The 70,278-nt window shown below is 49.1% G+C and overlaps 9 protein-coding genes and 2 pseudogenes across 9 annotated transcripts; 7 read left to right on the forward strand and 4 right to left on the reverse strand.

Annotated features, from left to right (window-relative positions):
- The first annotated feature begins 7,422 nt into the window (after positions 1-7,422).
- Positions 7,423-7,536, forward strand: LOC149442328 (U2 spliceosomal RNA; annotated as a pseudogene).
- Positions 7,537-8,640: 1,104 nt separating this feature from the next.
- Positions 8,641-8,756, forward strand: LOC149442329 (U2 spliceosomal RNA; annotated as a pseudogene).
- A 4,094-nt stretch (positions 8,757-12,850) lies between these two features.
- LOC149442330 (histone H1.5-like) lies at positions 12,851-13,576 on the forward strand. Its single transcript, XM_089656269.1, has one exon. It carries the CDS (start codon positions 12,853-12,855, stop codon positions 13,519-13,521), a length of 669 nt encoding a protein of 222 aa, XP_089512395.1. The 5' UTR covers positions 12,851-12,852; the 3' UTR covers positions 13,522-13,576.
- Positions 13,577-14,525: 949 nt separating this feature from the next.
- Positions 14,526-14,990, reverse strand: LOC149442331 (histone H2A type 1-like). Its single transcript, XM_089656270.1, has one exon. It carries the CDS (start codon positions 14,988-14,990, stop codon positions 14,559-14,561), a length of 432 nt encoding a protein of 143 aa, XP_089512396.1. The 3' UTR covers positions 14,526-14,558.
- A 289-nt stretch (positions 14,991-15,279) lies between these two features.
- LOC149442332 (histone H2B 1.1-like) lies at positions 15,280-15,747 on the forward strand. Its single transcript, XM_089656271.1, has one exon. The coding sequence runs from the start codon at positions 15,302-15,304 to the stop codon at positions 15,680-15,682; it is 381 nt and encodes a 126-aa protein (XP_089512397.1). The 5' UTR covers positions 15,280-15,301; the 3' UTR covers positions 15,683-15,747.
- A 2,997-nt stretch (positions 15,748-18,744) lies between these two features.
- LOC149442333 (histone H4) lies at positions 18,745-19,056 on the forward strand. The gene has a single exon (XM_089656296.1). It carries the CDS (start codon positions 18,745-18,747, stop codon positions 19,054-19,056), a length of 312 nt encoding a protein of 103 aa, XP_089512422.1.
- Positions 19,057-22,850: 3,794 nt separating this feature from the next.
- LOC149442334 (histone H3) lies at positions 22,851-23,261 on the forward strand. Its single transcript, XM_089656297.1, has one exon. It carries the CDS (start codon positions 22,851-22,853, stop codon positions 23,259-23,261), a length of 411 nt encoding a protein of 136 aa, XP_089512423.1.
- Positions 23,262-26,804: 3,543 nt separating this feature from the next.
- LOC149442335 (uncharacterized) lies at positions 26,805-27,600 on the reverse strand. The gene has a single exon (XM_089656272.1). It carries the CDS (start codon positions 27,591-27,593, stop codon positions 26,913-26,915), a length of 681 nt encoding a protein of 226 aa, XP_089512398.1. The 5' UTR covers positions 27,594-27,600; the 3' UTR covers positions 26,805-26,912.
- An 18,730-nt stretch (positions 27,601-46,330) lies between these two features.
- On the reverse strand, positions 46,331-46,871 carry LOC149442336 (histone H2B 1.1). The gene has a single exon (XM_089656273.1). It carries the CDS (start codon positions 46,842-46,844, stop codon positions 46,464-46,466), a length of 381 nt encoding a protein of 126 aa, XP_089512399.1. The 5' UTR covers positions 46,845-46,871; the 3' UTR covers positions 46,331-46,463.
- A 278-nt stretch (positions 46,872-47,149) lies between these two features.
- LOC149442337 (histone H2A type 2-B) lies at positions 47,150-47,610 on the forward strand. Its single transcript, XM_089656274.1, has one exon. It carries the CDS (start codon positions 47,161-47,163, stop codon positions 47,551-47,553), a length of 393 nt encoding a protein of 130 aa, XP_089512400.1. The 5' UTR covers positions 47,150-47,160; the 3' UTR covers positions 47,554-47,610.
- Positions 47,611-49,337: 1,727 nt separating this feature from the next.
- LOC149442338 (histone H4) lies at positions 49,338-49,649 on the reverse strand. Its single transcript, XM_089656298.1, has one exon. It carries the CDS (start codon positions 49,647-49,649, stop codon positions 49,338-49,340), a length of 312 nt encoding a protein of 103 aa, XP_089512424.1.
- Positions 49,650-70,278: the final 20,629 nt, after the last annotated feature.

A 70,278-nucleotide genomic window follows, 5' to 3' on the forward strand; every position in this document is an offset into this window, starting at 1 on the left:
CATTTGTGCCAAGGAATGCGAGGGACTCCCTGCCTCCATCTCCACAGCATACTGCCACGGTGCGTCTGGGTCCTCTGTCTCCTCCTCCTCCTGCTCTACCACATGCTCCTGCTCCTCCACTCCTGTCCGCTGAGTGGAAAAACCACCCATTTCACTCAATAATTCCTGAGCACAAATGTCCTCCTCTACCTCCTCCTCTTCTTCCTGTCCTGCCCCCACAGGGGTCATGTGGCGTTGAGATCTGTGCGCCACGTCTACCGCACCCTGACCATCCATTGTTAACAGCATTTGTTCCAGGACGTGCAACAGAGGAATGACGTCGTTCATCCCATAGTCCTGGCGACTCATGAATAGCGTGGCCTCCACAAAGGGCCTGAGCAAGCGGCAGGTGTCACGCATGAGCTGCCAATGGCTGACATCGAAGTTACACAGGGGAGTACCTTTATCCGCTTGTAACATCAGGAAATCGGTGATGGTCTTTCGCTGTTCGTAAAGGCGGTCTAACATGTGTAGGGTTGAATTCCACCTTGTTGCAACGTTGCAGATCAGGCGATGCTGTGGAATTCCGTTTTGCAGCTGCAGCTCAAGGAGGGTGTGCTTTGCGGTGTAGGAATGGCTGAAATGCATGCAAAGATTACGTGACATTTTAAGGATGTCTTGCAGTGGGATGGTGGATTTTAGGAACCGCTTGACAACCAGATTGAAGACGTGAGCCATGCATGGCGCATGGCACAACCTTCCTTGACGCAGAGCAGACACCATGTTCTTTCCGTTGTCGGTCAACATGGTTCCGATTTTCAGTTTGCGCGGAGACAGCCATCTGTCGATTTCTCTGTTCAATACACTGAGAAGTTCCTCCCCTGTGTGACAACGTTCGCCAAGGCATACCAGGTGCAGCACAGCGTGACACCGTTGCGCCCTGCACATGTGATATGCCGGTCGGGTAATGGGACTTGGCACGGGGGTGGCGGCTGAGGACACGAAGGAAGAAGAGGTGGTAGAGGCGGACATCTTTTGTGGACCAAGGACGTGCAAACGTGGAGGCAAAAGCGGCGTGACCTGTCCAAGTTGCTGGTGCGGCTGTGCCGGCACCACGTTCACCCAGTGGGCCGTAAATGACATGTACTGTCCCTGACCGTAGTTACAGCTCCACACGTCGGCGCTGCCGTGCACTTTGACAGAGACCGACATACTCAAAGACTGGCCCACCATCTCTTCTACATGTGAATGCAGGGCTGGCACTGCCTTTTTGGCGAAGAAATGAAGGCTTGGCACTCTCCACCGCGGCGCGGCACAAGCCATCATTTCTCGGAAAGGTGCTGAGTCCACCACTTGGAAAGGGAGGGACTGCAGCACCATCAAATTGGACAGGAGGACGTTCAGCTTTTGCACCGTCGGGTGCGTGCTCGCAAACTGTTGTCTCTTGGAAACGGATTCCAAGAAAGACTGCTGACGGAATCCGTGAAGAGGAGTAGCAGGAGAAGGAGCATCAGAACGAGCGGAAGATGCCAACAAGCGACAACTCCCCTCAGCAGAGGTGTTGGAGCCTTGACTGGCTGATAGAGGGTGATTGACGTCGGGTGACGGAGCAAGTAACGGAGCGGGTGATGGAGAGGGGGCTGGGGCGGGCAGAACCGCCGTATCTTTATCACGGTTTTCCCAGGCCACCAAATGGCGACGCTGCATATGCTGCCGCAACGCTGTAGTCCCAACATGGGCCCCCTGGCCACGCTTGACTTTCTGGCCACATAGTCGACATACGGCTACGTTTACTTCCTCGGGCGGCTTGACAAAAAATTGCCACACCGCCGAGTAGGAAACTTTGCCCCCGATACTCCTCACTGGCTGACTGCTGCTTCCTCCGTGCACACCGGCACCACTACTGGCCGTGGTGGTAGGCTGCAGTGGAGCTGGTGCTGTACTCCGTGGCCGTTTGCCTCCACTGACACTGCTGCGACCCTGCTGCCTCCTGGGCAACCCACCGACTGTTTTGCTCGCTGCCAAGCTGCCACCCTCTTCTCCTGATGATGCGGAAGCAATAGCCTGATGACGACGAGGCTGCCAAGTGCGATCAGCCTCCTCATCATCAATTAGGGTCTCCGCCTCACTACTAGCCCCCTCGGCTGCGTGTGGGTCAGGAGACAGACCTGTCTCTAGACCGGCTACCGAGCCACTCTCCTCGCCACTACTTCTTCGCCTGGCTGCTGAAGAGGCGGATGTCTCCCCCCGTTCCTGACCGCCCTCTGTTTGCTCTTCCTCACTGTACAGTGGGGCTGAGCCCACAGCATGCGATACTTCGCTTGGTGAGGGAACACCAAAGGACAGGGGCAGGTAGAGGACACGTGATTTCAGTGGGCTTGGTCCCGGGCCATGCCAACTAACGGTTGTGTCTGACGTACCCACCGACCGTTGGCTGTAGGTGTCAGAGGTGACCTGGGAAGAGGAAGACGACCGAGCCAACCAATCAATGACGGCAGGGTTGTCGGTGGAGACACGACCGCTGGATGACACCAGGAGCACTGGCCTCTGGCTGCGAATAGTGCTGCCTCGACCCCTTCCTCTGCTGCCACGTCTGCTCGCTCCTAAAACATTGCCTCCTCTGCCACTCCTCTGCATGTTGTCTGACATACTCTTTAATTAAACGATTATGTGTCCCTGAGTAACAATTATGTGTCTGTCCCTGAGTAACAATTATGTGTCCCTGAGTAACGTTTCTGTGGCCCTAAGTAACAGTTCTGTGGCCCTCAGTAACAATTATGTGTCCCTCAGTAACAATTCTGTGTCTGTCCCTGAGTAACAATTCTGTGTCCCTGAGTAACAATTATGTGTCCCTCAGTAACAATTCTGTGTCCCTCAGTAACAATTATGTGTCCCTGAGTAACAATTATTTGTCCCTGAGTAACAATTCGGTGTCCCTCAGTAACAATTCTGTGTCCCTCAGTAACAATTATGTGTCCCTGAGTAACAATTATGTGTCTGTCCCTGAGTAACAATTCTGTGTCCCTGAGTAACAATTTGGTGTCCCTGAGTAACAATTCTGTGTCCCTCAGTAACAATTATGTGTCCCTGAGTTACAATTATGTGTCCCTCAGTAACAACTCTGTGTCCCTCAGTAACAATTCTGTGTCCCTGAGTAACAATTCTGTGTCTGTCCCTGAGTAACAATTCTGTGTCCCTAAGTAACGTTTATGTGGCCCTAAGTAACGGTTCTGTGGCCCTCAGTAACAAATCTGTGTCCCTCAGTAACAATTATGTGTCTGTCCCTGAGTAACAATTTTGTGTCCCTAAGTAACGTTTCTGTTTCCCTAAGTAACTTTTCTGTGGCCCTAAGTAACGATTCTGTGGCCCTAAGTAACGATTCTGTGGCCCTAAGTAACGTTTCTGTAGCCCTAAGTAACGTTTCTGTGGCCCTAAGTAACGTTTCTGTGGCCCTCAGTAACAGTTCTGTGGCCCTCAGTAACAATTCTGTGTCCCTCAGTAACAATTCTGTGTCTGTCCCTGAGTAACAATTCTGTGGCCCTAAGTAACGTTTCTGTGGCCCTCAGTAACAATTATGTATCCCTCAGTAACAATTCTGTGTCCCTCAGTAACAATTCTGTGTCTGTCCCTAAGTAACAATTCTGTGGCCCTAAGTAACGTTTCTGTGGCCCTAAGTAACGTTTCTGTGGACCTCAGTAACAATTCTGTATCCCTCAGTAACAATTCTGTGTCTGTCCCTGAGTAACAATTCTGTGTCCCTAAGTAACAATTCTGTGGCCCTAAGTAAAGTTTCTGTGGCCCTAAGTAACGTTTCTGTGGCCCTAAGTAACGATTCTGTGGCCCTAAGTAACGTTTCTGTGGCCCTAAGTAATGTTTCTGTGGCCCTCAGTAACAAATCTGTGTCCCTCAGTAACAATTCTGTGTCTGTCCCTAAGTAACAATTCTGTGGCCCTAAGTAACGTTTCTGTGGCCCTAAGTAACGGTTCTGTGGCCCTAAGTAACGATTATGTGGCCCTAAGTAACGTTTATGTGGCCCTAAGTAACATTTATGTGGCCCTCAGTAACAAATCTGTGTCCCTCAGTAACAATTCTGTGTCTGTCCCTAAGTAACAATTCTGTGGCCCTAAGTAACGTTTCTGTGGCCCTAAGTAATGGTTCTGTGGCCCTCAGTAACAATTCTGTGTCCCTCAATAACAATTCTGTGTCTGTCCCTAAGTAACAATTCTGTGGCCCTAAGTAACGTTTCTGTGGCCCTAAGTAACGTTTCTGTGGCCCTAAGTAACGATTCTGTGGCCCTCAGTAACAATTCTGTATCCCTCAGTAACAATTCTGTGTCTGTCCCTGAGTAACAATTCTGTGTCCCTAAGTAACGTTTCTGTGGCCCTAACTAACGATTCTGTGGCCCTAAGTAACGTTTATGTGTCCCTAAGTAACGTTTCTGTGGCCCTCAGTAACAAATCTGTGTCCCTCAGTAACAATTCTGTGTCTGTCCCTAACTAACAATTCTGTGGCCCTAAGTAACGTTTCTGTGGCCCTAAGTAACGTTTCTGTGGCCCTCAGTAACAATTCTGTATCCCTCAGTAACAATTCTGTGTCTGTCCCTGAGTAACAATTATGTGTCCCTAAGTAACAATTCTGTGGCCCTAAGTAAAGTTTCTATGGCCCTAAGTAACGTTTCTGTGGCCCTAAGTAACGATTCTGTGGCCCTAAGTAACGTTTCTGTTGCCCTAAGTAACGTTTCTGTGGCCCTCAGTAACAAATCTGTGTCCCTCAGTAATAATTCTGTGTCTGTCCCTGAGTAACAATTCTGTGGCCCTAAGTAACGTTTCTGTGGCCCTAAGTAACGTTTCTGTGGCCCTAAGTAACGATTCTGTGGCCCTAAGTAACGTTTCTGTGGCCCTCAGTAACAAATCTGTGTCCCTCAGTAACAATTCTGTGTCTGTCCCTAAGTAACAATTCTGTGGCCCTAAGTAACGTTTCTGTGGCCCTAAGTAACGGTTCTGTTTTCCCTAAGTAATGATTCTGTGGCCCTAAGTAACGTTTATGTGGCCCTAAGTAACGTTTCTGTGGCCCTCAGTAACAAATCTGTGTCCCTCAGTAACAATTCTGTGTCTGTCCCTAAGTAACAATTCTGTGGCCCTAAGTAACGTTTCTGTGGCCCTAAGTAACGGTTCTGTGGCCCTCAGTAACAATTCTGTGTCCCTCAATAACAATTATGTGTCTGTCCCTAAGTAACAATTCTGTGGCCCTAAGTAACGTTTCTGTGGCCCTAAGTAACGTTTCTGTGGCCCTAAGTAACGATTCTGTGGCCCTCAGTAACAATTCTGTATCCCTCAGTAACAATTCTGTGTCTGTCCCTGAGTAACGATTCTGTGGCCCTAAGTAACGGTTCTGTGGCCCTCAGTAACAAATCTGTATCCCTCAGTAACAATTCTGTGTCTGTCCCTAAGTAACAATTCTGTGGCCCTAAGTAACGTTTCTGTGGCCCTAAGTAACGGTTCTGTGGCCCTAAGTAATGATTCTGTGGCCCTAAGTAACGTTTCTGTGGCCCTAAGTAACGTTTCTGTGGCCCTAAGTAACGTTTCTGTGGCCCTCAGAAACAAATCTGTGTCTGTCCCTAAGTAACAATTCTGTGGCCCTAAGTAACGTTTCTGTGGCCCTAAGTAACGGTTCTGTGGCCCTCAGTAACAATTCTGTGATCCTCAATAACAATTCTGTGTCTGTCCCTAAGTAACAATTCTGTGGCCCTAAGTAACGTTTCTGTGGCCCTAAGTAACGTTTCTGTTGCCCTAAGTAACGATTCTGTGGCCCTCAGTAACAATTCTGTATCCCTCAGTAACAATTCTGTGTCTGTCCCTGAGTAACAATTCTGTGTCCCTAAGTAACGTTTCTGTGGCCCTAACTAACGATTCTGTGGCCCTAAGTAACGGTTCTGTTGCCCTCAGTAACAAATCTGTATCCCTCAGTAACAATTCTGTGTCTGTCCCTAAGTAACAATTCTGTGGCCCTAAGTAACGTTTCTGTGGCCCTAAGTAACGGTTCTGTGGCCCTAAGTAATGATTCTGTGGCCCTAAGTAACGTTTCTGTGGCCCTAAGTAACGTTTCTGTGGCCCTCAGAAACAAATCTGTGTCTGTCCCTAAGTAACAATTCTGTGGCCCTAAGTAACGTTTCTGTGGCCCTAAGTAACGGTTCTGTGGCCCTCAGTAACAATTCTGTGTCCCTCAATAACAATTCTGTGTCTGTCCCTAAGTAACAATTCTGTGGCCCTAAGTAACGTTTCTGTGGCCCTAACTAACTATTCTGTGGCCCTAAGTAACGTTTCTGTGGCCCTAAGTAACGGTTCTGTGGCCCTCAGTAACAATTCTGTGTCCCTCAGTAACAATTCTGTGTCTGTCCCTAATTAACAATTCTGTGGCCCTAAGTAACGATTCTGTGGCCCTCAGTAACAAATCTGTGTCCCTCAGTAACAATTCTGTGTCTGTCCCTAAGTAACAATTCTGTGGCCCTAAGTAACGTTTCTGTGGCCCTAAGTAACGGTTCTGTGGCCCTCAGTAACAATTCTGTGTAACTCAATAACAATTATGTGTCTGTCCCTGAATAACAATTCTGTGGCCCTAAGTAACGTTTCTGTGGCCCTAAGTAACGATTCTGTGGCCCTCAGTAACAATTCTGTATCCCTCAGTAACAATTCTGTCTGTCCCTGAGTAACAATTCTGTGTCCCTAAGTAATGTTTCTGTGGCCCTAAGTAACGTTTCTGTGGCCCTAAGTAACGATTCTGTGGCCCTAAGTAACGTTTCTGTGGCCCTAAGTAACGTTTCTGTGGCCCTCAGTAACAATTCTGTGTCCCTCAATAACAATTCTGTGTCTGTCCCTAAGTAACAATTCTGTGGCCCTAAGTAACGTTTCTGTGGCCCTAAGTAACGATTCTGTGGCCCTAAGTAACAAATCTGTGTCCCTCACTAACAATTCTGTGTCTGTCCCTAAGTAACAATTCTGTGGCCCTAAGTAACGATTCTGTGGCCCTCAGTAACAAATCTGTGTCCCTCAGTAACAATTCTGTGTCTGTCCCTAAGTAACAATTCTGTGGCCCTAAGTAACGTTTCTGTGGCCCTAAGTAACGATTCTGTGGCCCTCAGTAACAATTCTGTCTGTCCCTCAGTAACAATTCTGTGTCTGTCCCTAAGTAACGTTTTTGTGGCCCTAACTAACGATTCTGTGGCCCTATGTAACGTTTCTATGGCCCTAAGTAACGATTCTGTGGCCCTATGTAACGTTTCTATGGCCCTAAGTAACGATTCTGTGGCCCTAACTAACGTTTCTGTGTCCCTAAGTAACGTTTCTCTGTCCCTAACTCTCTCCCTGAATACAGCCAGGTCTACCTCTGTTGAATGACTGGAGGCAAATGGAGAATTCTAAAATGGCCGCCATTTATAGCTCGACCATTACACTCGGCCTTTTGGCTAAGATCAAGTGTAGTATCTGTTCTTATCAGTGTCCAGTGGGGGTGCTCCCGACCATTCTAGTTTACGGGGATGGTTGTTGTATAGTACCCTCACTGGTATGATGGGGGTCCGGAAGGCTAGTACCGGAGGGACAGAAACCAGGGAGCGCCATGATTCGTTCTGGGGCCTTGGGAGTAATTCCTCTGGGGAGACCGGAAAGACCCAGTACCTCCTTATCTGAACATGCTACCTTGGTCTGGCCTGGGGCTGAGGAGGCAAAAAGTCCGCAAACTCAGTGCCCCCTGAGGAGACGCGCTCAGGGGTGTCACTAGTAACACTTGGGTGTGGGACCCCACGGTGTGAAAATGACACATGGTCACTGTTTTTACACTCTTTTTTGCACAGCGCCCTAAGGACCAGGCCTTTTGGCTAAGTTCAGGGCAATTTTTGCTACAGGCCTCAGGGCCTGGTCTGTGCACATTTCGGCACGGTACCATTTTTATTATTTTTTTACTTTATCTTCTACTTTATTTATTATGCACTCCCACGTTTGTCACTTTTTCTTTGCCTTATGTGTGTGTTTCACGGATGGAGGGTGTGGGTCCTCGGGCCTACCCTGAAGTCTAGGGGGAGTATGTGTGGCCATACGGTTCCTTCCTCCCCTGATCCCTAGAGGGCTCTTCTTCGGGAGAGCCCCCTTGCCTAGTACTGAATGTCCGGCTTCGGCTTGGCATAGGGAACGGTGGTCCACCCGGCCTTTTGGTCAGGAGGACCAAGTGGGAACCTAGTCCCCGTCAGGAGCTTCGTGCCCCGGGGGATCAGGGACAGCGGTCCAAGCCCCTTTCGGGGTAGTACACAGCACACCCCTAAGTGCATGTTTTTCGTGTGGTGTTTTGCACTTGCACTTTTTTGCAGACACTTACGGGTTTTTTCGATATAGTTGCACGTTTGCGGACTTAAAAAAAAAAAAAATTACACTGTGCTGGCTGGCTGGCTGCTGATTGGCTAATACGATCACATGTCATGAATGAATAACTCTTTATGGTCATATTCTGGTGACAACTCAACATTTGGCAATATTCCTTTACTTTCCCTCTACCTGATAACACTAAACAGGACAAAGACCGAAGATGGAGCGCAGAGAGCAGAAAAAACGCTGCAATCCTCATTGTCCAACATGGGAAACCTTTATTGTTTGTTATTTGTTTTGCTTTTTGTTCGCTTCTCGGCCTTTTGGCTAAGATCAAGTGTAGTATCTGTTCTTATCAGTGTCCAGTGGGGGTGCTCCCGACCATTCTAGCTTTGCGGGGATGGTTGTTGTATAGTACCCTCACTGGTATGATGGGGGTCCGGAAGGCTAGTACCGGAGGGACAGAAACCGGGGAGCGCCACGAGTTAAGCTGGGGCCCCGGGAGTAATTCCTCTGAGAAGACTGGAAAGACCCAGTACCTCCTGATTTGGACGGATCTACCTTGGTCTGGCCTGGGGCTGGGGACGCAAAAAGTCCGCAAACTCAGTGCCCCCTGAGTAGTCGCCTCAGGGGTGTCACTAGTAACACTTGGGTGTGGGACCCCACGGTGTGAAGATGACACATGGCCACTGTTTTTCACCTCTTTTTGCACAGCGCCCTAAGGACCAGGTCTTTTGGCTAAGTCCAGGGCAATTTTTGCTACGGGCCTCAGGGCCTGGTCTGTGCACATTTCGGCACGGTACCATTTTTTTATTTTATTTACTTTACTTTATTTATTTATTTATTATGCACTCCCACGTTTGTCACTTTTTTCTTTGCCTTATGTGTGTGTTTTTCACAGATGGAGGGTGTGGGTCCTCGGGCCTACCCTGAAGTCTAGGGGGAGGATGTGTGGCCATACGGTTCCTTCCTCCCCTGATCCCTAGAGGACTCTTCTTCGGGAGAGTCCCCTTGCCTAGTACTGAATGTCCGGCTTCGGCTGGGCATAGGGAACGGTGGTCCACCAGGCCTTTTGGCCAGGAGGACCAAGTGGGAACCTTGTCCCCGTCAGGAGCTTCGTGCCCCGGGGGATCAGGGTAAGCGGTCCAAGCCCCTTTAGGGGTAAGACATAGCACACCCCTAAGTGCACTTTTTGTGTGGTGTATTTGCACTTGCACTTTTTTGTGAAACACTTACGGGTTTTTCGTTATAGTTGCACGTTTGCGGACTTAAAAAAAAAAAATTACACTGTGCTGGCTGGCTGCTGATTGGCTAATGCGATCACATGTCATTAAGGAATGCATTATGGGTCAGTGCGCCTTGTCTGCGCGCCTTTCCAGACATCCCCGCTCCGTCACCGCACATGTCGCTGCCATTTTAGGAAAAATATTCGAAACGTATTCCACTTCGCCTACTTCGATTCGCTCATCTCTACTCATAACAGTAAACAGGGAAAACGAGAAGGTGAATCTATCTAATGGGGCACAGGGAGCAGGAAAAAACTGTTTACCCTTCCTCCTCTTTATCCAAAACAGATTCTTATGAAGTGTTCTTGCATGGCAGACCACTTCCTGTTATCTCACATATATATTCTTATTATTATAGCCAAATTTACCACCCTAACTCCTCCCACAGTTTTTACACTACATAGACAACTAATACATTGAAACGTGCGGATTGTTCCCGATTGGTGTGCTATTACTTTGTGGAACGTTTCTCTGAATTGTTCATGAAATATCAGTGTTTTTGTGGTGAAATTGGTCCCATAGGAATGAATGGCGGAATGTTCAAAACTAGAGTGGGAGCTGACAAAAGCTCGAGTGTGAGCTGAACAATCAGGACATGATTTCTAAACTGCCATCACTCCCTCATTTTTAAGCCCACCTACACAAATTGTATATCAAAACATTCAGCTAACCCTGCTGCCACTAAAAATGTCCACAGCTAAGCCATAGTTCTGATAGTTTTCACAATAAGACCATTTGTTTGCAACTGACGCCGCCCATTAACATTCATTGAAACTCCACTCTAGCCACCTCAATTTTGAAGGGCAAATTCTAAACTGTGCCTTCATTTTTAATATTTCAGATACATACTATGCATCAAAATGTAGGTCTGGGTCTTGTGATTCTAACAATATAATATTTTTCAGTGTCGGATTTATAATTTTTAAACTACAACCATTTGAAGATGGCAACCGCCATTAAAGTAAGCAAGTTGGAGAGGTTTGTTTTTAACCGCTCTTCTCTGCCCTTGCTGTAGAGTGAGTTGCCATAGGAACCCAGGGGTCAGGAATGGACTTGCCAATAATGGTGGGACTCACCTGCCTTGTGGGCTGCAGTACCAGGGCTGGCCAGCGGGTGCTCTCAGCAATCAGAGACTCACCCCTGCAATCAGCCAAACACCTGAAGCTGATTGCAGGGGTTATATTTAAGGAATGGCCAGACTCACAGTCAGGGCCTTGGTGTGTGTTTTTCCATGGGCCCCTGTACCCTGTATCCTGTATTCCTGCTCCTTTCTGACTTGTTGCCGACCCTGCCTGATCCTGACCTCTGCTGACTTCTCCTGCTTGATCCCTGGCTTGTGACCCTGACCATTCTCTGCCCGACCCTCTGTACCGGGCTGCCTGTGAGTTACTGAACCCAGCTTGTGACCCCGACCACTCTCCCGCCTGTTCCTGGTACTCCGTTTGCTACTGACCCGGCCTGCCTGACTACTCTTTATATTGTATGTATTGTTATCGGTGGGTGGTTTGGTTTGTTTGCACTGTGTTTATGTTTAGTTTTGCACTGCGTTTTGCATTGTTAGTCTTAATAAATTATATTGTTTATACCATATCTGAAGCCTGCGTTTCCCTGTGTCAGTCCACACACCTCTGGTCATACCTGGAGCCCTGACACCAGGTGTGTGAGCAGGCAGCAGAGTGACAAAAGCTAGAGTGTAAGCTGTAGACTATTGGTGGAGGCAAGAACACTTCACACAATTTCCCCAGAAATTGTAGCTTTTCTAGTTACAATTATTTTTATTATTATACAGGAATTATATAGCGCTGAGAGCGTTGCAGGACAGCTGACATATTCATCAAAGGGGTGACGTCTCCCAGGTGATGTATTTAACTCTTTTTGGTCATATTCTGGTGACAACTCAACATTCGGCAATATTCCTTTACTTTCCCTCTACCTGATAACACTAAACAGGACAAAGACCGAAGATGGAGCGCAGAGAGCAGAAAAAACGCTGCAATCCTCTTTTTTTCCGAAATAGAAAAGGTTATTTTTGTATGTTTTTGTTTGTTTTGTGTGTGTTTTTTCTGTACTTCACATAATTTGAACACTTTCATTTTCGCCGAGAAAAAGAACAAAACAGTATTTTAGGTATGTTTGGGGGTGGGAGGTGTGTGTGTGTGTGTGTGTGTGTGTGGGGGGGGGGTACATGTCTTCCCTGTGACTTCTAGGGCCCTAGGCCATGGCTTATCTGGGGAGGTGATTGTATCCGGAGTAGAATCATTGTAACAAGTGAACAAAGAAAAGAAGTGTCAGGGTCAGTAGACACCGCTCATTCCCCTCCAAATAGCCGACATTTCCTCTCCACATTCCCCACATGATAGACAAGAATGGGATTTGCAGCAAACTTCCTATTCCTGAAATGATCTCTCAGGGAATCCAAATGTGATGGATTGACTTCCATCACTGAAAGCATCAAATCCTATTGTAGATCCGAGGATTCCGAGCAAACCTCCCCCCTGAGCAGTCTATGGAGCTGTGGAGTGAAATGCGGCAATCAAGTCATTGGCAGGATTTGGCTCTCAATGTCCATTTGTGATGATGATCCAATAATGACACCTAGGCCATGACACGTGACACCCTGTAATGGGCGGAGCCCTTTGTATCTGTCCCAATGTCTGCCATGACATGACACAAGGATCTCCTGTGATCGGCCGATGTTTTTGTTCCCGGCTCCTTGTAGTCAGCTAGAGATGAGCCGAGTTGTGTATTAGAGGGAAATGTTTGGCGATCTCCCCTCTTCCCTCGTGTAATGTGAAGCGGATTGTAGTGGGGGATGGGAGCAGATTGTTTTGTGGGTAGAATGTGTCCCCCCAAGCAGGTAGAAGGCAGAATGGGCCCCCCACTCCGGAGGATGGCTGTGTTTGCAGCCTCTGTGTTCAGCCTCGTGAGCAGCTCCTGACAGCTGGAAGAGACCCCCGATAAGTGACAGTCCAGGGAGCAGATCGGCTCCCCGGTGCACATCGGACATCGTTCTATTTCGAAATAAAATCGGTTTTCTCTCTGCCCGGGAAACACAACGAGAGAGAGAAGATTCCCCGACTGTGGAGAGACATCCAGGGGGCGTGTCTGATATGTAACCAATAGCAGCTCAGAGTCGAGTTGTGTGTCAACCAATCGCAGTGTTAGAAGGTCTGTATATAAGGCGGAGCGCCGTGTGATTTGTAATGATCTATTGTGGAAACATTTCCCGAGTCATGACGGAGACTGAGAGCGCCCCAGCCGCCGCTCCTCCAGCGGAGGCCGCCGCCAAGAAGAAGCCGGCTAAGAGGGCGTCAGCCGGAGGAGCCAAGAAAGGTATCAAGAAGGCGTCCGGTCCCGGCGTGTCCGAGCTCCTCGTCCAAGCCGTGTCCGCTTCCAAGGAGCGCAGCGGGGTGTCCCTGGCAGCCCTGAAGAAGGTCCTGTCCGCCGGAGGGTACGATGTGGACAAGAACAAGAACCGCCTGAAGATCGCCCTCAAGGCGCTGGTGACTAAGGGGAGCCTCGTCCAGGTCAAAGGTCATGGGGCCTCCGGATCGTTCAAGATCAACAAGAAGCAGCCCGACGGCGCCAAGGCGAAGCCCAAGAAACCGGCCGCCGCCAAGAAGAGCAACAAGAAGCCATCGGCTGCGGCCAAGCCCAAGAAACCGGCCGCCAAGTCCCCCAAGAAGAAGGCGGCCGGCAAAACAACCTCCGCAGCCAAGAGCCCCAAGAAGAAGCCGGCCGCCAAGAGACCAGCAAAGGCTGCAGCCAAGAAGGTGACCAAGAGCCCCAAGAAGAGCAAAGCTGCAGCCAAGCCGAAAAAAGGCGCCAAGAGTCCCGCTAAGGCCAAGCCGGCAGCTAAGAAGGCGGCTAAGCCCAAGAAGGCCGCTCCGAAGAAGAAATAATGGGCGGCGACCTCCTTCATCTCCACCCCCCAAAGGCTCTTCTCAGAGCCCCCCACCTCCTCCCAACAGAGCTCTCCATACACACACCGACCACGAGCCGCATTCTCCATCCTCCTCACATTGTACACTTGTCCCTTATAGGTCATCCAATGATTCCTCCGATCCTACGAATGATTACTGGTTGGCCAAAGGAGAGATCCCTCCCGATACATTTCACAGGCCCGACCCCCCTCCACACACACCGACATCGATCATATGCGGATTGGAGATCTGTCATTCGAGGAGTTTCCAGATTCTCCAGAATGATGAATTGTATTTTCCATAGAAAACCAGCCGGGGCGGCACACGGAGAGCAGAAGGAAGAATCCTCCCGGTGTGTCCGCGTGTGCCGCCCCGGCAGAGCGATGTGATCTGTGATGACCCCGATGTAGTATCGGAGGAGGTAATAGAGGACATGACTGACCCACCATAGTGACATCTCCGTGTGGAAGGTTCTAGAAGTGAAGGAAATCCAATGTAAGAGGAATGCCGGGGGGGCGCTGAGAGGAGTGAGTGCCGAGAATTCCCCCAACACGTCAATGCCCCCCCCCTCAGTTTATGGCCCCATGTAACTTACCCCCTCCTACATGTTAGTGTCCTCCCTTTGTCAGTAACCCCCCCATGTCATTGGCGCCCCACGTAAGTACCACCCCCCCAAATGTTAGTGTACTCCCCATGTTACCCCCCCCGTAACTGTCCTCTCTCCGATCCATGATGCTCCCCAATACGAATGTTCGATCCATCTTGCGGGAGCGTCGTCGGCGGCTAGTGATCCGCGGGATCAGCTTTAGCGGTGCCGCCTAAGAGGTTACTGTGTCAGCTCCGCTAGATGTGATCGGCTTCTGATGCCTAAAACGTGACAGTTGCTTCAGGGAGACAGACGTTGCCGCTACACCGGGTGTACATAGGGCAGTGTACGGAGCTCTCTATGGAAGCAGTGCTGGCCCTGACAAGGACCTTTGTATTCGGGGAGTAGAGGGAGATAGCGGCTTAGGGGCTCAGTACTCCTGGGATTGCTGAGAGCTCTTCTTCCCGGACGATTTCCCGGAGGAGGCGGATGGCGCGGAGCTCTTCTTGGGCAGCAGCACGGCCTGGATGTTGGGCAGGACTCCTCCCTGGGCGATGGTGACGCCGCCCAGCAGCTTGTTGAGCTCCTCGTCGTTGCGGACAGCCAGCTGGAGGTGTCGGGGGATGATGCGGGTCTTCTTGTTGTCTCGGGCGGCGTTGCCGGCCAGCTCCAGGATCTCAGCCGTCAGATACTCCAGGACGGCGGCCAGATAGACGGGAGCTCCGGCCCCGACCCGCTCGGCATAGTTGCCCTTCCGGAGCAAACGGTGAACACGACCGACGGGGAACTGCAGACCGGCCCGGGACGATCGGGTCTTGGCCTTAGCCCGAGTCTTGCCTCCTTGTTTGCCGCGGCCAGACATGATGGGATGACTAACGAATCACACACAGATAGGTCCCAGCAGCCGCTTCCTCTCCTTTATACACTCCATGCTCTGACGTCACACGCTGCGATTGGTTAGAATTCAGCTAATAGCGGCCAGCCTTGTTTCTACACCAATCTGTACTCGAGGAAAGGAAACATGACGTCACTCTCCGCCACATGACTAAGTTCTCCAATAGAATTGTGAGGATAGATGAGGCTCCTTTGCATAGGCCGCCTATAAAAGCAGCACATGAGGGCGGCTCCAGCACACTTTCCTTGCAGCCAGCCAAGCAGTGGTGAACCCTGATCATGCCTGAACCAGCCAAGTCTGCGCCGGCGGCCAAGAAGGGCTCCAAGAAAGCCGTGACTAAGACCCAGAAGAAGGACGGCAAGAAGCGGAGGAAGACTAGGAAGGAGAGTTATGCCATCTACGTGTACAAGGTGCTCAAGCAGGTCCACCCCGACACCGGCATCTCGTCCAAGGCCATGAGCATCATGAACTCCTTCGTCAATGACATCTTCGAGCGCATCGCCGGCGAAGCTTCCCGCCTGGCTCATTACAACAAGCGCTCCACCATCACCTCCCGGGAGATCCAGACCGCCGTCCGCCTCCTCCTGCCCGGAGAGCTGGCCAAGCACGCCGTCTCCGAGGGCACCAAGGCCGTCACCAAGTACACCAGCGCCAAGTAATCCCCCCGCCCCCCGGGGCCCCATCATCCCAACAAGGACACAAAGGCTCTTCTAAGAGCCGCCCACCATTCCAATCACTGAGCTGTCATCACATTGTATTGCCGCTAGAGGTCCCCCACACGTCACACTTACACTGGACATTCGTCATTCTGTAGTACAAGGGCCTCCCTCATTGGATACACATTGGAGGGGCACCTGGTTTGGGGGAATCTACAGGAATGTTGTAGAATGTATGGCCGGCCTTCCATGGGTCATGACATCGGTCATTGTTGTACAATCTGATTGGAAGGTGTAAATCTGAAGATGTATTCTAGGTACAAGAAATCCATCCGAGTCCCACATTCCCCTTATTCTGGAATTTCTGATGTTTTCCCTCTTGGAGATGTAAAGGTTCTCATTTGTACATTAAATATTGTCTGCTAGTGGGAGCCGGAAAATAAACCGCCCGATCGCATTGTATATCTTCCCCGATACAGAAGTCAGTATTTCCCATCCTATGGAGGGCGATCCTATAGTATCCAGGAATATAGATCTATGGGGGTCATGGGGGGGACAGGTTCGCTTTGTGTTTGATGACATCTGTAGGACTATGCACAGAGCAGGCTCATGTCTGGAGACGTGTATACAGGGGGAGGGGGGACATTGTCAGTATACAGGGGGATGCTGCTGGGGGACATTGTCAGTATACAGGGGGATGCTGCTGGGGGGTGGGGGACATTGTCAGTATACAGGGGGATGGGGGACATTGTCAGTATACAGGGGGATGCTGCTCGGAGATGGGGGACATTGTCAGTATACAGGGGGATGCTGCTGGGGGATGGGGGACATTGTCAGGATGGGGACTTCTGGACACACTTGGACTAGTTTAGGGCTCATCTGCTTCCAGTTATTACTGACACACATCCGGTCATTTTGTCTCCTTTTGTCATACATTCCTGGGAGTCTAACTATGGGACATATATACACCATCATCCACCCAACTTACATCGTAGGAAGACACGACTCAGACCATCAGATGGGCAAACATTGGCTCTTGTTTTATATCATTGTCGGATTTTGTATTATGAGAGTTTTCAGTGATTAAATAAAATAAATCGATCTTCCCAGATAAAACAGTAAATGGATGCGGTCGGTTCTCCGTATCGGATTTGGCGGTAAGAGGGCGGATTGTCTGTGACGTCACATAGAATTCCGGCGGGAGATTTGAATGAAGCAATTAGAAAGTTGATCCAATGACAGCTATAGACGTTTCCTTCAGATAGTAAAACATCATTTTTTTTTCTACGTGGAGTGTGAAGGAGGTGATGAGATCTGTTCCCTCAGTCGGGAGGATCGTTGTTCGGTATATATTGAACGATCTCTGATCTTCAGGAGAAACTCATCACAACTAAAGGAAGGCGGATAAGATCCGTCCCTGGAATAAGATGTCATTCCCCCAGAGTCTCACACTGAAAGTATTTTCTATGAATGTATAATATATTATTAAACAATATACCACTTTATCATCTAAATTATAACAACAAATACAAAACATTTAGTTATTATAGATTGTGTAACAACATAACTTGAGGATGATCGACTTGGTGGAGGAGCCACGCCATACACCTACAATGGTCTGTTACTGCTTTCCTCCTTTTTCCTATCTCCTGATTTTCCTCCCTGAGACGGAATCGGTTGATAAAGAGGAGGTTTATAGAATTGTGTATGGAGATGTGGGTGGCTCTGAGAAGATCCGTTGTGGTAGGTAATAGAAGTGAATTGTGATCGAACGTTGGAACCTAATAAATGTTCAATGGCGAACTTCATGCTCAATGCAAATCTATGGGACTCACTTGTAAATTCTTATTTTGAAGACTTATATTCAAGTTTTTGTCCATAAAAGGGTATGGGGACTCGGGTATTGCACTGAGGGACAAGAATCAGTGAAAACATTTTTTTCCCACTACAGTTTTTAAAGGGGCAGTCATTTTTCATTGTAATTCCATTAAATACCATGCCTGGGGGGTCCCTTTGAACTATCTGCAAAGCTACACATCTGTGCAATGTATAGAATCTGCTGAAGAAGGACTGACATTTTTTTTTAATTACATTTTTATTAAATAAGTACATAAATAAAAACATGTCCCCCTCCCCCATTCTTACCAGATCCTTAAGGCCTGGTAGGACCTTTAAGGGGAATCCCACCCCTCAAACAATGGGTGAAAAAAGTGTGGGGTCCCCCCTAAATTCCTACCAGTCCCTTGATCCGAGCACAGGCCTGGCAGGACTAGGAAGGAAGGGAAAAGGACCTTCCCCAAAACACTGGTCCAGTGGATGTGGGGGTCTGTGGGCAGGGGAGCTTGTTATCAGAGTACTAATTTAAATTAATGGTTAGCACTTCCTCCTGGCAGTACTAGGGTCTTGGTTCGAATCCCAGCCATGTCACCTCCTGCCTGGAGTTTGCATGTTCTCCCTGTGCCTGCGTGGGTTTCCTCTGGGTACTCCAGTTTCCTCCCACACTCCAAAGACATGCTGGAAGGTTAATTGGATCCTGTCTAAATTGGCCCTTGTATATAAATGTGAGTTAGGGACCTTAGATTGTACACCCCTTGAGGGTTAGGAAATGGTGTGAATGTACAATATATAGATATAGATATGTAAAGCGCTGCGTAAATTGACGGCGCTATATAAGTACCTGAAATAAATAATAAATAAATAAATAAGGGGGCACCCTGATCACTTGTGAATGAGTAAGGGGTTCTTGCACACCTACTCATTCATTAAAGCAGTGTTTCTCAACTCAAATGAATGTTTCTGTGTAATCTCCGAGGAAGAAATAGAAAACCATTGAGAAGAATGAAGAGATTTCTCTCCTGGAGATGGATTTCTATTGTCATGAAGGGATCTGAAAAGGGCGGAACGTGGAGAAAGCTTCCAAATTAATCCAATTGTATTGTGTGTAAAGAATGGGTGTGACTCCGCCTCTTCCCAGGAAGGTTCCCATCAGGTCCGCTCAGGCTGTATAAAAGGAAGGCGGGCTCAGCCCAGAGCTCAGTCGGTGTTTGCAGCAGAGAAGACTCGTCATGTCTGGTCGCGGTAAAGGAGGGAAGGGTCTGGGGAAAGGCGGCGCCAAGCGCCACAGGAAGGTGCTCCGGGACAACATCCAGGGCATCACCAAACCCGCCATCCGACGTTTGGCCCGCAGAGGGGGTGTCAAGCGCATCTCCGGCCTCATCTATGAGGAGACCCGCGGAGTGCTGAAAGTCTTCCTGGAGAATGTCATCCGCGATGCCGTCACCTACACCGAGCACGCCAAGAGGAAGACCGTCACCGCCATGGATGTCGTCTATGCTCTCAAACGGCAGGGACGCACTCTCTACGGATTCGGAGGATAAATCCTCATAACCGCCCCTCCCTTCATCGTCACAAAGGCCCTTTTCAGGGCCGCCCACCTTCTCATACAAAGGGCTATTGATTGATATTTTCCAGGGTTCTATCTGCTCCTTGGGGTAGGATTGCCGATCATTCCAGTATGGGGGGGGGGTGATGGAACCCGCTAACCGAATATAACTTATTTAGAAGCTTTGTTACAAAGAGGAAACCGATTTGGTTCTTCAGACATGTCGTCTTTTCTCGATTCATTGTACATATGTATCTGGCAGTGTCATGACATCTGTAACACATACAAGTCTACAATATATCGTTTTTACAGATATGATCTAGAAATGTACAATTTCTTATAGAAATGTTTTACGTGATTCAGTAATCAGAATCTATTAGTGGATATTGCTGACTCATCGATAAATCTGCGTTGAATGAAAGGCGTTGTCTCCATCATCCAGTAATGCTTTTCTTGCGAGGAAAAAAAAAAAGTATTCGGCGATATTTATAGTGCAGGAAGTTCAACAAATTCAATAAACTGAGAACTTCATCTTGTCGGATTTTTTGTACAAAAAAACATTTCATATGAACATTTGCAATGCTCTTATGATTTGTCTAATTGCAGAGCCTGGAAGGATTGATCGATCGATTTTCCGTATCGGATTCTGAGGTAAAGAGGGCGGATTGTCTAACGTTCCATAGACCTCCGGCGGGAAATTGGAATTTGTGAAGCAATGACAGTTGTAGGCTTTTTTTCATTCATATAAAACACCCAAATAAATAGTTTGGGAGGAAATGATCTGATCAGGAAGATTTTTGATAAATCATTCTATTAGTTTTATTCCGCCCAAAACGTTAATCCTTCAGCTCTATAAAAAAAAAAATAAACTGCCTACCGATGTTTATAATCATCATTGCTCAGCCCTAAAACAGAAAGATAAGAAACATTGTTTAATTTTGTATCTTTCTGTTTATCCATCTACAGATCAAAGGGATGAACTTCAATCTGCAGTTGGAGTCAGTTAAAAGCAATCTGTCAAATATGTAATTTTTAATGTACTGTTCCTCTGTTTAACTCATTAACTTCGTTTACTGTAATCGGTCCTAGTTAACTCCTTTTTATCTTTATTGATCTTCCTGATTTTTTTTCTATTTTATTAATGATTGCATTAAAAATTATATATTTTTTTAGTTTGCTTTATTTTCACTCCTTTAATCACTTCTCATCCTCCCGCCTGCCTTGTACAGCAATGTACCGGTATGCCGATGTGACTGTACCAACACAAGGGGACGCTGTGCGATCCCGGTAATCAGATCCCGGTGATCATGTGATCACAATGTTAGCAAAGCTTTTATGACTCAGTTTTAAAACCGTTTATTGATATTAATTATTTATTTGTGCTCTGTATCCCAAAAGCGTTGGAGTTGCCGCCATCCATATGCAGGAAGAGAAGGAATGATGTGAATTGAACAGTGTGTGTGTGTGTGGGGGGGGGGGGGGGGGGGGGGGTAGTATCACTTTACGGGGAAAAGGAACCTGGAGTTCTGGTATAAATTGAACGATATCAACACATCTGCCAACTGTGTTACAGATTCCAAAGCATATGTTGGGATGCAGCTTTGCCTGATCTGACTAAACCATCTGGGGTCTATATATGACATCATGGATACAATTGTAATTTGTTCAAAATTGTTGTTCCAAAAATGATTGTTGTCTTATCAAATGTGACCGGCCCGGACATGAGCTTCCAGAGTGTCCACACCCACATACTCTACCTCAACAGCAACATCTTCCCCAGGAGGAGCCTTGACTGAATGCAGATTCCTCCATTTGTGGGCAAAAACCCAAACATCTCAAAACAGTCTCCTTTATTGGGCTCATTGTCATCCTTAATACACTGGTGGAAAGCAAAATACGGGATAATTCATGACAGCTGAGGGAATGCTTGAGACACACAGCCTAGGAGTCTATTTATAGTCAATTTGCTGTGAGAATGTCTCAGGCATTTGTTCAGCTGTCATAAATAAACACATGTTGGTCTAATGTATTTATTTCCTTTGATCATCAGCTCCATCTAGTGGCCATAAAGCAGTATTTTCCCGAATTACATCTATCAAGAAAATACCACATTGTGGCCACTAGACAGGGCTGACACAGGAAATAAACATATAATGTAAAATATTGGAAAATTCATGACAACTGAGTAAAAAAATATATATATGATGTGCGATAGTCTCAAGCATTTAAATAAAGAGACTCCTTTGTTAATGGGAAGACTAGAAGTCTAACAGAGAAAAAGAGATTCAGTCCAGCAGGAAGGTTGGGATTTTAAGAGCCCTATAAAGGTTTCCATTTGATGTTGATCCTTATATTCATATTTCTATTTGGAAGGGATGGTGGGAGATTTCATCAAAAGGTTTAGGAAGTCATAACCCAACCGGTTATGATAAGGTGGGCAAAAAGGAACAAAAAGTCCCCAACTGGACCGATGCATGGCACAATGGAGTCTTTGTAGAACACGAGGTATTCACAATGTCCCATTCAATGCCACGAACAAGGAAGAATATTTTCTAGAACCTGGTGGTTCTGGATGCAGAGCGGGACAGAGGATACAGTGAAGGAAATAAATATTTGCTCCCCTACTGATGTTGAATGTTCGCCCCTCACAAAGAAATGATCGGTCTAAAAATCGAATGGTAGGTGTATTGTAACACTGAGAGACACCATTGCAGCAATGTTTTGTTGCTATTCTAAGTGTATTATTCTGTAAACATGTTGCTGATTTCTAGGTACAAAGAGGAAACCGATTTGGTTCTTCAGACATGTCAGATTATCTCTACCGATACATTGTACATATTTATCTGGCGGTGTCATGATCACTTCTTATTTCTACCAGTCATATCGTATTATCAATATTCTGAATGTGATATATGGGGGGGGGGGGGGGGTCAGTGACTGCTACATGGCTAAAAGAGAGAGAAGCACACATCGGTCATTGTGACATGATCGTATACAGATCTGATAGTGAAATATATAATGTTTTATAGAAATGTTTCACACGATTCAGTAATCATCAGAATACATTTGTAGACATTCCTGATTAATCGATAAATCTGCTTGGTATGAAAGTGTTGGTGATTGTTCGCCGATAAATGTCTCATCTGATGATCTCCTTTGTTCTCCGTATCGGATTTGGCGGTAAGAGGGCGGATTGTCTGTGACGTCACATAGCATTCCGGCGGGAGATTGGAATGTAATTACAGATGAAGCAATGACAGTTATACTTTTCTTTCAGATAAAATAAATATTTTTGTATCTTTTTGGGAAGAAATGATCTGATCATCAGAAAGTGGATGATAAAGATTGTAGATAATCATTTCCCCAGAATCTCACCCTGAAAGCCTTTCTATTGTTTCTACATTTTAGAATTGTCATTACAAACACGTGATAGCATTGTCCCGTTGTATCCCCCTCCCCCTCCTTCATGTAATTTACTGAATTATGGACAGAATAGTCCACTCTCGGAGCTTCTAATTCTTTCATCAATAAGGAATTGTAATCTTTCATTAGAAACATAATTCTTATCGATGTTTCCTCATTTGGTGGTGAGGAGATCCCAGAGACCCATGGCCGATCTAACAAAGATATTGTGCCTGTCTGGGCGGAGATTGTAAAAGCTTCCGCTTTTTAAGTAAACCAATCAGAGGCGTGTGTTCATTGTCCAATCAGAGGACAGGGATGTGTATAAATAGCTCTGCAGAGCGGAGGGATATTACATTCGCAGTTCCCGGCAAGAGAGGAGTAGAGATGGCTCGTACCAAGCAGACCGCCCGTAAGTCCACCGGAGGGAAAGCTCCCCGCAAGCAGCTGGCCACCAAAGCCGCCCGCAAGAGCGCCCCGGCCACCGGCGGAGTGAAGAAGCCTCACCGCTACAGGCCCGGCACCGTGGCTCTCCGAGAGATCCGCCGCTACCAGAAATCCACCGAGCTGCTCATCCGCAAGCTGCCCTTCCAGCGCCTCGTCCGAGAGATCGCCCAGGACTTCAAGACCGACCTGCGCTTCCAGAGCTCCGCCGTCATGGCTCTGCAGGAGGCCGCAGAGGCTTATCTCGTCGGACTCTTCGAGGACACCAACCTCTGCGCCATCCACGCCAAGAGGGTCACCATCATGCCCAAAGACATCCAGCTGGCACGCCGCATCCGCGGAGAGAGGGCCTAGACCCCCCCGCAACAGACATTCCACACAACCCGCCAACCAACGGCTCTTCTCAGAGCCACAACCTCCCCCCACACAGAGCTCTGTACCGGGACTTCTCCGCCTTTCCCCCTCATGGCGCCTTTTACATTTCAGCGCAATCTGGAGGCGCCCATTACAACATGTAAAGAACCAAACCGGTTTACACAACGCAGCGCCGTCTGTACATGGGGGGCGCCCGATGGGGGAGGGGACTTGGGACTTTTTATTTTTCCAAAGTAAATAGTTTGTGTTCTCCCTCAGTTGCCGGGTTTCTGTCTCGGATAATGTGACCTCACTGCTGACCGGGGCAGGCAAGGATCCTGTGCAGGGCCCCATGTCCTTATCAATGACGTCATGGGTGGTTCTGTTACCAGCAGCTAGTAAATTGGGGTAAATGTTGCTGTCTCATCTCCACCTTAAGCTGTCTCCCTGCAATGCATTGACTTTCTGCAAATCTCAGGATAATTAGTCTATATCTATTTGTGGTGATTGATTCTCTTTGTGCCTTTTCTGTGATCAGAGAATCAATCATCGTTTGACTTCGGCCTGTCTGGTCTGGTTTAGATACCCCCCCCCCCCCATATTAATGGGATCCTTTATTACTAAGTGGAGCGGAGAAGAGTTGTTCATTTGATCATCTCCCTATAAATGTGACCAGTTTATGGGGGAAGTCACAGATGGCCCTCTGTCCTGTGAGGGCATTTGCTCTGGAGTGTGAAGTGGTTGAAAACAGCAGGATAACTCAAGCAGCAGGAAGAACTCTACTGCACACTGGATGGGCTGCAGGCAGACACCCTGAGAAACGTCTACAAGTCTGATTCCCACTCCATGTACCTGTTTAATATGCCACCTCTATTCCTCATATTACTATCCTTTGCTCTCAAAACCTCCTTTTCTTTATCCCTCTTCTCAATTTATACATAACACCCTCACTTCTACTATCTCCCTACTACTGCTCTCATCTCCTGCTTTACTTTACTCACCAGCTGACCCAAACACCAGGATAGGAAGGCATGTGCCCTCATATACATCCAGCTCCCAATTTACTTTCCTCACCCTGCTTCTCCTATTCTCTGGGGATATCTCCCCAAACCCTGGTCCTCCAGTATCTCACCCCCAACACCAGGCACCCTCCTTCCTTCAGGAATAGCTGCAATCCACTCAATTTAATCTCAATCCCCTCGCTCCTAAATACCACCCTCCCTTTTTCATGTGTGCTCTGGAATGCCCGCTCTGTCTGTAATAAGCTCACCTCTTTCCATGACCTTTGTGTCTCCCGCTCCCTTAACCTACAAGCAATTACAGAAACCTGGCTCCAAGCATCAGATTCTGCTTCACCCCCAGCACTTTCCTATGGAGGCCTTCTCTGGGCTCACTCACCCAGACCCAGTGGTAGGAAAGGAGGTGGAGATGGTTTGCTTCTATCCCCACTGAGCACCTTTCAAGTCCTCCCTAACCCTCCCCCTCTACCCTTTTCTTTGGAGACTCTGTGCTTTCAGCTGTTTTCTCCTGTTTCTCTGAAGATTGCAGTGGTCTATCGGCCACCTGAACCAGTGTCACACTTTCTTGATGACTTCTCTGCCTGGTTACCCTTTCTCCCCTCTGAAATACCCACTATCAATCTTGGAGATTTTAACATCCCCATTAATGTGAACAACCGGCTACATCCCAACTCTTCAACCTAACCTCATCTTTTACCTTAACACAATGGACACAGTCCTCCACTGACTCTGATGGGAATACATTAGACCTTGTTTTCTCCCATCTTGGCACTCCCTACAACCTCACAAACACCCCTTTCCTCTCTCTGAAGATGAGGACACTGAAGGTGATGAGATTGTGATCAAACACCTATCCCTCTGAACAGCAAACAATTACCCACCAAAACCTTCACAACTTAAACCCTTCTATTTTCCATTCTGCAACTGACTCTGAAAGAATCTCCCCCGTCCTGCCCTGATCTGGCCACTGCTGTCTACAACAGTTCGCTTTCATCCGCATTACACTCACTTGCTCCTCTAACTACACGAAGTATCAGGCCCCAACCATTAAAACTGTGGCAGACTGACGACGCCAGAAATCTTAAGTGATAGTCGTGCACTGGAGCGATTGTGGCGTAAAACCAAATCTCAGCAAACTCACCTGATATAAATCTGCTTTCCTAACATACAATGCCTCCCTCCATGCTGCCAATCAAGCCTACTTTGTCACTTTTATTAATACCTTGTCATCCAGTCCTCCTGGTCTCTTCTCTACTTTCTCCACCCAGTACCTCACTCACTGCTTAAGAGATTGCAAATCATTTCAAAAACAAGATTGATGCAATTTGTAGGGGCGTCTCCACTACATAGACATCCATCCCACTTAGCATACCTTATACTAAACCTCCCCCAACACTTTCCTCTTTTGACCTTGCTACTACTGAAGAGGTCTCTAAAGGTTTCTCAGAAGCCCATCTCACCACCTGCCCCCTGGATCCTGTCCCCTCACATCTACTACAGTCACCCTCTTCTTCCATCCTATGCTCCCTCACTCACATCTTCAATCTCTAATGGTGCCTTCCCCTCCCCTCTAAAGTATGCACACATCACTCCCATACTTAAAAAAAAAAAAAAGCCCTCCCTGGACCATACCAACCTGAACAACTTAAGACCCATCTCCCTGCTCCGCTATCCCTCTAAACTCTTAGTCTACAATCGTCTGAGCTCCTACCTCACTAAGCGTTCTGACAACAACCTTCTTGACCCTTTACAGTCTGGCTTTCGCTCTGTTCACTCCACTGAAACTGCCCTACTACACCTCACTAATGATCTACTAACTGCTAAAACCAATGGCCACTACTCCGTACTCATCCCAACCAATGGCCACTACTCCGTACTCATCCCAACCAATGGGCACTACTCCGTACTCATCCCAACCAATGGGCACTATGCTGTACTCTTACTTCTTGACCATCCCCTCCTCAAAAAACCTGCACTCTCTTGGCCTCACAGACTCCGCACTCTCCTGGTTCTCCTTCTACCTATTGCAGCGCTCCTTCAGCGTTACCTATAACTCTGGCTCCTCCACTCCCTCAAGGTTCTGTCCTTGGACCCCTTCTCTTCTCCATCTACACCTCCTCCCTTAGTCACTTGATAAACTCCCATGGCTTCAAGTACCATCTCTATGCTGATGATATACAAATCTATCTTTCTACCCCTCACCTCACCCCTTCAGTCTCCTCTCGCATTACTAACCTACTAAGTGACATATCGGCATGGATGTCACTCCACTTCCTCAAACGCAATCTTTACAAAACTGAGCTCACAGCTTGTTGCTGATCATTCTAACCCGTCTAGAGGATGATGTGTCTCCCAATCATTTGGAGGATTCTCCTTAGAACGTTCAGAATGGCCGCATGAAATCCTGAAACGATCAACTAGAAATGTGAATGTTTAGTCCCTCCCTCCCCAGAGATCCCTCAGACAGTGTGTGGAATTGTCGGATTTATTTCTATGAGATCTTCTATATCGGACATGCGGAGCAGTGTGCGCACTCAGATGTCGGTGTATGTATGGAGAGCTCTGTTGGAAGGAGGTGGGGGGCTCTGAGAAGAGCCTTTGGGGGGGTGGAGATGAAGGAGGTCGCCGCCCATTATTTCTTCTTCGGAGCGGCCTTCTTGGGCTTAGCCGCCTTCTTAGCTGCCGGCTTGGCCTTAGCGGGACTCTTGGCGGCTTTTTTCGGCTTGGCTGCAGCTTTGCTCTTCTTGGGGCTCTTGGTCACCTTCTTGGCTGCAGCCTTTGCTGGTCTCTTGGCGGCCGGCTTCTTCTTGGGGCTCTTAGCTGTGGTGGTTGTTTTGCTGGCCGTCTTCTTCTTGGGGGACTTGGCGGCCTTCTTGGGACTCTTGGCTGCGGTGGGGGCTTTGCCGGCCACCTTCTTCTTGGAGGATTTAGTGGCCGGTTTCTTGGGCTTCGCCTTGGCGCCGTCGGGATGCTTCTTGCTGATCTTGAACGATCCGGAGGCCCCATGGCCTTTGACCTGGACGAGGCTCCCCTTAGTCACCAGCGCCTTGAGGGCGATCTTCAGGCGGCTCTTGTTCTTGTCCACATCGTATCCTCCGGCGGACAGGACCTTCTTCAGGGCGGCCAGGGACACCCCGCTGCGCTCCTTGGAAGCGGACACGGCTTGGACGAGGAGCTCGGACACGGCGGGACCGGACGCCTTCTTGACGCTTTTCTTGGCTCCTCCTCCGGCTGACGCCTTCTTAGCCGGCTTCTTCTTGGCGGCGGCCTCCGCTGGAGGAGCGGCGGCTGGGGCGCTCTCAGTCTCCGTCATGACTCGGGAAATGTTTCCACAATAGTTCATTACAAATCACACGGCGCTCCGCCTTATATACAGACCTTCTAACACTGCGATTGGTTGACACGCAACTTGACTCTGTCCTGCTATTGGTTACACATCAGACACGCCCACTGGCTGTCATTCCAGTGTTGGAGTATATTCTCTCCCTTCATGTGTTTCCCGGTAGATATAAAACCGATTTTATTCCGAAATAGAACGATGTCCGATGTGCACCGGGGAGCCGATCTGCTCCCTGGACTGTCACTTATCGGGGGTCACTTCCAGCTGTCAGGAGCTGCTCACGAGGCTGAACACAGAGGCTGCAAACACAACCATCCTCCGGAGTGGGGGGCCCATTCTGCCTTCTACCTGCTTGGGGGGGGACACATTCTACCCACAAAACAATCTGCTCCCATCCCCCACTACAATCCGCTTCACATTACACGAGGGAAGAGGGAAGATCGCCAAACATTTCCCTCTAATACACAACTCGGCTCATCTCTAGCTGACTACAAGGAGCCGGGAACAAAAACATCGGCCGATCACAGGAGATCCTTGTGTCATGTCATGGCAGACATTGGGACACATACAAAGGGCTCCGCCCATTACAGGGTGTCACGTGTCATGGCCTAGGGGTCATTATTGGATCATCATCACAAATGGACATTGAGAGCCAAATCCTGCCAATGACTTGATTGCCGCATTTCACTCCACAGCTCCATAGACTGCTCAGGGGAGGAGGTTTGCTCGGAATCCTCGGATCTACAATAGGATTTGATGCTTTCAGTGATGGAAGTCAATCCATCACATTTGGATTCCCTGAGAGATCATTTCAGGAATAGGAAGTTTGCTGCAAATCCCATTCTTGTCTATCATGTGGGGAATGTGGAGAGGAAATGTCGGCTATTTGGAGGGGAATGAGCGGTGGGGTTCCTCTAAGACCAACACATGTCTACTGACCCTGACACTTCTTTTCTTTGTACTAACATGTAAAAGCCTCCAGGGTGTTCCCTTCTCCTCAGTCCAAGGAGAAAGAATTGCCCCGACAAGAAGGGAATACACCAAACGATGGACCTGAAAACAACAAAGTATCGCCGACAGGATTCACTTGTTACAATGATTCCAATCCGGAATCTAAAATACTGTTTTGAGTTTTTTTTTCATGATTGGACACGATTGAAAATGTACAAATTATTTAATGTACAGAAAACACAAATAAACAAACAATAAAGGTTTTCCATTTTGAACAATGAGGATTGCAGCGTTTTTTCTGCTCTCTGCGCTCCATCTTCGGTCTTTGTCCTGTTTAGTGTTCTCAGGTAGAGGGAAAGTAAAGGAATATTGCCAAATGTTGAGTTGTCACCAGAATATGACCATAAAGAGTTAAATACATCACCTGGGAGACTTCACCCCTTTGATGAATATGTCAGCTGTCATGCAACGCTCCTCTCTATCCGGGACGGACTAACCTGCACATTGGGGGGATGGGATGATTGGCTGCAATGCTCAACACTCCCATTAGGTGTCACTATATTTTACACACACAGACGGGAAGGATTTTGTTGTTACTTAAAATGTATGTCGCCTGTTCTGCTCTGCTTGATACATTGTTGCAATCCATCAACATTCGATTCCCTAAGAGATCATTTCAGTAATGAGACCTTTGCTGGAAATCCTAATATTATCTGCCATTGGTGGATCGGGGTGTCCCCCTTTTTCTCAGACCAGGGGCGGACTGACCATTTGGAAACCCGGGCACTGCCCGAGGGCCCGGGGTCAGTAGGGGGCCCCATGAGATTCCACTGGTACCTTTTTCATAGACTTTTTTGAGTTTGGGCAAGGACACAGGGTCCCCATGATCCCCTATTGCCCGGGGACCCCATGAGTTGTCAGTCCACCCCTGACTCAGACCAAGAAGAAGGGAATAGTATTATTAATATTATCTGATGATAATGGTGATTATTATTATTATTATTATTATTATTAAGGATTTATATAGCGCCAACACTTTGTGCAGTGCTGTAAAAAAATATAAATGGAGACAATACAGCAACAATACAATTCAATACAAGAGGGTTAGGAGGCTCTGCTCCAGGGAGCTTACAATCTAGTACAGAGGGGCTGGTGGGACAAAAGGTAATAACTGCGAGGATTAAACTGATTGGAGAAAATAAAGCTTTTCCTGGAAATTTATTTGGGATATCTCCCCCCCCGGATGTTTTTATACATTTTGGCCTAAATTTATGACAAAATTTGAGTTTTTTGGATATTTTTATGACTGAAAAGTTTAGAAAAAAATATTTTCTCATTTCTGTCTGTTATTTGTTTATTGTGGAAAAAAAAATAAATGCACACAGGTGATAATATACTACCAAAAGAAAAATGTATGTTTCTTTTAAAAATAAGGACACAAATGTAATTTATGGACAGCATTGCATGACCACGCAATTGTCAGTTAAACTGGCATCCTTGTGACAACGCTGGACCCCGTGATTGACAATAAATTGCAATGATGGAGCAATTTTTTTATTTGTGGTTTAAATTGTTATTAAATGACTTGTTAAAATCTGTTTTGTTTTTGTTTAAATTAGAGGAATTTTTCAAAATAATTGTCTGTTGTATTTGTTTTACTGCATTTAACCCTTTAATGAATGGGTAGATGTACAAGAACCCCTTACTCATCACAAATAATGAGGGTGACCCCTTATTTAAATGGACACCCTGATAACAAGCTTCCTTTGCCTGCAGTCCCCCACATCCATCTGGCCAATGTTTTTGGGAAGGCCCTTTTTCCTCCCTACCTGCCAGGCCTGTGATCAGATCAAAGGTCTGGTAAGAACTTAGGTGGGGCCACATATTTTTTTTACCCTGTTTTTGAGGTGAGGAGTTCCACTTAAAAGTCCTAGCAGGCCTAAAGGTCTTTTAGGGGGGACCCCACACACTTCTTTAGTTTTATTACTGTGGGGTGCCTGCTAACCTTCCTACCAGACATAAAGGGTCTGGTAAGACTTAGGGGGGACTGCACGCTTTTTATTTTTAATTTTTTTAATAAAAATTTAATTTAAAAACATTTTCAGTCCTGCTGCAGCAGGTTCTATACATTGCACAGATGTGCATCTTTGCACATGATATTTTTAGTAATTATTAGTTATTTGTTTACTTTAAACAATGAAAAATGACTGCCCCTTTAAAACTGTACTTTTTGGAAAAAAATGTTTTCACTGATTCATGTCTCCATACCCCTTTTATGGCAAAAAAACTTGCACACAAGCCTTCAAAATGGGCACGTTGAGTCCCATAGACTTTCATTGAGCTTGAAGCTCGTCATCAAACATGTATTAGGTTCGAACGTTCGACCACAAACCGAACAGAGGGGTGTTCGGCCCATCACAATTCACTTCTATTACCCAACAAAACACCTCTTCTCAGAGCCACCCACATCTCCATACACAATTCTATAAACCTCTTTATCAACCAATTCTGTGTCAGAGAGGAAAATCAAGAGATAGGAAAAAGGCGGAAAGCAGGAACTGACCATTGTAGATGTATGGCGTGGCTCCTCCCCAAAGTCAATTATCCTCAAGTTTTGTTGTTGCAAATTCTAAAATAACTAACTTTTTTGTATGCGTTGTTATAATTTAAATGAAACAATGGTATACATATTTTATAGTAATATATTATACATGTTGATTATGACAATAATAGAAAATGCTTTCAGTGTGAGACTCTGGGGAAATGACATCTTATTCCAGGGACTGATCTTATCCGCCTTCCTTTAGTTGTGATGAGTTTCTCCTGAAGATCAGAGATCGTTCAATATATACCGAACAACGATCCTCCCGACTGAGGGAACAGATCTCATCACCTCCTTCACACTCCACGTAGAAAAAAAGATGTTTTACTATCTGAAGGAAACGTCTATAACTGTCATTGGATCAACTTTCTAATTGCTTCATTCAAACCTCCAGCCGGAATTCTATGTGACGTCACAGACAATCCGCCCTCTTACCGCCAAATCCGATACGGAGAACCGACCGCATCCATTTACCGTTTTATCTGGGAAGATCGATCAATCCTTCCATTCATTCCAGGCTCTGCGATCAGCTAAACATCATTATAAGGACATTGCAAATATTAATATAAAGAACGTTTATTAAGATTTATTTGTTGTATCACTCAAAACTCTCATAATACAAATTCCGACAATATATATAAAACAAGAGCCAATGTTTGCCCATCTGATGGTCTGAGTCGTGTCTTCCTACGATGTAAGTTGGGTGGATGATGGTGTATATATGTCCCATAGTTAGACTCCCAGGAATGTATGACAAAAGGAGACAAATGACAGGATGTGTGTCAGTAATAACTGGAAGCAGATGAGCCCTAAACTAGTCCAAGTGTGTCCAGATGTCCCCATCCTGACAATGTCCCCCACCCCCCAGCAGCATCCCCCTGTATACTGACAATGTCACCCATCCCCCAGCAGCATCCCCCTGTATACTGACAATGTCCCCCCTCCCCCAGCAGCATCCCCCTGTATACTGACAATGTCCCCCCTCCCCCAGCAGCATCCCCCTGTATACTGACAATGTCACCCCTCCCCCAGCAGCATCCCCCTGTATACTGACAATGTCCCCCATCCCCCAGCAGCATCCCCCTGTATACTGACAATGTCTCCCATCCCCCAGCAGCATCCCCCTGTATACTGACAATGTCACCCATCCCCCAGCAGCATCCCCCTGTATACTGACAATGTCTCCCATCCCCCAGCAGCATCCCCCTGTATACTTACAATGTCACCCATCCCCCAGCAGCATCCCCCTGTATACTGACAATGTCATCCATCCCCCAGCAGCATCCCCCTGTATACTGACAATGTCCCCCCTCCCCCAGCAGCATCCCTCTGTTTACTGACAATGTCCCCCCTCCCCCAGCAGCATCCCCCTGTATACTTACAATAAGAGATGAGCGAATCGAAGTTGCCGAAGTGGAATTCGAGTCGAATATCGGAAAAATTTTGATTCGCGCCGAATCCGAAAAATAGCCTACTTCGGACGCGCGAATCAAAATTTTTCCGAAAATGGCAGCGGACATGTGCGGCGACGGAGCGGGGATGTCTGGGAAGGCGCGCAGACAAGGCGCGCTGACCCATAATGCATTCCTCAATGACATGTGATCGCATCAGCCAATCAGCAGCCAGCCAGCCAGCACTGTGTAATGGTCGAGCTATAAATAGCGGCCATTTTGGAATTCTTCATTTGCCTGCAGTCATTGAACAGAGGCAGACCGCTCTGTATTAGGGACAGAGTTAGGGCCACAGAAACGATACTTGGGGACAGAGAAACGTTACTTAGGGACAGAGAACCATTACTCAGGGACACAGAATTGTTAATGAGGGCCACAGAATCGTTACTTAGGGACAAAGAAACGCTAGTTAGGGCCACAGAATTCTTACTCAGGGACAGACAGAATTGTTACTGAGTGCCAGAGAATTGTTACTTAGGGCCACAGAATTGTTACTCAGGGACAGACAGAATTGTTACTGAGTGCCAGAGAATTGTTACTTAGGGCCACAGAAACTTTAGTTAGGGCCACAGAATTGTTACTCAGGGACAGACACAGAATTGTTACTGAGGGCCACAGAACTGTTACTTAGGGCCACAGAAACGTTATTAGGGCCACAGAATTGTTACTCAGGGACAGACAGAATTGTTACTGAGTGCCAGAGAATTGTTACTTAGGGCCACAGAAACTTTAGTTAGGGCCACAGAATTGTTACTCAGGGACAGACACAGAATTGTTACTGAGGGACACAGAACTGTTACTTAGGGCCACAGAAACGTTATTAGGGCCACAGAATTGTTACTCAGGGACAGACAGAATTGTTACTGAGTGCCAGAGAATTGTTACTTAGGGCCACAGAAACTTTAGTTAGGGCCACAGAAATGTTACTCAGGGACAGACACAGAATTGTTACTGAGGGCCACAGAACTGTTACTTAGGGCCACAGAATTGTTACTCGCACAGACACAGAATTGTTACTCAGGGACACAGAATTGTTACTGAGGGCCACAGAACCGTTACTTAGGGCCACAGAATTGTTACTCGCACAGACACAGAATTGTTACACAGGGACACAGAATTGTTACTGAGGGCCACAGAACCGTTACTTAGGGCCACAGAATTGTTACTGAGGGCCACAGAACTGTTACTTAGGGCCACAGAATTGTTACTCGCACAGACACAGAATTGTTACTCAGGGACACAGAACTGTTACTGAGGGCCACAGAACTGTTACTTAGGGCCACAGAATTGTTACTCGCACAGACACATAATTGTTACACAGGGACACAGAATTGTTACTGAGGGCCACAGAACCGTTACTTAGGGCCACAGAATTGTTACTGAGGGCCACAGAACTGTTACTTAGGGCCACAGAATTGTTACTCGCACAGACACAGAATTGTTACTCAGGGACACAGAACTGTTACTGAGGGCCACAGAACTGTTACTTAGGGCCACAGAATTGTTACTCGCACAGACACAGAATTGTTACTCAGGGACACAGAACTGTTACTGAGGGCCACATAACTGTTACTTAGGGCCACAGAATTGTTACTCGCACAGACACAGAATTGTTACACAGGGACACAGAATTGTTACTGAGGGCCACAGAACCGTGACTTAGGGCCACAGAATTGTTACTGAGGGCCACAGAACTGTTACTTAGGGCCACAGAATTGTTACTCGCACAGACACAGAATTGTTACTCAGGGACACAGAACTGTTACTGAGGGCCACAGAACTGTTACTTAGGGCCACAGAATTGTTACTCGCACAGACACAGAATTGTTACACAGGGACACAGAATTGTTACTGAGGGCCACAGAACCGTTACTTAGGGCCACAGAATTGTTACTGAGGGCCACAGAACTGTTACTTAGGGCCACAGAATTGTTACTCGCACAGACACAGAATTGTTACTCAGGGACACAGAACTGTTACTGAGGGCCACAGAACTGTTACTTAGGGCCACAGAATTGTTACTCGCACAGACACAGAATTGTTACTCAGGGACACAGAACTGTTACTGAGGGCCACATAACTGTTACTTAGGTCCACAGAATTGTTACTCGCACAGACACAGAATTGTTACACAGGGACACAGAATTGTTACTGAGGGCCACAGCACCGTTACTTAGGGCCACAGAATTGTTACTCAGGGACACAGAATTGTTACTGAGGGCCACAGAACTGTTACTTAGGGCCACAGAATTGTTACTCGCACAGACACAGAATTGTTACACAGGGACACAGAATTGTTACTGAGGGCCACAGAACCGTTACTTAGGGCCACAGAACTGTTACTTAGGGCCACAGAATTGTTACTCACACAGACACAGAATTGTTACTCAGGGACACAGAACTGTTACTGAGGGCCACAGAACTGTTACTTAGGGCCACAGAATTGTTACTCGCACAGACACAGAATTGTTACTCAGGGACACAGAACTGTTACTGAGGGCCACAGAACTGTTACTTAGGGCCACAGAATTGTTACTCGCACAGACACAGAATTGTTACTCAGGGACACAGAACTGTTACTGAGGGCCACATAACTGTTACTTAGGTCCACAGAATTGTTACTCGCACAGACACAGAATTGTTACACAGGGACACAGAATTGTTACTGAGGGCCACAGAACCGTTACTTAGGGCCACAGAATTGTTACTCAGGGACACAGAATTGTTACTGAGGGCCACAGAACTGTTACTTAGGGCCACAGAATTGTTACTCGCACAGACACAGAATTGTTACACAGGGACACAGAATTGTTACTGAGGGCCACAGAACCGTTACTTAGGGCCACAGAACTGTTACTTAGGGCCACAGAATTGTTACTCACACAGACACAGAATTGTTACTCAGGGACACAGAACTGTTACTGAGGGCCACAGAACTGTTACTTAGGGCCACATAATTGTTACTCGCACAGACACAGAATTGTTACTCAGGGACACAGAACTGTTACTGAGGGCCACAGAACTGTTACTTAGGGCCACATAATTGTTACTCGCACAGACACAGAATTGTTACACAGGGACACAGAACCGTTACTTAGGGCCACAGAATTGTTACTCAGGGACACAGAATTGTTACTGAGGGCCACAGAACTGTTACTTAGGGCCACAGAATTGTTACTCACACAGACACAGAATTGTTACTCAGGGACACAGAACTGTTACTGGGGGCCACAGAACTGTTACTTAGGGCCACAGAATTGTTACTCGCACAGACACAGAATTGTTACACAGGGACACAGAATTGTTACTGAGGGCCACAGAACCGTGACTTAGGGCCACAGAATTGTTACTGAGGGCCACAGAACTGTTACTTAGGGCCACAGAATTGTTACTCGCACAGACACAGAATTGTTACTCAGGGACACAGAACTGTTACTGAGGGCCACAGAACTGTTACTTAGGGCCACAGAATTGTTACTCGCACAGACACAGAATTGTTACACAGGGACACAGAATTGTTACTGAGGGCCACAGAACCGTTACTTAGGGCCACAGAATTGTTACTGAGGGCCACAGAACTGTTACTTAGGGCCACAGAATTGTTACTCGCACAGACACAGAATTGTTACTCAGGGACACAGAACTGTTACTGAGGGCCACAGAACCGTTACTTAGGGCCACAGAATTGTTACTCAGGGACACAGAATCGTTTAATTAAAGAGTATGTCAGACAACATGCAGAGGAGTGGCAGAGGAGGCAATGTTTTAGGAGCGAGCAGACGTGGCAGCAGAGGAAGGGGTCGAGGCAGCACTATTCGCAGCCAGAGGCTAGTGCTCCCGGTGTCATCCAGTACAGTGAGGAAGAGCTAACAGAGGGCGGTCAGGAACGGGGGGAGACATCCGCCTCTTCAGCAGCCAGGCGAAGAAGTACTGGCGAGGAGAGTGGCTCGGTAGCCGGTCTAGAGACAGGTCTGTCTCCTGACCCACACGCAGCCGAGGGGGCTAGTAGTGAGGCGGAGACCCTAATTGATGATGATGAGGCTGATCGCACTTGGCAGCCTCGTCGTCATCAGGCTATTGCTTCCGCATCATCAGGAGAAGAGGGTGGCAGCTTGGCAGCGAGCAAAACAGTCGGTGGGTTGTCTCCATCGCCACACTCTGCCATGTGCCACTTTCAGGTCTCCTCACACACTGCTGGTGTGTTGAATTTTTTGACATAGGGTGCTGGCAGATTACGGGCCTCCCATAGCTGCTGCCAGGCCCCTAATCTACCATAGGCCCCTATACCGCCTCCTCATGCTGCTGCCAGGTCCACAGTCTCTCATGCCATGTGCCACTTTCAGGTCTCCTCACACTGCTGGTGTGTTGAATTTTTTGACATAGGGTGCTGGCAGATTACGGGCCTCCCATAGCTGCTGCCAGGCCCCTAATCTGCCATGGGCCCCTATATACCGCCTCCTCATGCTGCTGCCAAGTCCAGAGTCTCTCATGGGTCCCTGTACGGCCTCCCATTGCTGCTGTCTCCATCGCCACACTCTGCCATGTGCCACTTTCAGGTCTCCTCACACACTGCTGGTGTGTTGAATTTTTTGACATAGGGTGCTGGCAGATTATGGGCCTCCCATAGCTGCTGCCAGGCCCCTAATCTGCCATGGGCCCCTATACCGCCTCCTCATGCTGCTGCCAGGTCCAGGCGAACGTAGTCACACAGGGGAGGAACTTCTCAGTGTAATGAACAGAGAAATCGACAGATGGCTGTCTCCGCGCTAACTGAAAATCGGAACCATGTTGACCGACAACAAAAAGAACATGGTGTCTGCTCTGCGTCAAGGAAGGTTGTGCCATGCGCCATGCATGGCTCACGTGTTCAATCTGGTTGTCAAGCGGTTCCTAAAATCCACCATCCCACTGCAAGACATCCTTAAAATGTCACGTAAACTTTGCATGCATTTCAGCCATTCCTACACCGCAAAGCACACCCTCCTTGAGCTGCAGCGGCAGAACGGAATTCCACATCATCGCCTGATCTGCGACGTTGCAACAAGGTGGAATTCAACCCTACACATGTTAGACCGCCTTTACGAGCAGCGAAAGGCCATCATCGATTTCCTGATGTTACAAGCGGATAAAGGTACTCCCCTGTGTAACTTCGATGTCAGCCATTGGCAGCTCATGCGTGACACCTGCCGCTTGCTCAGGCCCTTTGAGGAGGCCACGCTATTCGTGAGTCGGCAGGACTATGGGATGAACGACGTCATTCCTCTGTTGCACGTCGTTGAACAAATGCTGTTAACAATGGCTGGTCAGGGTGCGGTAGACGTGGCGCACAGATCTCAACGCCACATGACCCCTGTGGGGGCAGGACAGGAAGAAGAGGAGGAGGTAGAGGAGGACATTTGTGCTCAGGAATTATTGAGTGAAATGGGTGGTTTTTCCACTCAGCGGACAGGAGTGGAGGAGCAGGAGCATCTGGTAGAGGAGGAGGAGGAGGAGACAGAGGACCCAGACGCACCGTGGCAGTATGCTGTGGAGATGGAGGCAGGGAGTCCCTCGCATTCCTTAGCACAAATGGCCCATAGCATGCTCGGTTGCTTGCGTAGCGACAGCCGAATAATAACCATCAGACAGAGGGATGACTTTTGGCTGTCCACCTTGTTGGACCCTCGCTACCGTTCAAAAATGGTGGCCTTTTTCACACCTGCTGAGAGGGAGGCCAAAATAACGTACTATAAAAACCACCTATGTAGTCAGTTGGTCTCTGCCTTTGTGCGCCAATGTCCATCCTCAGACACTGTGGGCCCTGTGCGCTCGCGTTCCGCTGCCATGGCAGCAGGGGAGGGGTGGGGTGGTAGGAGCAGTGGCAGCTCCACCAGCAGCGGCTGCCTCAGTCTGCAGTCGATGATGAGTAGCTTTCTTCACCAGCGCAGTGAGGAAACTACTAACCAGCCGCAGCAGCAGCAGCAGCAGCAGCATCAGGTGGACCTGGAGCAGGACCTCAAACAACAGGCTTGGGCCTACTTGGACAGCACCCTGCCAACCGAGGTAGACAATCCCCTTGACTACTGGGCAACGAAACTTGACCTTTGGCCCCAACTAGCTGAATTTGCCCTTGAAAGGCTGTCATGCCCGGCCAGTAGCGTGGCATCGGAGCGCGTGTTTAGTGCGTCAGGAGGTATTGTAACTCCGCGGAGGACACGACTGTCCACCCAAAGTGTGGAGAGACTCACGTTTGTGAAAATGAATCAGGCGTGGATTAGTCTGGATTTCAAACCACCAGTTCCTGACACAACTGACTAAATCCGCCATGAATCATGCCCCAAACATGTGCCACTTTCAGGTCTCCTCACACACTGCTGGTGTGTTCCATTTTTTGTCATAGGGTGCTGGCAGATTACGGGCCTCCCATAGCTGCTGCCAGGCCCCTAATCTGCCATGGGCCCCTATATACCGCCTCCTCATGCTGCTGCCAGGTCCAGAGTCTCTCATGGGTCCCTATACGGCCTCCCATTGCTGCTGTCTCCATCGCCACACTCTGCCATGTGCCACTTTCAGGTCTCCTCACACACTGCTGGTGTGTTGAATTTTTTAACATAGGGTGCTGGCAGATTACGGGCCTCCTATAGCTGCTGCCAGGCCCCTAATCTGCCATGGGCCCCTATATACTGCCTCCTCATGCTGCTGCCAGGTCCAGAGTCTCTCATGGGTCCCTGTACGGCCTCCCATTGCTGCTGTCTCCATCGCCACACTCTGCCATGTGCCACTTTCAGGTCTCCTCACACTGCTGGTGTGTTGAATTTTTTGACATAGGGTGCTGGCAGATTACGGGCCTCCTATAGCTGCTGCCAGGCCCCTAATCTGCCATGGGCCCCTATATACCGCCTCCTCATGCTGCTGCCAAGTCCAGAGTCTCTCATGGGTCCCTATACGGCCTCCCATTGCTGCTGTCTCCATCGCCACACTCTGCCATGTGCCACTTTCAGGTCTCCTCACACTGCTGGTGTGTAGAATTTTTTGACATAGGGTGCTGGCAGATTACGGGCCTCCTATAGCTGCTGCCAGGCCCCTAATCTGCCATGGGCCCCTATATACCGCCTCCTCATGCTGCTGCCAAGTCCAGAGTCTCTCATGGGTCCCTGTACGGCCTCCCATTGCTGCTGTCTCCATCGCCACACTCTGCCATGTGCCACTTTCAGGTCTCCTCACACTGCTGGTGTGTAGAATTTTTTGACATAGGGTGCTGGCAGATTACGGGCCTCCTATAGCTGCTGCCAGGCCCCTAATCTGCCATGGGCCCCTATATACCGCCTCCTCATGCTGCTGCCAAGTCCAGAGTCTCTCATGGGTCCCTATACGGCCTCCCATTGCTGCTGTCTCCATCGCCACACTCTGCCATGTGCCACTTTCAGGTCTCCTCACACTGCTGGTGTGTAGAATTTTTTGACATAGGGTGCTGGCAGATTAAGGGCCTCCTATAGCTGCTGCCAGGCCCCTAATCTGCCATTGGCCCCTATATACCGCCTCCTCATGCTGCTGCCAGGTCCAGAGTCTCTCATGGGTCCCTGTACGGCCTCCCATTGCTGCTGTCTCCATCGCCACACTCTGCCATGTGCCACTTTCAGGTCTCCTCACACTGCTGGTGTGTAGAATTTTTTGACATAGGGTGCTGGCAGATTACGGGCCTCCTATAGCTGCTGCCAGGCCCCTAATCTGCCATAGGCCCCTATATACCGCCTCCTCATGCTGCTGCCAGGTCCAGAGTCTCTCATGGGTCCCTGTACGGCCTCCCATTGCTGCTGTCTCCATCGCCACACTCTGCCATGTGCCACTTTCAGGTCTCCTCACACTGCTGGTGTGTAGAATTTTTTGACATAGGGTGCTGGCAGATTACGGGCCTCCTATAGCTGCTGCCAGGCCCCTAATCTGCCATAGGCCCCTATATACCGCCTCCTCATGCTGCTGCCAGGTCTAGAGTCTCTCATGGGTCCCTGTATGGCCTCCCATTGCTGCTGTCTCCATCGCCACACTCTGCCATGTGCCACTTTCAGGTCTCCTCACACTGCTGGTGTGTAGAATTTTTTGACATAGGGTGCTGGCAGATTACGGGCCTCCTATAGCTGCTGCCAGGCCCCTAATCTGCCATGGGCCCCTATATACCGCCTCCTCATGCTGCTGCCAAGTCCAGAGTCTCTCATGGGTCCCTATACGGCCTCAAATTGCTGCTGTCTCCATCGCCACACTCTGCCATGTGCCACTTTCAGGTCTCCTCACACTGCTGGTGTGTTGAATTTTTTGACATAGGGTGCTGGCAGATTACGGGCCTCCTATAGCTGCTGCCAGGCCCCTAATCTGCCATGGGCCCCTATATACCGCCTCCTCATGCTGCTGCCAAGTCCAGAGTCTCTCATGGGTCCCTGTACGGCCTCCCATTGCTGCTGCCAGGAGGCAGCAGGGTCGCAGCAGTGTCAGTGGAGGCAAACGGCCACGGAGTAGAGCACCAGCTCCACTGCAGCCTACCACCACGGCCAGTAGTGGTGCCGGTGTGCACGGAGGAAGTAGCAGTCAGCCAGTGAGGAGTAGCGGAGGCAAAGTTTCCTACTCTGCGGTGTGGCAATTTTTCGTCAAGCCGCCCGAGGAAGTAAACGTAGCCGTATGTCGACTATGTGGCCAGAAAGTCAAGCGTGGCCAGTAGGCCCATGTTGGGACTACAGCATTGCGTCAGCATATGCAGCGTCGCCATTCGGTGGCCTGGGAAAACCGTGATAAAGATACGGCGGTTCTGCCTGCCCCAGCCCAGGGTTCCATTTTGTTATAGGGTGCTGGCAGATTACAGGCCTCCCATAGGTGCCACCAGGCCCCAAATCGGCCATGGGCCCCCGTACCGCCTGGTCACGCTGCTGCTGAGCCCACAGTGTGACCTGGGTCCCTGTACGGCCTCCCATTGCTTCCACTCTGCCATGTGCCACTTTGAAATCTCCTCACACTCCTGCGGTTGTCCATTTTGTCATAGGTTGCTGGCAGATTACAGGCCTTCCATAGGTGCCACCAGGCCCCAAATCGGCCATGGGCCCCCGTACCGCCTGGTTACGCTGCTGCTGAGCCCACAGTGTGACCTGGGTCCCTGTACCGCCTCCCATTGCTCCCACTCTGCCATGTGCCACTTTGAGGTCTCCTCACACTGCTGGTGTGTTCAATTTTTTGACATAGGGTGCTGGCAGATTACGGGCCTCCCATTGCTGCTGCCAGGCACGTAATCTGCCATGGGCCCCTGTACCGACTCCTCATGCTGTGACGTTGCAACAAGGTGGAATTCAACACTACATATGTTAGACCGCCTTTACGAACAGCGAAAGGCCATCACAGATTTCCTGATGTTAAAAGCGGATAAAGGTACTCCCTGTGTAACTTAGATGTCAGCCATTGTCAGCTCATGCGTGACACCTGCGCTTGCTCAGGCCCTTTGAGGAGGCCACGCTATTCGTGAGTCGGCAGGACTATGGGATGAACGAGGTCAAATCGGCCATGGGCCCCCGTACCGCCTGTTCACGCTGATGCTGGTCCCACAGTGTGACCTGGGTCCCTGTACCGCCTCCCATTGCTCCCACTCTGCCATGTGCCACTTTGAGGTCTCCTCACACTCCTGCGGTTTTCCATTTTGTCATAGGTTGCTGGCAGGTTACAGGCCTCCCATAGGTGCTGCCAGGCCCAAATCTGCCATGGGCCCCCGTACCGCCTGGTCACGCTGCTGCTGGGCCCACAGTGTGACCTGGGTCCCTGTACCGCCTCCCATTGCTCCCACTCTGCCATGTGCCACTTTCAGGTCTCCTCACACTCCTGCTGGTTTCCATTTTGTCATAGGTTGCTGTATGGCCTCCCATTGCTGCTGCCTCCACCGCCACACTGTGGCTCCAAACACTGGTTTTGGCCCCGTGACTGGCCAAATGAGTGAAGTGTGCGGTGATTCTAAGATCGACGGCACTCATCTGCATGTTATACTGACTGACAGTATTATTTCTCTTCCCCAGCAGACTCCAAGGGCATTTAAATGAAAGGTACAGTGTTCTGCACTAATATTAAGTCTCTCTGAAGCCTAGAAACACCCTTTTTTAAGTTAAATTCACAGCAAATTTATTCGACTCGAATCGAATATTGTCCACGAATTCGCCAAATAAGTCGAATCAAATTTTTCATTTCTTCGCTCATCTCTACTTACAATGTCACCCCTCCCCCAGCAGCATCCCTCTGTATACTGACAATGTCACCCATCCCCCAGCAGCATCCCCATGTATACTGACAATGTCACCCATTCCCCAGCAGCATCCCCCTGTATACTGACAATGTCCCCCCTCCCCCAGCAACATCCCCCTGTATACTGACAATGTTCCCCATCCCCCAGCAGCATCCCCCTGTATACACGTCTCCAGACATGAGCCTGCTCTGTGCATAGTCCTACATATGTCATCAAACACAAAGCGAACCTGTCCCCCCCATGACCCCCATAGATCTATATTCCTGGATACTATAGGATCGCCCTCCATAGGATGGGAAATACTGACTTCTGTATCGGGGAAGATATACAATGCGATCGGGCGGTTTATTTTCCGGCTCCCACTAGCAGGCAATATTCAATGTATTAATGAGAACCTTTATATCTCCAAGATAGAAAACATCAGAAATTACAGAATTATTATTATTATTACATTGAGTTTATATAGCGCCAAAGGATTTGCTCAGCGCTGTACAATAGAGGGGGGGGGGGGGGGGCAATACATGAAACAGTACAGCAGCTACAACAGCACACGAGGGGTTTGAGGGCCCTACTCTTTCGAGCTTACAATCTAGGAGGGAGGGGGTAGTAGTACAGGAGGAAGTGGCTGTGGGGGATGGAGTAGTAGGAGGAATGAAGGAGAACGGCCGTTAGGTTAGGGTGGGGTAGGCTTCCCTGAAGAGTTGGGTATTCAGGGAGCGCCTGAAGGTGAGGAGGGAAGGTGGGAGTCTGATGGATTGGGGTAGTGAGTTCCAGAGGATGGGGAGGACCTGGAGAAGTCTTGCAGTCGTGCGTTGGGAGGAGGAGACCAGGGAACAAGATAGAAGGAGAACCTGTGAAGAGCGAAGGGTAGGGATAGGGTGGTACCTGGGAATCAGGTTGGTGAGGTAGTTAGGGGCAGTGTTGTGAATGGCTTTGTAGGTCAGAGTGAGTAGTTTGAATTTGATGCATTGGGCAATCGGGAACCAGTGGAAGGATAGGCAGAGGGGGGTGGCAGAGGTGGAGCGGTTGGTGAGGTGGATGAGTCTGGCCGCTGAGTTCAGGATGGTCTGAAGCGGGGAGAGCCTGCACTGGGGTAGGCCGGTGAGGAGGGAGTTGCAGTAGTCCAGACGTGAGATAATCAGGGAGTGTACTAGTAGTTTAGTGGTGTCTGGGGTAAGGAAGGTGCGTATCTTGGGAATGTTGCGGAGGTGGAGCCTGCATGTGTTTGTAAGTGATTTGACATGAGGTTGGAAGGAAAGGTTTGAGTCCAGAATGACGCCAAGGACTTTGGCTTGTGGGGCGGGATTGATGGTGGTGTTGTTGGTAGTGATGAATAGGATAGGGGAGCTTGGAAGTGAGTGGCAGCAGGGAGATGGGTCTGCGGTTGTTTGGGTCACTGGGGTCCAGGGAGGGCTTTTTGAGTATGGGGGTGATGTGTGCATGTTTCAGAGGGGAGGGGAATACGCCGGTAGAGAGGGAGAGTTTGAAGATGTGGGTGAGGGAAGAGGAGTTGAGAGGGGACAGGGTCCAGGGGGCAGGTAGTGAGGCGGGCTTCTGAGAATACCCTGGTGACTTCCTCAGTGGTAGCAGGGCTGAAGGAGTGCAGGGGAATGTGGGACTCGGATGAATTTCTTCTACCTAGAATACATCTTCAGATTTATACCTTCCAATCAGATTGTACAACAATGATCAATGTCATGACCCATGGAAGGCAGGCCATATATTCTACAACAAAACAGTAGATTTCCCCCAAACAAGGTGCCCCTTCAATGTGTATCCAATGAGGGAGGCCCTTGTACTACAGAATGACGAATGTCCAGTGTAAGTGTGACGTGTGTGGGACCTCTAGCAGCAATACAATGTGATGACAGCTCAGTGATTGGAATGGTGGGCGGCTCTTAGAAGAGCCTTTGTGTCCTTGTTGGGATGATGGAAGGGGTTGACATTTGGGGGCAATCAAAGGGTTAACTGTGTGCTGGGTGATATTTTTTTGTCGGGGGGGGGGGGGTGTGCTTCATTGTAAAGTGCACTGCTCTGAATGGCTCAGCTCAGTGTGCCCAAACTGACAGGGCGGAGGGCTGTTGGTAAACAAAGCAGCCCTCCTCCCCATCAGTGATCCTCATCAATCACCCACTGGGACCTGGTGATTGACACCCAGGGCCGCGATTGGTGGCGTGGGTAAGGCTTGCGAACGCCACCTACCCGGATATGCAGAATCATTAATATATACTGCTACATAGTGGTGGGCATTAAAAGACTTGTCAAAAACTTTTTTTTTTTTTTTTTCGTTCAATTAAAGACATTTTTAAAAGTCTGGTATCTGGCTTACCACTTACTCATCCAGCAAGGGGAGGGAGCTGCATAAGGGTGCCCCCTCATTTAAAGGGATACCCTGTTGCTAATGAGCCTGCCTTTCTGCAAACCCCCACAACCACCGGGCCAGGGTTGTGTGGAAGAGGCCCTTGTCCCGCTCAAAGCCGAGGGCACGTGGCCTGGTAAGGCACAGGGGAGGTTGCTCGATCGCCACCCCTCCCCCTTTTCTTCCCTCCCTGTGCTCAGATCAAGGGTACAGTAGTAAGATAGGAAAGACCCCACATGTCCCCTCCCCCCAGTTATTTTTACTTTCAGATATAGTATTCTCCCCTGTCTTCGGCTGTGTGAAGCAACACACTGCATAAGGCATAAATGTGATATAGAGGTGCTGTGATGCAGATGAGAACTGACATATTCAGAGGGTGCCAGTCTCCCAGGATTCTGGTGACAATCCAAAACTGGGCAAATTCCTTCACTTTCACGCTACCTGATAACAGTAAACAGGGAAAAAAGAGAAGGTGAATCTATCTGATGGGGCACAGGGAGCAGGAAAACCTGTTTACCCTTTCTCCTCTTTCTCCAAAACTGATTTTTGTTTTTTACAATAGTGTGCTGATTGTTCCTATTATTCTATTTATTTCTTATAAAGTCCGGGTGTGCAAGGGGGGGTGGGGGGGGGGGGTCTTGGTGTCTGTGAGCTTATGAAAATGTAACACTAGCTGAGGTACATCTTAAAACATCTGGGGAGGGGAGATATTCCAAAGCAATTTCCAGTTACGTTTGCTTGGTGTTTGTAATCTTAATTTTTTAAAGGTTGCTAATAAAACCGTTGCAATGTAATGTTTTCCACATCTCGTACTATATGAAATCAGTAAATCTATTCCTAGTAATATATGGAGTAATGTCTCCATGATTTCTGTATAATTTCCTATGATGCCATGTTACAGCCGCACATATATCAGTCAGTGAAGAGTTAAACATTCGCCTCTACTACGTGTAACAATGTATCAAGAAGAGGAGAAAAGAGAAACAAGAAAACCCTTCCCGTCTATGTGTGTAATATAGTGACACCTAATGGGAGTGTTGAGCATTGCAGCCAATCATCCCATCCCCCCAATGTGCAGGTTAGTCCATCCCTAGAACGAATGTCCAGTGTAAGTGTGACGTGTGGGGGACCTCTAGCGGCAATACAATGTGATGACAGCTCAGTGATTGGAATGGTGGGCGGCTCTTAGAAGAGCCTTTGTGTCCTTGTTGGGATGATGGGGCCCCGGGGGGGATTACTTGGCGCTGGTGTACTTGGTGACGGCCTTGGTGCCCTCGGAGACGGCGTGCTTGGCCAGCTCTCCGGGCAGGAGGAGGCGGACGGCGGTCTGGATCTCCCGGGAGGTGATGGTGGAGCGCTTGTTGTAATGAGCCAGGCGGGAAGCTTCGCCGGCGATGCGCTCGAAGATGTCATTGACGAAGGAGTTCATGATGCTCATGGCCTTGGACGAGATGCCGGTGTCGGGGTGGACCTGCTTGAGCACCTTGTACACGTAGATGGCATAACTCTCCTTCCTAGTCTTCCTCCGCTTCTTGCCGTCCTTCTTCTGGGTCTTAGTCACGGCTTTCTTGGAGCCCTTCTTGGGCGCCGGCGCAGACTTGGCTGGTTCAGGCATGATCAGGGTTCACCACTGCTTGGCTGGCTGCGGGGAAAGTGTGCTGGAGCCGCCCTCGTGTGCTGCTTTTATAGGCGGCCTATGCAAATGAGTCTCATCCCTCCTCACTGTTCTATTGGAGGAAAAAGTCATGTGATGGAATGTGACGTCACGCTTTATTTCCTCGAGTACAGATTGGAAGGGAAACAAGTCTTACCGCTATTAGTTGAATTCTAAAGCAACCAATCGCAGCGTGTGACGTCAGAGCATGGAGTGTATAAAGGAGAGGAAGCGGCTGCTGGGGCCTATCTGTGTGTGATTCGTCAGTCATCCGATCATGTCTGGTCGCGGCAAACAAGGAGGCAAGGCTCGGGCTAAGGCCAAGACCCGATCGTCCCGGGCCGGTCTGCAGTTCCCCGTCGGTCGTGTTCACCGTCTGCTCCGGAAGGGCAACTATGCTGAGCGGGTCGGGGCCGGAGCTCCCGTCTATCTGGCCGCCGTCCTGGAGTATCTGACGGCTGAGATCCTGGAGCTGGCCGGCAACGCCGCCCGAGACAACAAGAAGACCCGCATCATCCCCCGACACCTCCAGCTGGCTGTCCGCAACGACGAGGAGCTCAACAAGCTGCTGGGCGGCGTCACCATCGCCCAGGGAGGAGTCCTGCCCAACATCCAGGCCGTGCTGCTGCCCAAGAAGACCGAGAGCCACAAGGCCGCCAAGAGCAAGTAATCCCCCCACAGGATTCCCTTCTATCAGCCAACACAACGGCTCTTCTCAGAGCCCCCCACATCTCCATACAAAGGGCGGCCATAAGGCTTCTATGGACACCAATCCCACACTCCTCTCTATCTCCCGCTTCTATGGGATTCTCGGGGGGGGGGGGGGTGGAGGAGGAAAGTCGGCGACTTCTTCCCTCCGTCCTGCTCTGTAGATCTCGGATTAGTAAAGGACGTTCTGGGATGGAAGCTGTCACGTGTTTGTAATGACAATTCGAAAAGGTGGAAATCCTTCCCGCCGTCCGGACAGTAAGTCTCCTCTACATCCGGGTGTCATCTCTGCTTCTCCATAGGAAGACGTTTGGACGCCGGGAAGGATTTCTATGTTGAACTTTCTGGGGAGAAAGTGATATCTCGGCGCCCCGGGATTGGGCGGGTTATTTGTAGCTGATAACCGGTTTTCACATCCGAATTCTAAACGGTAAAAGTAGAAAAGGATTTCAGTGACATCAAAAATCTTCCGGATCAGATCATTTCCTCCCACATTTTCTTATTTGTATAAAAATCTGTCATTGCTTCAATTGTCTAATACATTCCAATTTCCCGCCGGAGTTCTATGGACCGTTACAGACGATCTGCATCCATTGACCGTTTTATCCGGGAAGATCGATCAATCCTTCCATTCATTCCGAGCATTGCAGATATTCATGTGAAATGTTTTATTTGTACTCAAAACCCGACAAGATGGAGAACTTCCTGCACTAGGAATAGAGGTACTTTTTTACTCATAAGACAAACATTACTGGCTGATGGAGACAACGCCTACAGCTGTGATTGGCTCAGGTTCAAGAGAAATATTCCGCCCTATTATACCGCCAAATCCGAGCCGGAGAACAAAGGAGACATTGAGACATTTATCCGAGAATTATCATCGCTTTCATTCCAGACAGTTGTATTGATTAGTCAGGGATGTCGGTGATTACTGAGTCATGTCAGTCCTTGTTGTGTTATCTCTGTCCCCAGGATCCTCTATATCCATTGTGTTTGCGGACTAAATCACAATGACTAGAAATGGATTCTGATTGCTGAATACTCCCATATATTGTCTTGTAACCATTCTCAGAATCCAGGATTCCCCCCCCTCCCCCAACATCCAGAACATGAGTGACATACATGTCATAGATCTCTACCTTTCTATATGATGGGAATAAAGTATTGTACGATTCTATCAGATCTGTATACGATCATGTCACTGACCGATATGTATGTGTCCCTTCTTCACACATGTAACAGTTACAGATCCCCCCCAATATCACATCCAGATTGATGTGAAATGACTGGTAGAAATAAGTAATCATGACACCGCCAGATAAATATGTACAATGAATCGATAGAGAAATTACATGTATGAAGAACCAAATCTGTTCCTTTGTAAGAACATCCATTAACCCTTTCAATATTCGGGGCTCAGATCGGGTAGACAATCGTTATAAGCGCATTGCGATCACCGACATGTTTAGGTCACTCAGACCTTAGAATGCAAAATCCGGCATTCAGAACCATATCCATCCCGATTACCGATCACACTATGCAATCAGGTGATTGGACAGATTCATTAGTGGAATTGCCAAACTGTCTTTATACATGACGTCATTCTGTTATATAATCCCCCATTACAGGAGAAGCAGAGAGAATCCTGGAGATGATCAATCAATAGCCCTTTGTATGAGAAGGTGGGCGGCCCTGAGAAGGGCCTTTGTGACGATGAAGGGGGGGGGGGGGGGGGGTTATGAGAATTTATCCTCCGAATCCGTAGAGAGTGCGTCCCTGTCGTTTGAGAGCATAGACGACATCCATGGCGGTGACGGTCTTCCTCTTGGCGTGCTCGGTGTAGGTGACGGCATCGCGGATGACATTCTCCAGGAAGACTTTCAGCACTCCGCGGGTCTCCTCATAGATGAGGCCGGAGATGCGCTTGACTCCCCCTCTGCGGGCCAAACGTCGGATGGCGGGTTTGGTGATGCCCTGGATGTTGTCCCGGAGCACCTTCCTGTGGCGCTTGGCGCCGCCTTTCCCCAGACCCTTCCCTCCTTTACCGCGACCAGACATGACGAGTCTTCTCTGCTGCAAACACCGACTGAGGTCTGGGCTGGGCCCGCCTTCCTTTTATAGAGTATGAGCGGACCTGATGGGAACCCTCCTGGGAAGAGGCGGAGTCACACCCATTCTTTACACACAATACAATTGGATTCATCTGGAAGCTTTCTCCACGTTCCGCCCTTTTCAGATCCCTTAATGACAATAGAAATCCATCTCCAGGAGAAAAATCTCTTCATTCTTCTCAATGGTTTTCTATTTCTTCCGCGGAGATTACACAGAAACATTCATCTTTCACATTTCAGAACACAAACCATCATCACCAGTTCTATTGTTAGCAGCAATTTAATATTGAGAAATATGACTTGGAAATAAACAACACAAACATTTATACCGATGCCCCACGTTCATGTTTATAATATTGAGCGGACCTGAAGGGAGACTGATTGAAAGGGGCGGGGTCACAGCCATTCATTCCTCTGCAGAGAATTTCATTGATTTAGACCCTTGTAAACATTTGGATGATTTTTAGTGACTGATTTGGAGGAGGAAACCGATTTGGTTCCTCAGACATGTCATATGTTCTCTCTGGATACATTGTCCGTATTTCTCTGGCAGTCTCCTTATTTCTACCAGTCATTTCACATTTGTTTTTAGGAATATTCTGGATGTGATATGGGGGGGGGGGGGGGATCTGTAACTGCTACATGTGTGAAGGAGGGACACATAAATATCGGTCAGTGACATGATCGTATACAGATGTGATCATGGAATCTACAATACTTGTATTCACAATGTGTTACATGATTCGGTAAATATGGAAATCCATCTCCAGACTCATCAATACATCTACTTGGGATGAAAGCGATGATAATACTTCTCGGATAAATGTCTCATCTGATCAGTTCTCAGGTCGGATTTCGCGGTATAATCTGGCGGAATATTTGTCTGGAACGATCTACTCAATTCCGGCGGAAAAATTTGATGTCAGCGATTTGAAATTTGAGCCAATCACAGATGTGGGCGGTTCCTTCATCAGCCAGTAATGTTTGTCTTACGGGGAGACCCAAACAAGTCCTGTCCGGGATACTTTTTTTATTTGCACTAACATACAATTTTGAGGACGAGCTCTCGGGGAATGTCCCCTTCTTCAAGGTCCGAGCAGTACTGTACAAATCACACAGTTTTAGCAGAATGTTAGAAGAGATGAAGAAAATAAGAGGCTAGAGATAAAACACAGCAATCTCTAGCCTCTTATTTTCTTCATCTCTTCTAACATTCTGCTAAAACTTTCCTGTCGCAAATGCACTAATACGGCTACAATCACCTCAAGCAAAAGGGGAGACCCATAGAAATGTATCCGGAGATCTCGGTGTCGATGTTTCTAGTGCAGGAAGTGTTTTCTTGTTCTGTAGACTTTTCATTGATCTCTTCTCTACAACTAAATCAACAGACTAATAACTAGATCTTGTCGGGTTTTGTATTCTGAGGGATTGGAGGGAAAACAGAAATCTTAATAAATGCGCTTTATATGAATATTTGCAATGTCCTTATAATGATGTTTGGCTGATCGCAGAGCCTGGAATGAATGGAAGGGTTGATCGATCTTCACAGATAAAACGGTAAATGGATGCGGTCGGTTCTCCGTATCGGATTGGGCGGTAAGAGGGCGGATTGTCTGTGACGTCACATAGAATTCCGGCGGGAGATTTGAATGAAGCAATTAGAAAGTTGATCCAATGACAGTTATAGACGTTTCCTTCAGATAGTAAAACATCTTTTTTTTCTACGTGGAGTGTGAAGGAGGTGATGAGATCTGTTCCCTCAGTCGGGAGGATCGTTGTTCGGTATATATTGAACGATCTCTGATCTTCAGGAGAAACTCATCACAACTAAAGGAAGGCGGATAAGATCAGTCCCTGGAATAAGATGTCATTTCCCCAGAGTCTCACACTGAAAGCATTTTCTATTATTAATGTATAATTGTCATCATAATTAAAATATATAATATGGTATTATAAAATAATTATAACATTTAAATTATAAAAACAAATGTTACAAAAGTCAGTTATTTTAGATTTTGTAACAACATAACTTGATGATAATTGACATGGGGGAGGACACACGCCGCAGGACTTTAAAAACCGGTTCAGCTCCGCCCTATAGCAGAATTACTACTACAGGGCGGGCTCCCTGCACACAATCATATGTATATATACATGACTTGTGCTCCAGCCTTGATCGCCGCCATGGACGCGCGCGCCTGCCGACCCAGGGGTGCCGTGGTTCCGTGCCCAACCGATCAATCAGCAGATTAAGGCCAGTGATGTTCGGCCTGGATTTGCTGATTGATCCCTGACCTATCAGTGATCCTCCTGTACCTGTGGTTACACTTACACAGGTACAGGAAATGATGCAATCTTCTCTCCCTGGGTACATTCCACTCCAGAGAGAGAAGAAAGCAGATCCACGTGGGTCAAAAGCATTACACTTTTACAGTAAAAGCACAGCTAGGTCACATTTAACCCCCTGATCTCCCCCCTGTTAACCCCTTCACTCCCCTGTCAGTATCTTTAGTACAGTGTACAGATTTTTTTTACTGATCACTGTATTAGAATTCAAGGGATGTTTTGTTACGGGTGGAGTTGAGCAGGGCCTCTTTACTGGACAACCCAAGGAATTTGCTAAGAAGCATGGTGAGTATTTTACAGAACTCGATCAACGCCACAAGTTTTTGGAAAATGAAGAAAGAAATTGAAAAATGTTTTACGCATGACACTGAAAAGTGGCCCTTACTGCCACAACGATGGCAGAGCTTGGGCTGCCCTGCATAGAATGCTACCAAGTGGTCCCTTCCCAAAAAGGCTGAAGAGGGAAGATGCTGTATCACGTTTCCCACCACCCTCAGCTTCACTGTGGCCGTCCAACCTCCTGTCCATATCCCCCTGTCATCCAGAATCTTATGTAGGGGTCCCAAGACCTCTCCATACCTCCCCAACCATATCATTGTGTCCGCCGCTGGTATGGACTCATTCCTAATTAAGATGGTAACATTCTTTATCAGGGGCTGGCGAGAAACGACCTTAGGGAGAATCCCTGCCCACCTAGGGGACGCTTTACAATAAGCCTCATATCTTTGCCAGAATATGTCCAGGCTGTCTGCCCTAACAAAGGAGATGTCGTACTCTCCAGTACCCACAGGGGTAATAAACGCAAAGATATCTGCCGTCTGAAAGTCCATCTCAATGACCCTATCCACAACTTCCTTCCTGCTTGGTGGGGGGCCCTCACCCATCCACCTTAGTTGCACCACATTCCTTCTGCTTATTGCAGTAGGTGACCCCACCACACACATCTCAGCAAGATTACCAACACCCTGACCTCCTCTCAGGGCTGCTGAATAGCTCAATGTACCAGCTGTGGGATCGAGGCTGGTCTTAACACTCGGAGGGAAGGAGAGATAGTGGGTGCAGGTGGGATAGAAGCCGCAGGAGGGACAGAGGCTGCAGGAGGGATGGGATCCATAGGAGGGATGAGAGCAGCGGGAGGGATGGGAGCTGCAGAACGCATAGGAGCCGCAGGAGGGATGGAAACTGCGGGAGGGGCTGGAGCCACGGGGGGGGGGGGGGGGGGGGATCAGTAACACCGGGGGTACCTGTACACATAGGGACACAATTATCAGACAGCACAATGTCCTTAGGGTCCATACTCACGGCACACGCCGGTGCAAGAGGCTCCATCCTGCCCACCTGCAGATCCATGTCAGTAATCACAGGCTAACTGACAGCTAACTTCACACCGCCCTCCAGCTCACTAGAGAGCCTGTGCAGCTGTACGTACAATGCTCTCTTCCTCTCCTTCGGCTTCACCGGCTTCGGGACTCTCTCATCTTTACTGTCAGAATCCTCTGATGTGAAACGGAATTGTCGCCCCTGCAGAGGGGACTCCATTTCAGCCACAAAATCCAGGGAACCAGCACACTCAGCCTCTTCCACTTGAGATCGCCAATCCTGGCTCCTTTGTGGCTGCCGTGGGGGGATAGGGACAGATTCCTCCACTTCACTCCCTGGGGGACCCTTAACCTGCTGGGTAGATCCGGCAGATACAGCAGACTCTTGCACTCCCTCACTCCTCTTCTCCTTAGCTGGGCCATCTGACAAGTCTTCCAAGGATGATGACCCCACCTCCACATGGCCCCTCGCAGCAGCCAGGGACTTGCTCCTGGCAAGCTTAAACCGCTTCTCATTCTGATATTTTTCTTTGAGCAGGCCACTGGCAGCTTTCAGAGAGGCTACCAACTGGGTCTGCTCATGCACTTTGTGCTCAAGTGCCTCCAGCTCAGGCTTCATAGCCTGCCTTTTGGTGTTCCATACACGGTCATAGAAACATCTAAAACGCTTCAGCTCTAACCTCCATACATTCAGCTTCTCCTCCTCATGTCCAAGTTGGCCAATATGAGCTGCCACACGGTCTCTGTACATGCTGTAACTTTCCTCCTTCTTTGGGCCTATTCCCAGGTCCTCAACAGTTTTTGATATGAGGCCGGTACTAGGGCCCTCAGGGGGTCTCCTTCCACCGGGATCCTGCCCAGGACAGCTCAACCTCCCTGGGCAGGCAAAGCAAATCTAGCCCTGGCTTTCTCAGGCCCCTGGAAGCACTGCAGAGCTCTCCACCATGCGGCCACACCCCAGCTGATTGGAGCTGGCTAGGATAGCTGGATATTTTTTTTATTAAAGTAGGTCTTGCAACCAGCTACAAAGAAAAACATTTCCTTACAAAAATATAAAAATACAAAATATAAATAAATACATAAATTAATACATAGACCATTCCTCTGGTACAAATCAAAAAAAGGATCACATTCCTAAAGAAATTATATGAACAAACACATAACATAGCAACATTGCTTTAGGCCTATGGCCTTAAGAATGAATATCACATACAGAATAAGGCTTTTATAGCCACATCATCAACAAAAATCATCATATAAGAAAATCAAAAGTAGAAAGGGGAGGCTTTTATGGCCTCAACCAGCATATATGGGAAAAAAGGGCCTCTATGGCCACAAACATACATATGGGAGAAAAGGCCTTTACAGCCACATTACAGTTTGGGGAAAAGGCCTTTATGGCCGCGTAATAACCTACATAACATGATACTCTGCACAACCTTACCCCTAGTGGGGAAACATCAAACATAACATATAATACAATTCGTTAGGTTAAGAAACCCGATCTTCAGGCACTTGTAGCCTTTCTTCAAAAAACAGTATTTCTTTATCAAAATCTAGGGGGGTGAGAAGAAAAACAGGAAATAAACCAACACCCGAGATTAACAGATGGCAGCTACAGGCCTGATATTCCTCCACGCCTTTATCCAGGCCCTTTGCTGCCACCTGTCTCTCTCAAGACCCCACATTTTCTCAACCTCACCAAGAATGTCACACACCACCATCTGGACTGGAAGGACCTTCTGCCAAAGGGAAACCTGACACCATGCATTCCAGGTGAAGTAACAGACCACTAAACAAACTAGAAAAATAGTGTCAAAATCATACCCAGCATGGCTTTCTAATGCCCCATATACCCACTCTGCATAAGACATGCAGTGCAGGAAGGGGATATCCAGAGTCCTCCCCACCTCTTTATACACCTACATATTGAAGGGGCACTGAAGCAAGAAGTGGTCCATAGATTCCACCTCACCCCCACACTCCATCCTCGGACAACCACGATCATCCAGAGAATGGTACTTCAAGTTCCCCCTCACATAGAGCCTGCCATGAAATGTGAGCCAGGCCTGGTCTCTAAATTTCAAGAGTATCGGCTCCAAATTAATCAAACGTAATCCCTCCCTCATAATATGGCCTGGGCAATCCTTCAAGGCACCAGTGGTGCATGAAAAGCAGTAGCCACAATCCTCGCACCCAGGAGCTTCCTAGGGAGGGACCTGACCTCCTCTGCCGTCACACACCACCGCCTAAGTAATTTCAGGCATGAAGCAACATAAGTCGGGAGCTTACAATGTCTAACCCTCAGGCTTCTCACTAGCCCACCATTCTCCCAGCAGCTCAGAAGAGGACTAAACCAGACCCGGAAAAGGCTTACCCATGCAGGTGGTCTCTCTGCTAACATCCTACCAAAGTTATGTTTCAAGAACATCAGAGAGAAAAAAAACAAAAGCCACCCTTCCGCCTGGATAGGTAGGTCACATTCCTCTTAACAAGGTTACAAGGAAGAAGCAGCTGTAGACCCTCGTATAGAGAGACTCTGGCAAGAGACCAAAAAACCTGACATATAAAAAAATGGGGGTCAAGTAAGTCTTGATCAAATCGACCCTTTCCCTTAAGGAGTGCCGCTACCCCTTCCAGCATCTAATTTTGACCTTGGATCATAGAAGGATCCTTACCCTTTGACAGTAAAATCACAGCAGACTGTCTCATGGTGGGAGGGAGCGAACCCTCCTCCAGACAGCAGCTAAAGACCTTCGCGAGATGAGGTGCCAAGCTGGACTTAAAGTTCTTTAAAAACTCTGCTGTCAAACCATCTGACCCTGGTGTCTTTTTAATGGCCAGACTGTCTATGGCTTTGACTACCTCTTCTGCCGTGATCTCATCTGTCAAACTTGCAAGCAAGATGTTCTTTTCCAGACCTGGCATAGTATCCAGAAAGCTCAACATCCTTGCCCGTTCGAGGTGCCTTTTCCCCAAAAGTTCCTTATAAAAGGACCTTGAGACCTCCAAGATCCCTGACCTGGATTTTGTCAGTGTTCCCATACTATCCCTTAGGCCGGTGACCGTCTTAATCGCTGCGCTTTGTTTGCAGTTCTGGTAAGGGTCGGGTGAATGGTACTTCCCATAATCCCTCTCCAGAACCAAAGAAGCGTGCCGGTCATACTGGTACTTTCTGAGGAGAAGCTTCACCTCTGAGATAGCCCCCGAATCTCCACCGCTAGAAACAAGGCGGTCAAGCTTCCTCTGCAGCCGCTGGTAGGCAATGTACCTATCAAGCTGCTTATTTTTACCTATGGCCTTGAAAAACCTGCTGATCCGCACCTTAGTAAGCTCCCACCATTCTGACTTACTGTTGCAGAAATCCAGGATAGTTTCCTGAGCCTGAAAAAAATTCCTCAAAGGATTGTCTCACCTCCTCATTGTCCAGCAGGGCCAAATTAATTTTCCAGATACCCCTCCCTTTCAGTGGTGCATCTGAAATATTCAAAGACACAGTTAATATAAGGTGATCAGAGTACTCCACCGCCGAGTCCCCCTTTAAAAAAAACCTGTCTATTCTACTTTCACTTCTACCTCGCCTAAAAGTGAATCCCGTGCTGTCTGGGCTGCGCTTAATTAAGGCATCCTCCAGAACTGCTTCCCTGACTATTGCATTCAGAAAAACGCTGTCATATCCCAGCCTGTCATTGAAGCCTTTCCTGTCCTTGGGCCTAGTAACAGTGTTAAAATCCCCCCCAAAGACAACCTGCCGGGACGTAAAAAGGAAAGGCTTAATCTTTGTGAAGAGGCATTTCCTGTCCCACCTGGACTGCGGTCCATAAATATTAATAAGGCACAGTTCCTGCCCCCTCACAAGAACGTCTAGTACCAAACACCTTCCTATCTCCACTTCGATGACCCGCTGGCACGTTACCATACCGGTAAAAAGCACCGCAACTCCGCTGTAAAGCTCAGCCGCAAGAGACCAATAAGAGGGACCGCACCTCCACTCCCACTTTGCCAGATGAGCATCAGCCAAGCAATTAAGCCGGGTCTCTTGCAAAAATTAAATGTCAGCTCCAATACCACTGAGAAAAAATAAGGCTGTACTCCTAGCACTTACAGATTTTATGCTGGCAACATTAATGGTTGCCACTAGAGATGAACGAATCGAAGTATCCGAAGTGGAATTCGAGTCGAATATCGGAAAAATTTCGATTCGTGCCGAATCCGAAAAATAGCCTAATTTGGACGCGCGAATCGAAATTTTTCAGAAAATGGCGGCTGACATGTGCGGCGACGGAGCGGGGATGTCTGGGAAGGCGCGCAGACAAGGCGCGCTGACCCATAATGCATTCCTCAACTACATGTGATCGCATCAGCCAATCAGCAGCCAGCCAGCCAGCACTGTGTAATGGTCGAGCTATAAATAGCGGCCATTTTGGAATTCTTCATTTGCCTGCAGTTATTGAACAGAGGCAGACCGCTCTGTACTAGGGACAGGGACAGAGTTAGGGCCACAGAAACGATAATTGGGGACAGAGAAAAGTTACTTAGGGACAGAGAACCATTACTCAGGGACACAGACTTGTTAATGAGGGCCACAGAATCGTTATTTAGGGACAAAGAAACGCTAGTTAGGGCCACAGAATTCATAATCAGGGACAGACAGAATTGTTACTCAGTGCCAGAGAATTGTTACTTAGGGCCACAGAAACGTTATTAGGGCCACAGAATTTTTACTCAGGGACAGACAGAATTGTTACTCAGTGCCAGAGAATTGTTACTCAGGGACAGACAGAATTGTTACTGAGTGCCAGAGAATTGTTACTTAGGGCCACAGAAACTTTAATTAGGGCCACAGAATTTTTACTCAGGGACAGACAGAATTGTTACTGAGTGCCAGAGAATTGTTACTCAGGGACAGACAGAATTGTTACTGAGTGCCAGAGAATTGTTACTTAGGGCCACAGAATTGTTACTCGCACAGACACAGAATTGTTACTCGCACAGACACAGAATTGTTACTGAAGGCCACAGAACTGTTACTTAGGGCCACAGAATTGTTACTCGCACAGACACAGAATTGTTACTCGCACAGACACAGAACTGTTACTGAGGGCCACAGAACTGTTACTTAGGGCCACAGAATTGTTACTCGCACAGACACAGAATTGTTACTCAGGGCCACAGAACTGTTACTTAGGGACAAAGAAACGCTAGTTAGGGCAACAGAATTCATACTCAGGGACAGACAGAATTGTTACGGAGTGCCAGAGAATTGTTACTCTGGGCCACAGAAACTTTATTTAGGGCCACAGAATTTTTACTCAGGGACAGACAGAATTGTTACTGAGTGCCAGAGAATTGTTACTCAGGGACAGACAGAATTGTTACGGAGTGCCAGAGAATTGTTACTCAGGGCCACAGAAACTTTACTTAGGGCCACAGAATTTTTACTCAGGGACAGACAGAATTGTTACTGAGTGCCAGAGAATTGTTACTCAGGGACAGACAGAATTGTTACTGAGTGCCAGAGAATTGTTACTTAGGGCCACAGAAACTTTACTTAGGGCCACAGAATTGTTACTCGCACAGACACAGAATTGTTACTCGCACAGACACAGAACTGTTACTGAGGGCCACAGAAACTTTACTTAGGGCCACAGAATTGTTACTCGCACAGACACAGAATTGTTACTCGCACAGACACAGAACTGTTACTGAGGGCCACAGAACTGTTACTTAGGGCCACAGAATTGTTACTCGCACAGACACAGAATTGTTACTCAGTGCCACAGAACTGTTACTTAGGGACAAAGAAACGCTAGTTAGGGCCACGGAATTCATACTCAGGGACAGACAGAATTGTTACGGAGTGCCAGAGAATTGTTACTCAGGGCCACAGAAACTTTACTTAGGGCCACAGAATTTTTACTCAGGGACAGACAGAATTGTTACTGAGTGCCAGAGAATTGTTACTCAGGGACAGACAGAATTGTTACGGAGTGCCAGAGAATTGTTACTCAGGGCCACAGAAACTTTACTTAGGGCCAGAGAATTTTTACTCAGGGACAGACAGAATTGTTACTGAGTGCCAGAGAATTGTTACTCAGGGACAGACAGAATTGTTACTGAGTGCCAGATAATTGTTACTCAGGGCCCCAGAAACTTTACTTAGGGCCACAGAATTTTTACTCAGGGACAGACAGAATTGTTACTGAGTGCCAGAGAATTGTTACTCAGGGACAGACAGAATTGTTACTGAGTGCCAGAGAATTGTTACTTAGGGCCACAGAAACTTTACTTAGGGCCACAGAATTGTTACTCGCACAGACACAGAATTGTTACTCGCACAGACACAGAATTGTTACTGAGGGCCACAGAACTGTTACTTAGGGCCACAGAATTGTTACTCGCACAGACACAGAATTGTTACTCAGGGCCACAGAACTGTTACTTAGGGACAAAGAAACGCTAGTTAGGGCCACAGAATTCATACTCAGGGACAGACAGAATTGTTACGGAGTGCCAGAGAATTGTTGCTCAGGGCCACAGAAACTTTACTTAGGGCCAGAGAATTTTTACTCAGGGACAGACAGAATTGTTACTGAGTGCCAGAGAATTGTTACTCAGGGACAGACAGAATTGTTACGGAGTGCCAGAGAATTGTTACTCAGGGACAGACAGAATTGTTACTGAGTGCCAGAGAATTGTTACTTAGGGCCACAGAAACTTTAATTAGGGCCACAGAATTTTTACTCAGGGACAGACAGAATTGTTACTGAGTGCCAGAGAATTGTTACTCAGGGACAGACAGAATTGTTACTGAGTGCCAGAGAATTGTTACTCAGGGACAGACAGAATTGTTACTGAGTGCCAGATAATTGTTACTTAGGGCCACAGAAACGTTATTAGGGCCACAGAATTGTTACTCAGGGACAGACAGAATTGTTACTGAGTGCCAGAGAATTGTTACTTAGGGCCACAGAAACTTTAGTTAGGGCCACAGAATTGTTACTCAGGGACAGAAACAGAATTGTTACTGAGGGCCACAGAACTGTTACTTAGGGCCACAGAATTGTTACTCGCACAGACACAGAATTGTTACTGAGGACCACAGAACTGTTACTTAGGGCCACAGAATTGTTACTCGCACAGACACAGAATTGTTACACAGGGACACAGAACTGTTACTGAGGGCCACAGAACCGTTACTTAGGGCCACAGAATTGTTACTCGCACAGACACAGAATTGTTACTCGCACAGACACAGAATTGTTACTGAGGGCCACAGAACTGTTACTTGGGGCCACAGAAACGTTAATCAGGGACACAGAATTGTTACTGAGGGCCACAGAACTGTTACTTAGGGCCACAGAATTGTTACTTGCACAGACACAGAATTATTACACAGGGACACAGAACTGTTACTGAGGGCCACAGAACCGTTACTTAGGGCCACAGAATTGTTACTCGCACAGACAGAATTGTTACTCACACAGACACAGAATTGTTACTCGCACAGACACAGAATTGTTACTTAGGGCCACAGAACTGTTACTGAGGGCCACAGAACTGTTACTTAGGGCCACAGAATTGTTACTCGCACAGACACAGAATTCTTACTCGCACAGACACAGAATTGTTACTCAGGGAAACAGAACTGTTACTGAGGGCCACAGAACTGTTACTTAGGGCCACAGAATTGTTTCTCGCACAGACACAGAATTGTTACTCGCACAGACACAGAATTGTTACTGAGGGCCACAGAACTGTTACTTGGGGCCACAGAAACGTTAATCAGGGACACAGAATTGTTACTGAGGGCCACAGAACTGTTACTTAGGGCCACAGAATTGTTACTCGCACAGACACAGAATTGTTACTCAGGGACACAGAATTGTTACTCAGGGACACATAATCGTTTAATTAAAGAGTATGTCAGACAACATGCAGAGGAGTGGCAGAGGAGGCAATGTTTTAGGAGCGAGCAGACGTGGCAGCAGAGGAAGGGGTCGAGGCAGCACTATTCGCAGCCAGAGGCCAGTGCTCCCGGTGTCATCCAGCGGTCGTGTCTCCACCGACAACCCTGCCGTCGTCGATTGGTTGGCTCGGTCGTCTTCCTCTTCCCAGGTCACCTCTGACACCTACAGCCAACGGTCGGTGGGTACGTCAGACACAACCGTTAGTTGGCATGGCCCGGGACCAAGCCCACTGAAATCACGTGTCCTCTACCTGCCCCTGTCCTTTGGTGTTCCCTCACCAAGCGAAGTATCGCATGCTGTGGGCTCAGCCCCACTGTACAGTGAGGAAGAGCTAACAGAGGGCGGTCAGGAACGGGGGGAGACATCCGCCTTTTCAGCAGCCAGGCGAAGAAGTAGTGGCGAGGAGAGTGGCTCGGTAGCCGGTCTAGAGACAGGTCTGTCTCCTGACCCAGACGCAGCCGAGGGGGCTAGTAGTGAGGCGGAGACCCTACTTGATGATGAGGAGGTTGATCGCACTTGGCAGCCTCGTTGTCATCAGGCAATTTCTTCCGCATCATCAGGAGAAGAGGGTGGCAGCTTGGCAGCGAGCAAAACAGTCGGTGGGTTGCCCAGGAGACAGCAGCAGGGTCGCAGCAGTGTCAGTGGAGCCAAACGGCCACGGAGTAGAGCACCAGCTCCACTGCAGCCTACCACCACGGCCAGTAGTGGTGCCGGTGTGCACGGAGGAAGCAGCAGTCAGCCAGTGAGGAGTATCGGGGGCAAAGTTTCCTACTCGGCGGTGTGGCAATTTTTCGTCAAGCCGCCCGAGGAAGTAAACGTAGCCGTATGTCGACTATGTGGCCAGAAAGTCAAGCGTGGCCAGGGGGCCCATGTTGGGACTACAGCGTTGCGTCAGCATATGCAGCGTCGCCATTTGGTGGCCTGGGAAAACCGTGATAAAGATACGGCGGTTCTGCCCGCCCCAGCCCCCGCTCCATCACCCGCTCCGTTACTTGCTCCGTCACCCGACGTCAATCGCCCTCCATCAGCCAGTCAAGGCTCCAACACCTCTGCTGAGGGGAGTTGTCGCTCGTTGGCATCTTCCGCTCGTTCAGATGCTCCTTCTCCTGCTACTAATCTTCACGGATTCCGTCAGCAGTCTTTCTTGGAATCCGTTTCCAAGAGACAACAGTTTGCGGGCACGCACCCGACGGTGCAAAAGCTGAACGTCCTCCTGTCCAAGTTGCTGGTGCTGCAGTCCCTCCCTTTCCAAGTGGTGGACTCAGCACCTTTCAGAGAAATGATGGCTTGTGCCGCGCCGCGGTGGAGAGTGCCAAGCCGTCATTTCTTCGCCAAAAAGGCAGTGCCAGCCCTGCATTCACATGTAGAAGACATGGTGGGCCAGTCTTTGAGCATGTCGGTCTCTGCCAAAGTGCACGGCAGCGCCGACGTGTGGAGCTGTAACTATGGTCAGGGACAGTACATGTCATTTACGGCCCACTGGGTGAACGTGGTGCCGTCACAGCCGCACCAGCAACTTGGACAGGTCACGCCGCTTTTGCCTCCACGTTTGCACGTCCTTGGTCCGGCAAAAATGTCCGCCTCTACCACCTCTTCTTCCGCCGTGTCCTCAGCCGCCACCCCCGTGCCAAGTCCCATTACCCGACCGGCATATCACATGTGCAGGGCGCAACGGTGTCACGCTGTTCTGCACCTGGTATGCCTTGGCGAACGTAGTCACACAGGGGAGGAACTTCTGAGTGTAATGAACAGAGAAATCGACAGATGGCTGTCTCCGCGCAAACTGAAAATCGGAACCATGTTGACCGACAACGGAAAGAACATGGTGTCTGCTCTGCGTCAAGGAAGGTTGTGCCATGCGCCATGCATGGCTCACGTGTTCAATCTGGTTGTCAAGCGGTTCTTAAAATCCACCATCCCACTGCAAGACATCCTTAAAATGTCACGTAAACTTTGCATGCATTTCAGCCATTCCTACACCGCAAAGCACACCCTCCTTGAGCTGCAGCGGCAGAACGGAATTCCACAGCATCGCCTGATCTGCGACGTTGCAACAAGGTGGAATTCAACCCTACACATGTTAGACCGCCTTTACGAACAGCGAAAGGCCATCACCGATTTCCTGATGTTACATGCGGATAAAGGTACTCCCCTGTGTAACTTCGATGTCAGCCATTGGCAGCTCATGCGTGACACCTGCCGCTTGCTCAGGCCCTTTGAGGAGGCCACGCTATTCGTGAGTCGGCAGGACTATGGGATGAACGACGTCATTCCTCTGTTGCACGTCCTTGAACAAATGCTGTTAACAATGGCTGGTCAGGGTGCGGTAGACGTGGCGCACAGATCTCAACGCCACATGACCCCTGTGGGGGCAGGACAGGAAGAAGAGGAGGAGGTAGAGGAGGACATTTGTGCTCAGGAATTATTGAGTGAAATGGGTGGTTTTTCCACTCAGCGGACAGGAGTGGAGGAGCAGGAGCATCTGGTAGAGGAGGAGGAGGAGGAGACAGAGGACCCAGACGCACCGTGGCAGTATGCTGTGGAGATGGAGGCAGGGAGTCCCTCGCATTCCTTGGCACAAATGGCCCATAGCATGCTCGGTTGCTTGCGTAGCGACAGCCGAATAATAACCATCAGACAGAGGGATGACTTTTGGCTGTCCACCTTGTTGGACCCTCGCTACCGTTCAAAAATGGTGGCCTTTTTCACACCTGCTGAGAGGGAGGCCAAAATAACGTACTATAAAAACCACCTATGTAGTCAGTTGGTCTCTGCCTTTGTGCGCCAACGTCCATCCTCAGACACTGTGGGCCCTGTGCGCTCGCGTTCCGCTGCCATGGCAGCAGGGGAGGGGTGGGGTGGTAGGAGCAGTGGCAGCTCCACCAGCAGCGGCTGCCTCAGTCTGCAGTCGATGATGAGTAGCTTTCTTCACCAGCGCAGTGAGGAAACTACTAACCAGCCGCAGCAGCAGCAGCAGCATCAGGTGGACCTGGAGCAGGACCTCAAACAACAGGCTTGGGCCTACTTGGACAGCACCCTGCCAACCGAGGTAGACAATCCCCTTGACTACTGGGCAACGAAACTTGACCTTTGGCCCCAACTAGCTGAATTTGCCCTTGAAAGGCTGTCATGCCCGGCCAGTAGCGTGGCATCGGAGCGCGTGTTTAGTGCGGCAGGAGGTATTGTAACTCCGCGGAGGACACGACTGTCCACCCAAAGTGTGGAGAGACTCACGTTTGTGAAAATGAATCAGGCGTGGATTAGTCTGGATTTCAAACCACCAGTTCCTGACACAACTGACTAAATCCGCCATGAATCATGCCTCAAACATGTGCCACTTTGAGGTCTCCTCACACACTGCTGGTGTGTTGAATTTTTTGACATAGGGTGCTGGCAGATTATGGGCCTCCTATAGCTGCTGCCAGGCCCCTAATCTGCCATAGGCCCCTATATACCGCCTCCTCATGCTGCTGCCAGGTCCAGAGTCTCTCATGGGTCCCTGTACGGCCTCCCATTGCTGCTGTCTCCATCGCCACACTCTGCCATGTGCCACTTTCAGGTCTCCTCACACACTGCTGGTGTGTAGAATTTTTTGACATAGGGTGCTGGCAGATTACGGGCCTCCCATAGCTGCTGCCAGGCCCCTAATCTGCCATGGGCCCCTATATACCGCCTCCTCATGCTGCTGCCAGGTCCACAGTGTCTCATGCCATGTGCCACTTTCAGGTCTCCTCACACTGCTGGTGTGTTGAATTTTTTGACATAGGGTGCTGGCAGATTATGGGCCTCCTATAGCTGCTGCCAGGCCCCTAATCTGCCATAGGCCCCTATATACCGCTTCCTCATGCTGCTGCCAGGTCCAGAGTCTCTCATGGGTCCCTGTACGGCCTCCCATTGCTGCTGTCTCCATCGCCACACTCTGCCATGTGCCACTTTCAGGTCTCCTCACACACTGCTGGTGTGTAGAATTTTTTGACATAGGGTGCTGGCAGATTATGGGCCTCCCATAGCTGCTGCCAGGCCCCTAATCTGCCATAGGCCCCTATATACCGCCTCCTCATGCTGCTGCCAGGTCCACAGTGTCTCATGCCATGTGCCACTTTCAGGTCTCCTCACACACTGCTGGTGTGTAGAATTTTTTGACATAGGGTGCTGGCAGATTACGGGCCTCCCATAGCTGCTGCCAGGCCCCTAATCTGCCATAGGCCCCTATATACCGCCTCCTCATGCTGCTGCCAGGTCCAGAGTCTCTCATGGGTCCCTGTACGGCCTCCCATTGCTGCTGTCTCCATCGCCACACTCTGCCATGTGCCACTTTCAGGTCTCCTCACACACTGCTGGTGTGTAGAATTTTTTGACATAGGGTGCTGCCAGATTATGGGCCTCCCATAGCTGCTGCCAGGCCCCTAATCTGCCATAGGCCCCTATATACCGCCTCCTCATGCTGCTGCCAGGTCCACAGTGTCTCATGCCATGTGCCACTTTCAGGTCTCCTCACACACTGCTGGTGTGTAGAATTTTTTGACATAGGGTGCTGGCAGATTACGGGCCTCCCATAGCTGCTGCCAGGCCCCTAATCTGCCATAGGCCCCTATATACCGCCTCCTCATGCTGCTGCCAGGTCCAGAGTCTCTCATGGGTCCCTGTACGGCCTCCCATTGCTGCTGTCTCCATCGCCACACTCTGCCATGTGCCACTTTCAGGTCTCCTCACACACTGCTGGTGTGTAGAATTTTTTGACATAGGGTGCTGGCAGATTACGGGCCTCCCATAGCTGCTGCCAGGCCCCTAATCTGCCATAGGCCCCTATATACCGCCTCCTCATGCTGCTGCCAGGTCCAGAGTCTGTCATGGGTCCCTGTACGGCCTCCCATTGCTGCTGTCTCCATCGCCACACTCTGCCATGTGCCACTTTCAGGTCTCCTCACACACTGCTGGTGTGTTGAATTTTTTGACATAGGGTGCTGGCAGATTACGGGCCTCCCATAGCTGCTGCCAGGCCCCTAATCTGCCATGGGCCCCTATATACCGCCTCCTCATGCTGCTGTCAGGTCCAGAGTCTCTCATGGGTCCCTGTACGGCCTCCCATTGCTGCTGTCTCCATCGCCACACTCTGCCATGTGCCACTTTCAGGTCTCCTCACACACTGCTGGTGTGTAGAATTTTTTGACATAGGGTGTTGGCAGATTACGGGCCTCCCATTGCTGCTGCCAGGCCCCTAATCTGCCATGGGCCCCTATATACCGCCTCCTCATGCTGCTGCCAGGTCCAGAGTCTGTCATGGGTCCCTGTACGGCCTCCCATTGCTGCTGTCTCCATCGCCACACTCTGCCATGTGCCACTTTCAGGTCTCCTCACACACTGCTGGTGTGTAGAATTTTTTGACATAGGGTGCTGGCAGATTATGGGCCTCCCATAGCTGCTGCCAGGCCCCTAATCTGCCATAGGCCCCTATATACCGCCTCCTCATGCTGCTGCCAGGTCCACAGTGTCTCATGCCATGTGCCACTTTCAGGTCTCCTCACACACTGCTGGTGTGTAGAATTTTTTGACATAGGGTGCTGGCAGATTACGGGCCTCCCATAGCTGCTGCCAGGCCCCTAATCTGCCATAGGCCCCTATATACCGCCTCCTCATGCTGCTGCCAGGTCCAGAGTCTCTCATGGGTCCCTGTACGGCCTCCCATTGCTGCTGTCTCCATCACCACACTCTGCCATGTGCCACTTTCAGGTCTCCTCACACACTGCTGGTGTGTAGAATTTTTTGACATAGGGTGCTGGCAGATTATGGGCCTCCCATAGCTGCTGCCAGGCCCCTAATCTGCCATAGGCCCCTATATACCGCCTCCTCATGCTGCTGCCAGGTCCAGAGTCTCTCATGGGTCCCTGTATGGCCTCCCATTGCTGCTGTCTCCATCGCCACACTCTGCCATGTGCCACTTTCAGGTCTCCTCACACACTGCTGGTGTGTTGAATTTTTTGACATAGGGTGCTGGCAGATTACGGGCCTCCCATAGCTGCTGCCAGGCCCCTAATCTGCCATGGGCCCCTATATACCGCCTCCTCATGCTGCTGCCAGGTCCAGAGTCTCTCATGGGTCCCTGTACGGCCTCCCATTGCTGCTGTCTCCATCGCCACACTCTGCCATGTGCCACTTTCAGGTCTCCTCACACACTGCTGGTGTGTAGAATTTTTTGACATAGGGTGTTGGCAGATTACGGGCCTCCCATTGCTGCTGCCAGGCCCCTAATCTGCCATGGGCCCCTATATACCGCCTCCTCATGCTGCTGCCAGGTCCAGAGTCTGTCATGGGTCCCTGTACGGCCTCCCATTGCTGCTGTCTCCATCGCCACACTCTGCCATGTGCCACTTTCAGGTCTCCTCACACACTGCTGGTGTGTAGAATTTTTTGACATAGGGTGCTGGCAGATTATGGGCCTCCCATAGCTGCTGCCAGGCCCCTAATCTGCCATAGGCCCCTATATACCGCCTCCTCATGCTGCTGCCAGGTCCAGAGTCTCTCATGGGTCCCTGTACGGCCTCCCATTGCTGCTGTCTCCATCGCCACACTCTGCCATGTGCCACTTTCAGGTCTCCTCACACACTGCTGGTGTGTAGAATTTTTTGACATAGGGTGCTGGCAGATTACGGGCCTCCCATAGCTGCTGCCAGGCCCCTAATCTGCCATAGGCCCCTATATACCGCCTCCTCATGCTGCTGCCAGGTCCACAGTGTCTCATGCCATGTGCCACTTTCAGGTCTCCTCACACTGCTGGTGTGTTGAATTTTTTGACATAGGGTGCTGGCAGATTATGGGCCTCCTATAGCTGCTGCCAGGCCCCTAATCTGCCATGGGCCCCTATATACCGCTTCCTCATGCTGCTGCCAGGTCCAGAGTCTCTCATGGGTCCCTGTACGGCCTCCCATTGCTGCTGTCTCCATCGCCACACTCTGCCATGTGCCACTTTCAGGTCTCCTCACACACTGCTGGTGTGTAGAATTTTTTGACATAGGGTGCTGGCAGATTATGGGCCTCCCATAGCTGCTGCCAGGCCCCTAATCTGCCATAGGCCCCTATATACCGCCTCCTCATGCTGCTGCCAGGTCCAGAGTCTGTCATGGGTCCCTGTACGGCCTCCCATTGCTGCTGTCTCCATCGCCACACTCTGCCATGTGCCACTTTCAGGTCTCCTCACACACTGCTGGTGTGTAGAATTTTTTGACATAGGGTGCTGGCAGATTACGGGCCTCCCATAGCTGCTGCCAGGCCCCTAATCTGCCATAGGCCCCTATATACCGCCTCCTCATGCTGCTGCCAGGTCCAGAGTCTGTCATGGGTCCCTGTACGGCCTCCCATTGCTGCTGTCTCCATCGCCACACTCTGCCATGTGCCACTTTCAGGTCTCCTCACACACTGCTGGTGTGTAGAATTTTTTGACATAGGGTGCTGGCAGATTACGGGCCTCCCATAGCTGCTGCCAGGCCCCTAATCTGCCATAGGCCCCTATATACCGCCTCCTCATGCTGCTGCCAGGTCCACAGTGTCTCATGCCATGTGCCACTTTCAGGTCTCCTCACACTGCTGGTGTGTTGAATTTTTTGACATAGGGTGCTGGCAGATTATGGGCCTCCTATAGCTGCTGCCAGGCCCCTAATCTGCCATAGGCCCCTATATACCGCTTCCTCATGCTGCTGCCAGGTCCAGAGTCTCTCATGGGTCCCTGTACGGCCTCCCATTGCTGCTGTCTCCATCGCCACACTCTGCCATGTGCCACTTTCAGGTCTCCTCACACACTGCTGGTGTGTAGAATTTTTTGACATAGGGTGCTGGCAGATTATGGGCCTCCCATAGCTGCTGCCAGGCCCCTAATCTGCCCTAGGCCCCTATATACCGCCTCCTCATGCTGCTGCCAGGTCCAGAGTCTGTCATGGGTCCCTGTACGGCCTCCCATTGCTGCTGTCTCCATCGCCACACTCTGCCATGTGCCACTTTCAGGTCTCCTCACACTGCTGGTGTGTAGAATTTTTTGACATAGGGTGCTGGCAGATTACGGGCCTCCCATTGCTGCTGCCAGGCCCCTAATCTGCCATGGGCCCCTATACCGCCTCCTCATGCTGCTGCCAAGTCCAGAGTGTGTCATGGGTCCCTGTACGGCCTCCCATTGCTGCTGTCTCCATAGCCACACTCTGCCATGTGCCACTTTCAGGTCTCCTCACACTGCTGGTGTGTTGAATTTTTTTACATAGGGTGCTGGCAGATTACGGGCCTCCCATTGCTGCTGCCAGGCACGTAATCTGCCATGGGCCCCCGTACCGACTCCTCATGCTGTGACGTTGCAACAAGGTGGAATTCAACCCTACATATGTTAGACCGCCTTTACGAACAGCGAAAGGCCATCACCGATTTCCTGATGTTAAAAGCGGATAAAGGTACTCCCTGTGTAACTTAGATGTCAGCCATTGGCAGCTCATGCGTGACACCTGCGCTTGCTCAGGCCCTTTGAGGAGGCCACGCTATTCGTGAGTCGGCAGGACTATGGGATGAACGACGTCATTCCTCTGTTGCACGTCCTGGAACAAATGCTGTTAACAATGGCTGGTCAGGGTGCGGTACAGATCTCAACGCCACATGACCCCTGTGGGGGCAGGACAGGAAGAAGAGGAGGAGGTAGAGGAGGACATTGGTGCTCAGGAATTATTGAGTGAAATGGGTGGTTTTTCCACTCAGCTGACAGGAGTGGAGGAGCAGGAGCATCTGGTAGAGGAGGAGGAGGAGGAGACAGAGGACCCAGACGCACCGTGGCAGTATGCTGTGGAGATGGAGGCAGGGAGTCCCTCGCATTCCTTGGCACAAATGGCCCATAGCATGCTCGCTTGCTTGCGTAGCGACAGCCGAATAATAACCATCAGACAGAGGGATGACTTTTGGCTGTCCACCTTGT

This window comes from Staurois parvus, unplaced genomic scaffold (assembly GCF_062004578.1).
Source record: "Staurois parvus isolate SC_StPar_1 unplaced genomic scaffold, SC_StPar_1.0 ptg000897l, whole genome shotgun sequence".
Classification (NCBI taxonomy): Eukaryota; Metazoa; Chordata; class Amphibia; order Anura; family Ranidae; genus Staurois; species Staurois parvus.

Excerpts from the sequence above, each read along its gene's own strand:
- LOC149442333 (XM_089656296.1), top strand. The coding sequence starts at position 18,745 with ATGTCTGGTCGCGGTAAAGGAGGGAAGGGTCTGGGGAAAGGCGGCGCC.
- LOC149442330 (XM_089656269.1), top strand. The coding sequence starts at position 12,853 with ATGACGGAGACTGAGAGCGCCCCAGCCGCCGCTCCTCCAGCGGAGGCC.
- LOC149442338 (XM_089656298.1), bottom strand. The coding sequence starts at position 49,649 with ATGTCTGGTCGCGGTAAAGGAGGGAAGGGTCTGGGGAAAGGCGGCGCC.
- LOC149442331 (XM_089656270.1), bottom strand. The coding sequence starts at position 14,990 with ATGTCTGGCCGCGGCAAACAAGGAGGCAAGACTCGGGCTAAGGCCAAG.
- LOC149442332 (XM_089656271.1), top strand. The coding sequence starts at position 15,302 with ATGCCTGAACCAGCCAAGTCTGCGCCGGCGGCCAAGAAGGGCTCCAAG.
- LOC149442337 (XM_089656274.1), top strand. The coding sequence starts at position 47,161 with ATGTCTGGTCGCGGCAAACAAGGAGGCAAGGCTCGGGCTAAGGCCAAG.
- LOC149442336 (XM_089656273.1), bottom strand. The coding sequence starts at position 46,844 with ATGCCTGAACCAGCCAAGTCTGCGCCGGCGCCCAAGAAGGGCTCCAAG.
- LOC149442335 (XM_089656272.1), bottom strand. The coding sequence starts at position 27,593 with ATGACGGAGACTGAGAGCGCCCCAGCCGCCGCTCCTCCAGCGGAGGCC.
- LOC149442334 (XM_089656297.1), top strand. The coding sequence starts at position 22,851 with ATGGCTCGTACCAAGCAGACCGCCCGTAAGTCCACCGGAGGGAAAGCT.